The sequence below is a fragment of the Triticum dicoccoides genome, chromosome 3B (assembly GCF_002162155.2).
Source record: "Triticum dicoccoides isolate Atlit2015 ecotype Zavitan chromosome 3B, WEW_v2.0, whole genome shotgun sequence".
Lineage (NCBI taxonomy): Eukaryota > Viridiplantae > Streptophyta > Magnoliopsida > Poales > Poaceae > Triticum > Triticum dicoccoides.
This window is the reverse complement of record NC_041385.1, coordinates 413,132,385-413,204,473: the sequence shown is the minus strand read 5'-3', so window position 1 is coordinate 413,204,473 and position 72,089 is coordinate 413,132,385.

The window sequence follows — 72,089 nt, the reverse complement described above, 5'->3', positions numbered from 1 at the left end:
GAATGGTGGTTGTGGAGAAGGCAAAAAGGAGAAGATAGTTTCACATCAACTAGGCGTATCAACGGGCTATGGAGATTCCCATCAATAGATATCAATGTGAGTGAGTAGGGATTGCCAAGCAACGGATGCACTAGAGCTATAAGTGTATGAAAGCTCAAAAAGAAACTAAGTGGGTGTGCATCCAACTCGCTTGCTCATGAAGACCTAGGGTATTTTGAGGAAGCCCATCATTGGAATATACAAGCCAAGTTCTATAATGAAAGATTCCCACTAGTATATGAAAGTGACAACATAGGAGACTCTCTATCATGAAGATCATGGTGCTACTTTGAAGCACAAGTGTGGTAGAAGGATAGTAGCATTCCTCCTTCTCTCCTTTTCTCTCCTTTTTTTGTTTTTTTGGGCCTTCTCTTTTTTATGGCCTCTTTTTTCTCTTTTTTTATTTTTCGTCCGGACTCTCATCCCGACTTGTGGGGGAATCATAGTCTCCATCATCCTTTCCTCACATTGGACAATGTTCTAATAATGATGGCCATCACACTTTTATTTACATACAACTCAAGAATTACAACCCGATACTTAGAACAAAATATGACTCTATATGAATGCCTCCGGCGATGTACTGGGATGTGCAATGAATCAAGAGTGACATGTATGAAAGAATTATGAAGGTGGCTTTGCCACAAATATGATGTCAACTACATGATCATGCAAAGCAATATGACAATGATGAAGCGTGTCATAATAAACGGAACGGTGGAAAGTTTCATGGCAATATATCTCGGAATGGCTATGGAAATGCCATAATAGGTAGGTCTGGTGTCTGTTTTGAGGAAGGTATATGGTGGGTGTATGGTACTAGCGAAAGTTGCACGACACAAGAGAGGCTAGCAATGGTGGAAGGGTGAGAGTGCGTATAATCCATGGTCTCAACATTAGTCATAAAGAACTGGCATACTTATTGCAAAAATATATTAGTTATCAAAACAAAGTACTACACACATGCTCCTAGGGGGATAGAATGGTAGGAAAAGACCATCACTCGTCCGGACCGCCACTCATAAGGAAGACAATGAAAAAATAAATCATGCTCTAACTTCATCACATAACGGTTCACCATACGTGCATGCTATGGGAATCACAAACTTTAACACAGGTATCTCTCAAATTCACAACTACTCAACTAGCATGACTCTAATATCACCATCTTCATATTTCAAAACAATCATAAGGAATCAAACTTCTCATAGTATTCAATGCATTTTATATGAAAGTTTTTATTATATCCCTCTTGGATACCCATCATATTAGGACTAGTTTTATAACCTAAGAAAATTACCATGCTATTTAAGACTCTCAAAATAATATAATTGAAGCATGAGAGTTCATCTATTTCTTCAAAATAAAACCACCATCATGCTCTAAAAAGATATAAGTGAGCACTAGAGCAAATGACAAACTACTCCAAAAGATATAAGTGAAGATCAATGAGTAGTCGAATGATTATGTAACTATGTGAAGACTCTCTAACATTTAAGAATTTCAAATCTTGGGATTTTATTCAAACAGAAAGCAAAACAAAATAAAATGAAATGATGCTCCAAGCAAAACACATATCATGTGGTGAATAAAAATATAGCTCCAAGTAAGGTTACCGACGAACGAAGACGAAAGAGGGGATGCCATCCGGGGCATCCCCAAGCTTAGGCTGTTGGTTTTCCTTGAATATTACCTTGGGGTGTCTTGGGCATCCCCAAGCTTAGGCTCTTGCCACTCCTTATTCCATATTCCATCGAATCTTTACCCAAAACTTGAAAACTTCACAACACAAAACTCAACAGAAAACTCGTAAGCTCCGTTAGTATAAGAAAATAAATCACCACTTTTGGTACTATTGTGAACTCCTAAATTCATATTGGTTTAATATCTACTGTATTACAACTTATCTATGCTTCATACCCTCCGATACTACTCATAGATTCATCAAAATAAGCAAACAACTCATAGAAAACAGAATCTGTCAAAAACAGAACAGTCTGTAGTAATCTGTAACTCATGAATACTTCTGTAACTAAAAAAATCCATAGAAATTAGGAAAACCTGAGAAATTTGTGTAACAATTCATAGAGAAAAGAATTAGCTAAAAATCACGTTTCTTTGAATTATCAAAACTAATTTACTGAGCCCAAAAGTTTCTGATTTTCAGCAGGATCAACACAACTATCACCGTAAGCTATCCTAAAGGTCTTACTTCAGACATTATTGAAACAAAAGCTATAAAACATGATTACTACAGTAGCTTAATCATGTGAACACACAAAAACAGTAAGGGTAAGTATTGGGTTGTCTCCCAACAAGCGCTTTTCTTTAATGCCTTTTTAGCTAGGCATGATGATTTCGATGATGTTCACATAAAAGATAAGAATTGAAACAGAAAGAGAGCATCATGAAGAATATGGCTAGCAAATTTAAGTCTAACCCACTTCCTATGCATAGGGATTTTGTGAGCAAACAACTTATGGGAACAAGAAACAACTAGCATAGGAAGGTAAAATAAGCAAATCTTCAAGATTTTCAACACATAGAGAGGAAACTTGATATTATTGCAATTCCTACAAGCATATATTCCTCCCTCATAATAAATTTCAGTAGCATCATGAATGAAATCAACAATATAACTATCACATAAAGCATTGTTTTCATGATCTACAAGCATACAAATTTTATTACTCTCCACATAAGCAAACTTCTTCTCATGAATAGTAGTGGAAGCAAACTCAACAGAATATCTATCATGTGAGGCATAATCCAATTAAAAATTAAAATCATAATGACAAGTTTCATGGTTATCATTTTTCTTTATAGCATACATGTCATCACAATAATCATCATAGATAGCAACTTATTCTCACAATCAATTGGAACCTCTTTCGAAATAGTGGATTCATCACTAAATAAACTCATGACCTCTCCAAATCCACTTTCATCAATATAATCATCATAAATAGGAGGCATGCTTTCATCATAATAAATTTGCTCATAAAAACTTGGGGGACAAAAAATATCATCTTCATCAAACATAGCTTCCCCAAGCTTGTGGCTTTGCATATCATTAGCATCATGGGTATTCAAGGAATTCATACTAACAACATTGCAATCATGCTCATCATTCAAATATTTAGTGCCAAATATTCTATAGACTTCTTCTTCTAGCACTTGAGCACAATTATCGGAATCCTTATTCTCAAGAAAGACATTAAAAAGATGAAGCATATGAGGCACCGTCAATTCCATTTTTTTGTAGTTTTCTTTTATAGACTAGACTAGTGATAAAACAAGAAACTAAAAGATTCAATTAAAAGATATAAAGATATACCTTCAAGCACTCACCTCCCCGGCAACGGCGCCAGAAAAAAGCTTGATGCCTACTACACAACCTTCTTTTTGTAGACGTTGTTGGGCCTCCAAGTGTAGATGTTTGTAGGATAGTAGAAAATTTCCCTCAAGTGGATGACCTAAGGTTTATCAATCCGTGGGAGGCGTAGGATGAAGATGGTCCATCTCAAACAACCCTGCAACCAAATAACAAAGAGTCTCTTGTGTCCCCAACACACCCAATACAATGGTAAATTGTATACGTGCACTAGTTCGGCAAAGAGATGGCGATACAAGTGCAACATGGATGGTATATATATATATATATATATTTGTAATCTGAAAATATAAAAACAGCAAGGTAGCAAGTGGTAAAAGTGAGCGAAAACGGTATTGCAATGCTTCGAAACAAGGCCTAGGGTTCATACTTTCACTAGTGCAAGTTCTATCAACAATAATAGCATAATTAGATCATATAACAATCCCTCAACATGCAACAAAGAGTCACTCCAAAGTCACTAATAGCGGAGAACAAATGAAGAGATTATTGTAGGGTACAAAAGCACCACAAAGTTATTCTTTCCGATCAATCCATTGAGCTATGCCTATAAGTGTCACAAACAGCCCTTGTAGTAAAATAACACCTTAAGACACATATACACCAAAACCATAATGTCACCTAGATAATCAAATGTCACTTAAAGTATCTATGGGTATGATTATATGATATGCATCACACAATCTCAGATTCATCTATTCAACCAACACAAAGAACTTCAAAGAGTGCCCCAAAGTTTCTACCAGAGAGTCAAGACTAAAACGTGTGCCAACCTCTATGCTTAGATTCCCAAGGTCACGGAACCCGCAAGTTGATCACCAAAACATACATCAAGTGGATCAATAAAATACCCCGTTGTCACCACGGGTGTACCATGCAAGACATACATCAAGTGTTCTCAAATCCTTAAAGACTCAATCCAATAAGATAGCTTCAAAGGGAAAACTCAATCCATTACAAGAAGATAGAGGGGGAGAAACATCATAAGATCCAACTATAATAGCAAAGCTCACGATACATCAAGATTGTGCCAAATCAATAACACGAGAGAGAGAGAGAGAGAGATCAAACACATAGCTACTGGTACATACCCTCAGCCCCAAGGGTGAACTACTCCCTCTTCATCATGGAGAGCACTGGGATGATGAAGATGGCCACCGGTGATGATTCCCCCTCCAGCAGGGTGCCGGAACAGGGTCCCGATTGGGTTTTGGTGGCTACAGAGGCTTGCGGCAGCGGAACTCCTGTTCTAGGTTTCTTTCTGGAGGTTTATGTATTTATAGGAAGTTTTGGCGTCGGTCTCACGTCAGGGGGGGTCTCTGAGTCATCCACGAGATAGGGGGCACACCCTCCACCCTCGTGGATGGCTTGGGACTCTTCTGGCCCAACTCTTACTCCGGGGGCTTCTTTTGATTCATAAAAAATCATCAAATATTGGCACGTCAATTGGACTCTGTTTGGTATTCTATTTCTGTAAAACTCAAAAACAAGGAAAAAACAGAAACTGGCACTGGGCTCTGGGTTAATAGGTTAGTCCCAAAAATCATAGAAAAGAACATATAAATGCATATAAAACATCCAAGACGGTTAATATAATAGCATGGAACAATAAAAAATTATAGATACATTGGAGACGTATCAAGAGCCACATATGCCTCCATGTATCTCTGCCAATAGCTCCAGCCCGTCCTCCTGGGGAATGCACTTCAATTTCACGTCGTTCGGTCTTTTCCTGTATAGGACATCGTCCACAAACTGGTACATGCTAGACCGACGGGCTACTTTCTCCGTTTCTTCCTGTTCCTTAGGGAGTTCCCCTGTTTGGAGGAACTAAACGGTGTGTTGCGCCTATGCTGGAGCCTAAGGCTCGCCGGCAAGGACTAGAGGCATGTCTTCTACCATGGGAGAAGTTGTCTCTACGGCAAGGGCTTGAGGCCCTGCTGGAGCCTGTCGCTCCCCGGCAAGCTTGGCGTCCCTGGCAACATCCTTGCCAGCGGCTCCTGGGAGCTCGGTAGGAAAGTACTTGCCGGGGCCTGATTTCCTTCGCTTATTCTATCCTGTCAATGGTTCAACGGATGGCTGAGTCAATTGGAGCACAAAAGTCCCTGGTTCCACAGGTAACTTGAGGGCAGCACATTTTGACAGGTCGTCAACAATGCTATTCTCTGCTAGAGGAATATTCTCTGCTTGTAGACCGTCAAAACACTCTTCCAACTTCCTCATTTCATCTACATAAGCTTCCATCAACGGGCTCTAATAATCCTTGTTCACTTGCTTCACTACGAGTTGCGAATCCCCAGGGACGATCAACTTTCTGATTCCAAGGTCTGCCGCGATCCTGAGACCGGCAAGGACCCCCTCATACTCTACAGTGTTGTTCGTCGATCTCTCCCAGGGAAAGTGCATTTGGACTATGTACTTGAGGTGCTCTTCGATGGGCGCGACAAGCAACACACCAGCACTGGCACCTTGCAGCGAGAAAGCCCAATCAAAGTACATAATCCAGTCGCAGCTTGTTTTCTTGCCGGGGAGAGTGGTCTCTTGAATTTCTTCGTCAGGCGTTGAGGTCCATTCTGCAATGAACTCCGTCAAGACTCTGCTCTGGATTGCCGAAGTGCTTTCAAACCTGAGACCAAAGCTTGACAGTTCCAACGCCCATTCCACAATCCTTCTAGTTGCATATGGGTTGTGCAAGATCCATTGCAACGGGAAGCAAGTGATGACGGTGATCTCATGTGCTTGAAAATAATGACGCAGCTTCCTCGAGGCCATAAGGAGGCCGAAGAGCAACTTCTGCACACCAGAATATCTTGATCTAGCCCCCTGCAAGAGGGAGCTGGCAAAGTAAATTGGGTGCTTCATCATCTTCTTCCTCTGTATCACTTCGTTTTCTTGTGCAGGTCCTGCCTTGCCGGCACTAGACTCTGTCGGGGTTCCTGCCTTGCCGGTGCCTGACTCTGCCGGGGGTCCTGCCTTGCCGGCACTAGACCTGGCCGGGTGGAGCTCTGGCTCATCATCCGACAGTCTTGACACTGCTACCGCCTCTTCATCAACTTCCCTCTGTGCCACTTGTGCATCACTGACCACTTGATTCATTACCGCTAGATATAGCAGCAACGGCTCTTGCAGTTTAGGCACAACTAGTATTGGCGTAGAGGAGAGGTACCTCTTCAAATCCTGCAGCGGTGACTCGGCTTCCGGGTTCCATTTCATTGGCACAGTCTTTTCCAAAATCTTGAAAAAGGGGAGGGCATGCTCAGCAGATTTGGAGATGAACCTACTCAAAGCAGCAACGCAGCCACCAAGTCGACGCACATCTTTGACTCGCCTTGGTGCCTCAATCTGCTCAATTTCCTTGATCTTGTCAGGGTTCGCCTCAATCCCATGTTGAGACACAAAGAACCCGAGAAGTTTGCCGGATGGGACACCGAACATGCACTTCTCAGGGTTGAGCTTGAGCTTGATCTTGCGCCAATTTGCAAATATTTCCTCCAAATCTTGCACGAGTGTTGCCCTTTCCTTGGTTTTGACCACTATGTCATCCATGTAAGCTTCCATATTTCTATGGAGCTGGGGCTCAAAACTAATCTGAACCGCTCTTGCAAATGTCAAACCAACGCTTTTCAACCCGAATGGCGTTGGTATAAAACAATACGTACCACATCGGGTGATAAAGGCGATCTTCTCTTTGTCTTCCTTCGTCATAAAGATTTGGTGGTACCCTGAATAGGCGTCAAGGAACGACGGCAGGTCGCACCCGGCAGTGGAGTCCACGATCTGGTCAATGCGCGGCAAAGGGAAAGGATCCATCGGGTAGGCTTTATTTATATCTGTATAATTGATGCACAACCTCCATTTCCCATTTGCTTTGCACCCACCACCTGGTTGGCCAACCATGTTGGGTGGAGCACTCCTCTGACCAAGCCTGCCACCTCCAACTTCCTAATCTCCTTGATGATGAACTCTTGCCTCTCCAAAGCTTGCTTCCTGACCTTCTGCTTGATGGGCCGTGCATGAGGACAGACAGCAAGGTGGTTCCCAATCACCTTCCTGGGAACGCCGGGGATGTCAGATGCTTGCCATGCAAGCACATCGACATTTGCCCACAGGAAGGCAATGAGCGCGCTTTCCTATTTGCTGTCGAGGGTGGAGCTTATAGTGAAAGCTCCGCCCGTGTCGTCCTCCTTGACGGGCACATTCATGGTCTCTGGTGGTGCTGCCTTGGATTTCTTGCTCTTGTCGGTGGAGCTCTCTGGCACGTCCTCAACGGGAATGCAACGCTTCGGCGAGGCTTGTTTGCTAGAGTGGGTGCAAGATGCCTCGCAGGGGCTAGAAACCTTGCCGGCGACTTAGGTCTTGCCGGTCTTCTTCCTCTCGGGGGCTCCAGTGGCAGGAGCAAGTGCCTTGGAGACAGGTGCTACCACCGCTTCCCGGTAGAGCTGGTCGGCACAGATCAGTGCATCCTTCTTCTCAGAGCCGACAGTGATGATGCTCATCGGGCCGGGAATCTTCAGCGTGTTGTAGGCCATAAACTTGGCCAGTGCTGGACGGCCAAGGATCCCGTTATACGGCAATGGGACCTTGGCTACATCAAAAACAATCTTCTCTTTCCTGTAGTTCAGCTCACCACCAAATGTGACTGGTATTGTGATCTTACCCTTGGGCTGGCTTCTCCCCTGATTGATTCCTTGAAACGTGCCAATCTCCTCGGGATCTCCCTTGGGGATTTGCAACCTCTTAATCACCTAGGGCGAGATCAAGTTCAGACCGGCCCCACCATCCACTAGCATTTTCGTCACCTTGAGGTTGCGAATTTTTGGCGAAACCAACAACGGCAAGAACCCGACCGCGGTTGTGCGATCAGGGTGATCCTCGGTGTCGAAAATGATAGGCGTGTTGGACCATTTCATTGGCTTCTGGACGTCGATCGACGACTCTGTCGCTTTGATCTCGCGCGCCCACTATTTAAGCTGGCAGTGAGAAGAATGTAGCAAGACGCCACCATCGATGCACATGGTTTCTGTGGCCTTTTGAAATTCTTGGTCACTGGACTCATCGTCCTCTTCACGGTCATCATATCCCTCTTTCTTTTCGCGGCCTCGATCAGGCCTCCCTTGTTGCTTTTCCTTGCCGCGGCGCCCTCCTCGGCCATCGCACTTCTTGCCGGACCCCTCAGCACCATCCTGGCCCTTCTCCTTATCCCGTCTTTCATACTCAGCTTTCTGCCTCTCAACAAGCTGCTCAACTTGCCGACAGTTTTGGAGGTCATGGCCCTTGGTGTGATGGATCTTGCAATATTGCTTGTCGGAGCCCTCTGGCTTGTCGGCAACCACCAAGTCCTGGCAGCCGGCACACCCGACAACTTCCTTGCCGGGATTGTCAACCTTGGCCTTCTTGGCGATGCCGGGGTTACCGGATTCCTCAACAGCAAGCACGGTCTTGCCCCTGCACTTCCTATTGCGCCGTCGGCCCTTCTTTGCCGGGGAAACAGTGTCTTCGTCTCCAGAATCACTTCCCGTGCCGGCATCTTCGCCGAGGTACTTCCTTCCTTTTTCAGCCCGAGCACATCTATCGGCCAAAATGTAAAGTTCGGCAACATCCCTAACCTTGTTCATTGCCAGCTCTTCAAGCATCTTGCGGTTGCGCACGTTCTAATGAAATGCGCTGATGACAGCGGCATGATGAACATCTGGGATGTTATACTGCACACGGCTGAATCTCTGTATGTACTTGCGCACGGATTCGTCATCCTTCTGGGGATGAGATGCAAATCACTTGCCTGGCCAGAAGCTTGGTGGCCTCCGGTAAAGGCGCCAACAAACTCGTGGCACAGTCCGACCAAGAGGAGATGGAATCTATAGGCAAGTGCATCAACCATGACCTGGCGTTGGGCTTGAGTACCTATGGGAAGTAGTTGGCGAGCACCTTGCCGTCCCGAGCCCCGGCAGCTTGCATCGCAATGGTGTAGACGCGCAGGAATTCGGACGGATGAATCTTGCCGTCGTACTTCTCCGGGAGCTCTGGTTTGAACGTGCGGGTAGTGGGCCACTGGAACTGCCGTAGCTCATGGGTAAAAGCTGGACAACCTACCTCGTAAGGCAAGTCACCAGAATCCCACGGTGCAGGCCAGTATGCAGTGGGCCCTGCACGCCTATCAGATTTATTGCGTGCGTCCCATCACCGCTCGATGGTAGCTCAAGCATCCTCTTTAACACATTCCCGAAGAACTTGACGTTGGTCCTGACTAGCTCGTGGATCGGACGAAGCCGTGGATCCATCATCACGGGCATCAACCCGCCGAGTTGGCGACCATTGCTGTCATGGTGGAGGGGAGTGAACCGTGGTTGTGGCGCCTCCGGCCCTTCTGCCGTTGGCATGCGCCGGCTCGGTTGACCGATGTCGTGAAGGGCCTTCCTCCTGGTATCGATCTTTATTGGCGTGTCCAATAAGGCTTTCGATAGCAACCCTCCATTCTTCTTACTTCTCCGCAACATGAGGGAAGTCGAGGAGTAGCTGCACTCGCGCTAATGCTTCTGCTGGCGTAGGTGGGAGCGACAAGCATGAGGAACGAGAGGTGCTCGGACTTCTAACCATGTTAGAAGGAGAACCATCACGGTTCCATGGCCGTGCGCCATCTTGACCAGCATCTTGGCGTGCATGTCTGCCCTGCGCATCTCGAGAATGATGCACATGGCTCTTCCCGCGGTGGCGCCCGGGGTCGCCAACATCGTGGCACTACTCATCGCGCACGGCTTGGGAGGACCGTGGCGTGGGCACCGGCGGGGGTGTCTTGGAGGTCGCCGCGCCGCCTGTAGGCAGCATGGTTCCGCCCTTGGACCCCGTGGCGCACGGCTCGTCGTCTTGGGCACGAACGATGCCGCTCGCCTGGCTTCGGTTGCCAGAGTGTCAAGGATGCTCGTGATCCGCACCTCCGCCACCACCCGCGACTACTCCGTCGCCCGTCCACGCTGGCACGGGCGGTTCGGCTCCAGAGGAACCGATCGCCGTGATCGCCTTATTCTTAGGAGCCATGGTGATCAAGGAAACGACATGCTAACTGCTAGACCAGGTTTGCAGAACCTGTGCTCTTCCCCTACCTGGTGCACCAATGATGTCGGGGAAAACGACACCTATGGGATCACGTCGATCCCTTCTACATGGATCCCTTCCAGGTTTGGGCCGCTGAGCAGCGTAAACCCTAGTCCTGCTTGAGTGTCTATTAGGTGTTCTTGAGCTTCGGCTAGCTGCTCTGCATGCAAGCTGGGCCGAGAGGTTCAAAAGTCCGAATCCTTATCCAGTATGCCTTGGGCCTCCTTTTATATGTTCAAGGGGTTGCCACAGCGGCATACAGGAGGTGGAAAGTAGCTACAGTGCATATGCTTCTCACTGACATCCTAGGACAAATGCATTAAATGCGCTGGTTACGTGCCCTCCAACTTTATCAGGGACGGAAATAGAGCCCGTCCCGTCCATCGCCGCCTCTCCCCTTCTTGACACGCATCCAGGCTGACGAGGCATGCAATGCCAGGCTGGCTTGCTAGTTGCTGTACTGGAACTGTGGCAGGATCTTCATGAAGAACCGCATGCCACCACGCAGGTGCTTGCCAGAGGTTCGCAGGCCAGTTGCTGCGTTGGAGTGGTGGCGGGGTGGCGGAGCCTTGTACTCCTCCCGGCAAGGACCTTGCCGTGGGCTTAGCAATTCATCCTGGCAAGGATCTTGCCGGGGGCTTCGCGAGCCATCCTAACAAGGATCTCGCCGGGGCCTCAGCTTTTGGTCTTCTTTTCTCTAATCACTGGCTTGACTGGTGTCGGATATCGGGTTCCGGCAAAACATTTGAGGTTCGAACTCTGGGGTGTGCACGAAGATCTTCCCCCTACCGATCCACGTCCCAACGCCTCGCTAAGAATCTAAGCTAAACGATGAGCAACACAAGGGACACAAGGTTTATACTGGTTCAGGCCACCGTTGTGGTGTAATACCCTACTCCAGTGTGTGGTGTGGTGGATTGCCTCAGGGGCTGATGATGAACAATACAAGGGAAGAACAGCCTCGCGAGAGGTGTTCTTGTGGTGGTGGTTTGCTTGAGAAGGATCCCATCCCCCCCTACGGTGGTGGCTATCTCTATATATAGAGGCCCTGGTCCTCTTCCCAAATATTGAGCGGGAAGGGTGCCAACAACGGCCATTTTGAAGGGGAACATCTAGTACAAGTTATCCTGACTAATGTTGCTCTTCGGCTACAAAAGGCACCGGCGATGACGCCGTCTTGGGCTCCATGGTGACCTTCGTCCTGCCGCTCTGCTGGTCTTGGTCTCGTTGCACCAAAATGGTAACCTTTACTTGATGCCTCGGTACACCACGCCTATGCTTGCCCCCTTTGCACCAAAGAGGAAACAAGGACACCGCGCAGGCCAGCGCCCGCCTGGTCTCGATCGTCATGGCTTGCGTCACGAGCACCTCGCGAGGTCCCCCTACTTTGATCTCTCTGCCTCCTCGCGAGCCTGCCTGGTGAGGCCGTTCCTGAGGAAGCCTTTCGTCGTCCGCCCCGCGAGGGTCTTGAGCTTGAGTTGATGAAGATGGGTCGTACTGGCCACCACTCAAGCCACGCCGTAGGCTGCAAGCAGGCAAATCTGGGGACCCCCGTTCCCAAAACACCGACAGTAACCCCCGGGCCCAAGGCGCGCTCAGACTTGACTTAGCAGAGAAGCGAAGGGGCAAGTGCTGAGCGTCGCAGGCCCCAACAGCCTGCGGCCTTGGTCGCCGCATGGCGGTTGACTGGACGTGGGCGTCTCCACTTCCCCATGCTGCCTTGGCAACTGCTCGATTTGACGAGTCCCTGCTGCATGCAAAAGGATTCATGATTACCTGCGATTGTGGAGGCCGGCGGTTGGCCTCCCTCGGGTTAGAAATGCGGGAGGGTGCAGGCCTCTGCTGCACATCTCCCTTCTTCTGCTTGCTTCTTTTTTCTGCCTGCTCCAGCCACCCGCCGTGTCCTATGGTGCCGCCAAAGAGGTTCTCAGCCGCGGAGAAGGGAAAGGCTCATCGGGAAGGGCCTGACTCCCCTCCGCCCAAGCATGGTCGAGGTCACCCCCGCAAGCACCCCGTGACCCCTGCTGTGGCTCTTCGTGGTCGCGACAGTGATCCCTCGCGCTGTGATGCCGCCCGGTGGGTGAGTGAAGGTGCGTTGTGGCCGCGCGGCCTCCCAGGCTGCGCTTCCACTCGGCCGAAGTGCTGCCAGAGTTTGTCGTGTGGTCAGCGGACCCGACCGGTAGCTAGCTCCAGCTTCCCCGCTTCATCGTTGGCGAACTCCCGGCTGGCGCTCCTGGCAGCCTCTGGCTCCAAGCGGAAGGCTGCTGCAGCAGGGCTTGATGGGTCTCGTTGGAGATCTCCATCACCGGGAACATGGCCTTGGCCCGCGATTGGCAGACGTTTGCCTGCGCGCGCGGGCTGGGCCGGCCGTGCACCCTGCACTTCAAGTTTGATGGTGATGCGACCCTCTACGTGAGGGTGTTGGCCGCCGTGCCAGGTGCTGCCCTGAAGATGACGACGGCAACCAAGTGCTGGGACTCGGCGATGGCTGCCATGAAAACAAAGGCGAGCCCGCTGCCGGCGGCGCTCGCAGCTCGCCAAGCTTCAGCGGCTCCCCCTCCGGTGGCAGCTCCTCCAGCGGTGGCCGTGATCAACCACCACGCCGACACGCGCGCTTCGAGGGTGGTAGCGGGTCATCCCGCCATCGTGCCTCGGTGAAGCGCGAGGAGGAGTCTGATTGAGCTCAGGAAGGCGGTGTGAATCCTTCCTCATGAGTCATCGCCGGGCATGCCGCGTTTGTTTTGTTTATCTCCTTTTCCTGCTTAGAAAGAGAGAAGTATGGGGCCCCGAGGGGGCATGCCGGACTATTGCCCTTATTGATTATGCTATTTCTATTATTCCCATGATGTGTTATGGTGTCGAGGCTGCGTGCTTGCGCGTAGGAACAACTTAGCTTGAGGGGCTCGATGCCAATTTCGCCTAGCGAGGTACCTGCCCGAGGCCTCACCGGGCACCTTGAGTCTGCAAAATTCAGCCAGGAGGATGGCTTTCGAACCTTGGTCGCGAGGGTGTTCGGCTCAAGTCTTATGTTCGCGTCGTGATGCCCGTGGGGCATGGACCGGGAGGGGTGCTCCCACTGTGAACTTGAGGGAGGATGCCTCACGAAATTAGGTAAGAAGGCACTCGCGAGGGCGCTTGCGCAGCCCCCTCGCAGGGCTTGCGAAAGAGAGGACAAGTCAGGCGAAAAACAAAGACAAATAATCACGGGCTGGGGACAGCAAACAAAACTAAAAGCAACTCCAACAAAGTTTCGAACAACAGGGGAACAAGCCAACTGCAGAAAGCAAATGAAAAGCTGCGTCCGGCACCTAGTCTATTCTTCGACGTCTTCTCACCAGCGTGGAGCTAAGTGCTGCCACTGGGCGAGGGCGGGAGCCCCCGAGGCTCAAGGGTGGCACTCTGGACACTTCGGGGCGTGTACAACCCCAACTCATTATTACGTGAGAGTGTCACGGACGGCGAGCTTCACATGCATTGGCCTTCTTCACAGGCACCGGGCCTTTCTTGGGGCGACGAGCTTCGCAGGCACTAGGCCTTCTTCGCAGGCACTGGGCCCTTCTTCACAGGCAGTGGGCCTTCTTTGCAAGCACTGGCCCCTTCTGCATAGGCACTAGGCCTTACTTCAAGGGTAGAATCTCCGGAGGTGCTGAATGTTCCACGTGTTCGGAATGGGCACCCCTTCCTGGGTTTCCAAGCGCGCAATGCCTCGTCTGGAAACATGAACAACCTTGAACGGTCCCTCCCACATGGGTGAGAGCTTGTGCAACCCTTGCCTGGAGAGCACCCGCCTGAGCATGAGGTCACCTACCTTTAGAGTCCTAGGGCGGATGTTGCGGCAGTGGTACCGCCGCAACGCCTGCTGGTATCTTGCCGCTCGAAGCGCGGCCTCCCGGCGGTGTTCCTCCCCCAGCACGAGGTCCATCCCCCGCATGGCGTCCTGCTGCGCTTCGTCAAATGCCAGGACCCGCGCGGAGCGACGCCTGACCTCGTGAGGGAGGACCGCCTCAGCTCCGTAGACGAGGAAGAATGGGGTTTTGCTGGTTGACTTGGTGGCGGTAGTGCGGATGGACTATAGCACGGACTGGAGCTCGTCGTACAAGCCCCAGCCGCAAGCCTCCAGCTTCTTCTTAAAAGTCCTGGTTTTGAGGCCTTTCAGGACCTCGGTGTTGGCACGTTCAGCCTGGCCGTTGCTCCGAGGGTGTGCCACCGAAGCATAGCATATCTACGTTCCAAGGTTAGCACAACATGTTTTGAAGAGATTGCTGGTGAACTGCGAACCATTGTCGGTGATGATGCGATTAGGCACCCCAAATTTGCTCACGAGGCCCATGATGAACTTGACTGCGGAACCAGCTGGGATGGTGCGGACAGCTTCTACCTCTTCCCACTTGGTGAACTTGTCAATGGCGACGTAGAGATAGCGATATCCCCTTGGCGCCCGCGGAAACGGGCCCAAAATGTCCAGTCCCCAGACCGCGAACGGCCACGAGAGCCGAATGGTCTGCAGGCCCTGAGCTGGCTGATGAATTTGCTTGGCGTGGAATTGACAGGCTTCACAAGTCTTCACTAGTTCGATTGCGTCGTTGAGTGCCGTAGGCCAATAAAACCCGCTGCAAAACGCCTTGCCAACAAGGGTTCGTGATAACGAGTTGTGCCCACAGTCTCCACCGTGAATGTCTGCCAGCAACTCCTCCCCCTATTCTCTGGAGATGCAACGCAGAGACACACCATTGGGTCGCTTCCGGTAGAGCTCTCCGTCTTGGATGCAGTAGGCCGTGGCCTGTTGGGCCACGCATTCCGTGTCCTCTTCTTTATCTGGTAGAGTCCTTTGCATCAGGTAATCTTTGAGCTCTGCAGTCCAGCATCCTTTCGGAGGCTGCAGTGCCAGGAGCAAGCGTGCTGCCGAGGTCGGGCCACAGGCCGGGGGCCCTAAGGTAGGCAGTTGAGGGAGCTCCTCACGAGGTTGCACTATGCTTGATAGCGACGGCACAACTGAGGGCTTGAAGAGTCGTTCCTCGAAAGCGCCAGGCTCCTGAGGCAGCCGCCTCGATGCCCTCTTGGCGATGTCATCAGCCTCCTGATTGGTACCGCGAGGCACATTCTGCAGCTCCAGCCCCTAAAACTGCTTCTCCATATTGCGCACTTCCGCAAGATACACCTCCATGTGCTCATCCTTGGGCTCATACACTTTGTTGGAGAAGTTGACAAGGAGCTGGGAGTCACCCTTGATGATGAGGCGTTTCACCCCTAGTGTAGCCACGGCCTTCAAGACTGCTATGAGGCCCTCGTATTCTGCTATGTTGTTGGAAACCTTTTCGCCCTGCTGGAAATAGAGCTGCACAACGTAGTAGAGCTTGTCCTAAGTGGGGGATATAAGCACTGCGCTTGCCCCTGCGCCATGTCTCGAGAATGCTCCATCGAAGTGCATAACCCAGTCGTCTGGCGCCTCGCTTCCTAGAGAAAGCGGTCGATCTTCTCCTGCTTCGAGCCCTGGCGCCTCTGTCCATTTTGCCACAAAATCTGCAAGTGCAGCCCCCTTGACGACTCTGGTCATGCTGAATTTCAACTGGAACGCTTGCAGCTCAATGTTCCATTCAGCGACCCTTCCTGCGGAGTTAGGACTCCTAAGCACCCTCTCCAATGGGTAGGCTGAGACAACCTTGATGGGGTGACCTTGGAAGTAGTATCGCAGCTTCCGAGAGGCCGCCAATAGCACGAGCAAGAGCTTTTGGGGCATGGGGTACCGTGCCCTTGCATCCCGCAGCACCATGCTGACGAAATACAGGGGATGCTCGACGAGAGTGGGCGCGCCGACTGAGCCCGCACCCTCTGGGGAGTCGAGCGCCTCCTGAGGCGTTTGAGCCCCCGGCTCCTGATTGCTTGGTGAGGTCCCCTCAGCCCCGGAGGCGCCTTCCTGTTGAGGCTGATTCCCATCCGCCAATGTTGTGGCCCTCGGGAGGCCTTCTTGGCCCCGAGCTGCTGCGGTTGGGGTTGCGGCAGGTGCGGCCTTCACCTGACGCTCCTCCTGAACCGCCACCAGAGCTGCGTTAGCGGAGTAGGGTATGGCGGCGAGGTAAAGCACCAAGGGATCCTGAGGGCGTGGAGCCACCATCACTGGAGGGCTGGTTAGGTACCTCTTGAGATCTTGGAATACTTTGTCAGCCTCTTGGGTCCATTCGAACGGACCCTTCTTCTTCATCAGCTTGAAGAAAGGCAGGGATCGTTCCCCCAGCTTGGAGATGAAGCATCCTAGCGCGGTTACTTGCCCGATGAGTTTCTGCATTTCCTTGAGGGTTTGCGGCGGACTCGTGTTGTCGATTGCCTTGACCTTCTCTGGGTTAGCCTCGATACCTCTGTAGGACACGAGGAAGCCCAGAAGCTTGCCAGAAGGAACACCAAATACACACTTCTCCGGGTTGAGCCGCAGGTCCACTTCATGAAGGCTCGCGAAGGTTTCTTCCAGGTCCTGTATCAGGATCTTTGCCTCCCAAGACTTCACCACAATGTCGTCGACGTAGGCTTCGGCGTTTCTCCCGAGCTGCCGGCCCAAGGTGATATGCATTAGCCGCTAAAAGGTTGCGCCTGCGTTGCACAATCCAAACGACATGCAGGTGTAGCAGTACACCCCGCACGGGGTCAGGAAAGCCGTTTTCTCCACATCTTCTACCGCCATTTTGATCTGGTGATAGCCCAAGAAGGCATCCAGGAAGCACAACAAGTCGCACTCAGCGGTGGAGTCGACAATTTGATCGATGCGGGGGAGCAGGAACGGATCTTGGGGGCAGGCCTTGTTGAGGTTGGTGAAGTCAACGCACAGGTGCTCCTTTCCTCCCTTCTTCGGCACAACAACAGGGTTGGCCAGCTATTCCAGATAGCGAGCCTCGCGAATGACGCCCGCAGCTTCTAGCTTGCGGGTTTCTTGGACGATGAAGTCCTGCTTCTCGGTGGACTGCCGCCTTGCTTTCTGCTTCACGGGGCGCACATTGGGGCACACGTTCAGGTGGTGCTCAATCACCTGCCTTGGGACCCCTACTAGCTGCTTGGGCTCCCATGCGAACACCTCCTTGTTCGCGCGCAAGAATTTTATTAGAGCCTCCTCTTGCTCGGGGTCGATATTGGCGCCTATGGTGAAGGTGGCGCCAGAGGATCCATCCTCATCGACTGGTACCTGCTTAGTCTCCACCTTGTCTTGGGTGAACAACTGCTTCTTCTTGGTTGGCGCAGCCCCCTTGGCTTTGAGGGTGTCGGCGCCGGCGGGCTGTGCCACTGCGGCCGCCTTGAAGGCGAGCTTGAGCGCCTGCAGAGCATCCTTTGTATCTCCAGCCATGGTGAGTACGCCGCTGCTCCCGGGCATCTTCATGAGGTTGTAGGCCGGGTGAGTCGCCGCCATGAACCGGGCCAAGGCAGGGTAGCCAAGGATGGTGTTGTACGGGAGGCCGATGGGGGCAATGTCGAAGTCGACTAGCTCCGTGCGGAAGTTGTCGTGGCTTCCAAAGGTCACCGGGAGGTGGATTTGCCCCAGGGAGCCGGTGGAACTGCCTCCGATGCCCGAGAAGGACTTGCTGGGTCAGAGTCGCTCCAGGGGCACGTGGAGGAGGCTGAAGGCCTCCACCGAGAGCATGCTGAACCGGCACCGCCGTCGATGAGGGTCCTGGTGACGGCCACCTGGCATCGGGAGAGCACCCGAGCAGGCAGTGCTGGCGGGGTGATCGTCCAAGCTGAAGGTCGGTCGGCCTTGGGTGCCACCCAATTCGGAGGAGCTTCGCGGCGCGTGAGGGCGGCGCCGATCTGGCGGACGAACGGCTTGACGTGGCGGCTGGAGGGTGGGGCTTGTGAGCCGCCCAGGAGAGCTGCGACGACCGGGGGCGCCGGCGCAGCATAATGGGCGAGGAAGAGGCCGCACAACTCCTCCAAGGAGGCCACTGAAGCCGCTGGCAGGTGGAGCAGCCACATGCACGGGACGCCGGTGAGAGCCATGGGAAGCCAGTTAGCCATGACCCTATCGTTGCCCCCGGCCTTGAGGACGGCCTCCCCATACGCCAGCAGGAAAGCTGCCGGATCTGCCGCGCCGTCATAGCACGGTGGCATGTCTGGCTTGAACTTGTTCGGTCACTGCACCTATCGCAAGGCGGGGGCCAAGGCTTGGAGCCCCCTGGCCCCAGTGCCGATGTCGGTAGCCGGAGCGGGCAGCGCGTTTCCCTCAATGAGGGCGAAGCGCGGTGTTGACGAAGAGCGGGTTGACGGAATAGAGAGCTCCGGCACACCCCTACCTGGCGCACCAAATGTCGGATATCGGGTTCCGGCAAAACCCTTGAGGCTCGAACCCTGGGGTGCACGCGAAGATCTTCCCCCTATCGATCCACGTTCCAACGCCTCGCTAAGAATCTAAGCTAAACGATGAGCAACACAAGGGACACAAGGTTTATACTGGTTCAGGCCACCGTTTTGGTGTAATACCCTACTCCAGTGTGTGGTCTGGTGGATTGCCTCAGGGGCTGATGATGAACAATACAAGGGAAGAACAACCTCGTGAGAGGTGTTCTTGTGGTGGTCGTTTGCTTGAGAAGGATCCCATCCCCCTACGGTGGTGGCTATCTCTATATATAGAGGCCCTGGTCCTCTTCCCAAATATTGAGCGGGAAGGGCGCCAATAACGGCCATTTTGAAGGGGAACATCTAGTACAAGTTATCCTGACTAACTTTGGTCTTCGGCTGCCAAAGGCACGGGAGATGACGCCGTCTTGGGCTCCACGATGCCCTCCGTCCTATCGCTCTGCTGGTCTTGGTCTCATTGCACCGAAATGGTAACCTTTGCTTGATGCCTTGGTACTCCACGCCTGTGCTTGCCCCATTTGCACCAAAGTGGAAACAAGGACACTGAGCAGGCCGGCGCCCACCTGGCGCCCGCCTAGTCTCGATCGTCATGGCTTGCGTCACGACCGCCTCGCAAGGTCCCCCTGCCTTGATCTCTCTGCCTCCTTGTGAGCCTTACTGGTGAGGCCGTTCCTGAGGAAGCCCTTCGTTGTCTGCCCCGTGAGGCTTGGCCCCTCGCGAGGGCCTTGAGCTTGAGTTGATGAAGATGGTCCGTACTGGGCCGCCACTCGAGCCACGTCGCAGGCTATAGGCAGGTAAGTCTGGGGACCCCCGTTCCCAGAACACCGACAACTGCTTCTCTAGCGATCTTGTTTTTATCCTTGATCACCGTCTTCAGGCCTTGCCGTAGGTGTGGCTACGACTGCCCGTGCACAAGTATGGGGTGCTAAAGGCCCAGACTTTAGTACACCAACACTCGTCCACCACACCGGGTGGTCCACCGACAATGTCGACCGCCGTAACCGACGTGCCTCACAGACACCGACTTCCACCACATCAGGTGCGCTTCACCAACGCTGTCTCCCTACTCACCAGGGCTACTTCACCAAGCACATCGTCGCACCTCCGCCCCCCGAGGCCGTTGGGGCTTCACCAATGGTCTTGTCCATGGCATCGTAGTTCTTCGCTGCCACTCAAGATCTGCATCCTTGCGCGGCCAGCCAAAGCCAGCGCATCACCCTCAACGGCTCTGAAGGTGACCCGCACTCTAGCTAGGCGAGCATGCCCAAACGCTAGCCCAAACTAGGTATCCACATATCACTCCCTTGTGCACTGTTTCGACGATGTTTGGATATCCTTTCATTGCTCTCTTAGCTTACACGCCTATGCAACTCCGACTTTAACTCTTATTTCTTCTGGAGATATCATCTGAAACAAGCAAAACCATTTTTTAGCGAAGCATGACGGCGCTATGGGGTCTGGTACACATCCTACACACCCGTTTAACCTTGTAAGTATCTGTCCTCCGGTACAATAGCAAGGTCGATTCCTCTTATTTGATCAACCATTTGCCATGTCAAAAAATGCAGAGGGGGATGCAAGGAGCACAAGGCCTACACATCCAAGCAAGTGGTAACATGGACTTGTAAATGGAACATCCCAAGTGCAAGCAGAGCAGCAGTGAGCTTGTACAACAAGCTAGCGTAAGTCCCTGAAATTTAGCTTAAAAATATGAAGGCACTTGCACTCCAGAAATTAACTTGAGAAATGTGAAGCTACATGCACTTTGAAAACCAGCTAATGATCCAAAGTAGTTCAGATTATAAAACACTAAATGATGTAAGCACCAAAAACACAAAGTGCAACATGGTGTACAAGGACTACTAACATGGTCTGTACCTGCTTGAATTATTCGTTCTCTGGGTGAAAATATCGAAGTGTAATTGCACCTATAACCAGTGTGCAAACTACACATCAATATATCTATCCTGCACAAGTATGCTAATAGTTTCAAACAACAGATTAGAAAATTATTTATGCTATGTTGTCATGATACGGGGACTTTCTGGTAGATGGCCTCGATGTTTCCTCCAGCCATGAAAATGTACTATAATTTGCTTGTCATCAATGCGTGCAAATATCTATGTCTCTCTCAACTTAGCAGATTATCATTAGACACTAAATCCTTCAATGGGATCTTGCAAAATGCTTGCATTAGATCCCTCATTAGACACTATATGTTCATCACCAGGAGCATGTAAAATGTTTGCATCAAATCCATCATTAGCAGTCTGTTCATTAGACACTTTAGGCTCAATAACAACATGAGATTGTATGTTTTCACCGGAAACTTGATTAAATACATCAGGTTCAGTCAGTTTAGTATTGATTGGGGAGTTATAAAATAAGAAGAAACAGGTTTCATTTCCTCATAGATTCCCTACATACAAGCAGTTTTACAACACCGTCAGGTTTAACTATTGGCCAGAAATGGAACAGACGAATTAGATATAATTAGGGATGTGATGTACCTGCTCGTTGCCCATGCTGCACTTGCAAGCTGTGACTGTCTGTTTGCACAAGCTTGATGCCATGCTCGTGCCGCTGCCGCTGCGTCCCACACAGGCTACACCCAGGGTTGGATCTTCATCTTCTTGTCCTTCAATTCTCTTGAAGCCCGGCGACCACCCTCCAACGAGGGCGCGAGGAAGTGTTGTGTCGGTCTATCCATCCGCGGCTAGGTTAGGAGCGAACCAAACTGGAGGCTGGAGTGAACGAATTGGGATTTTTCCTGCTGTCGATCGATATGGGAGGCGCTCGTTTGGGCCGCGAGCCTGCTATAGGGCCTGCCTTGCACTTACGTTATTGGCCCATCCAAATTGAAACGTATTTCTTCATTTTTCTACATTTCCTGCTCGTGCGTTGGGACGAAAAAAACTAGCCTGGGCCAACCTGGACGACTCAAACTAGGTGCATGCTACCTCTTGAGCATGCGTTGGTTTTCCCTTGAAGAGGAAAGGGTGATGTAGCAAAGTAGCGTAAGTATTTCCCTCAGTTTTTGAGAACCAATGTATCAATCCAGTAGGAGGCTACACACAAATCCCTCGTACCTGCACAAACAAATAAGAACCTTACAACCAACACGATAAAGGGGTTGTCAATCCCTTCACGACCACTTGCAAAAGTGAGATCTGATAGAGATAATAAGATAAATATTTTTGGTATTTTTATTATATAGATTGGAAAGTAAAGATTGCAAAATAAAATAGATCGGAAACTTATATGATGGAAAATAGACCCGGGGGCCATAGGTTTCCCTAGTGCCTTCTCTCAAGATAGCATAAGTATTACGGTGGTGAACAAATTACTGTCAAGCAATTGATACAAAATTTCATAGTTATGAGAATATCTAGGCATGATCATGTATATAGGCATCACGTCCGCGACAAGTAGATCGAAAGGATTCGGCATCTACTACTATTACTCCACACATCAACCGCTATCCAGCATGCATCTAGAGTATTAAGTTCATAAGAACAGAGTAACACATTAGGCAAGATGACATGATGTGGAGGGATAAACTCAAGCAATATGATATAAACCCCATCTTTTTATCCTCGATTGCAACAATACAATGCGTGCCTTGCTGCCCCTGCTATCACTCGGAAAGGACACCGCAAGATTGAACCCAAAGCTAAGAACTTCTCCCATTGCAAGAAAGATCAATCTAGTAGGCCAAACCAAACTGATAATTTGAAGAGACTTGCAAAGATAACCAATCATACATAAAATAATTCAGAGGAGATTCAAATATTGTTCATAGATAATCTTGATCACAAACCCACAATTCATCTGATCTCGACAAACACACCACAAAAAGAATTACATCGAATAGATCTCCGAGAAGATCGAGGCAAACTTTGTATTGAGATCCAAAGAGAGAGAAGAAGCCATCTAGCTAATAACTATGGACCCGAAGGTCTATGGTAAACTACTCACACTTCATCGGAGAGGCTATGGTGTTGATGTAGAAGCCCTCCATGATCGATTCCCCCTCCGTCGGAGCATCGGAAAAGGCCCCGATGTGGGATCTCATGGGTACATAAGGTCGCGGCGATGGAAATAGGGTTTTGTCATGCTCCTGGATGTTTTGAGGCTATATATATAGGCGAAAGAAGTCGGTCAGGGGAGCCACGAGGGGCCCATGAAGGTGGGGAGCGCACCTACCCCCCTGGGCGCGCCCCCTGCCTCGTGGCTTCCTTGTTTCTTTCTTGACGTCCACTCCAAGTTTCCTGGATTGCGTTCGTTCCAAAAATAACTCTCCCAAAGGTTTCATTCCGTTTGGACTCCGTTTGATATTCCTTTTCTGCAAAACACTGAAATAGAAAAAAAAACAGCAATTTGGACTGGGCCTCCGGTTAATAGGTTAGTCCAAAAATAATATAAAATTGCATAGTAAAGCCCATTAAACATCCAAAACAGATAATATAATAGCGTGGAACAATAGAAAATTATAGATACGTTGGAGACATATCAAGCACCCCCAAGCTTAATTCCTACTCGTCCTCGAGTAGGTAAATGGTAAAAACAGAATTTTTGATGTGGAATGCTACCTAGCATAATTCTCAATGTAATTTTCTTTATTGTGGCATGAATGTTCAGATCCAAAAGATTCAAGATAAAAGTTTAATATTGACATAAAAATAGTAATACTTCAAGCTTACTAACAAAGTAATCATGTCTTATCAAAATAACATAGCCAAAGAAAGCTTATCCCTACAAAATCATATAGTTTGGCCATGCTTCATTTTCATCACACAAAATGCTCCCATCATGCACAACCCCAGTTTCAGCCAAGCAATTGATTCATACTTTTTAATGTGCTTCAACCTTTTCAACCCTCACGCAATACATGAGCTAAGCCATGGATATAGCACTATGGGTGGAGTAGAGTATGATGATAGGGATTATGTGAGAAAACAAAAAGGGAGGAAGTCTCACATTGACACGGCTAATCAACGGGCTATAGAGATGCCCATCAATTGATGTCAATATGAGGAGTAGGGACTGCCATGCAACGGATGCACTAGAGCTATAAATGTATGAAACCTCATCAAAAGAAACTAAGTGGGTGTGCATCCAACTTGCTTGCTCACGAAGACCTAGGGCATATTGAGGAAGCCCATCATTGGAATATACAAGCCAAGTTCTATAATGAAAAATTCCCACTAGTATATGAAAGTGACAAAATAAGAGACTCTCTATCATGACAATCATGGTGCCACTTTGAAGCACAAGTGTGGAAAAAGTATAGTAACATTGTCCCTTCTCTCTTTTTCTCTCTTTTTTTTCTCTTTTTTTTCTCTTTTTTTTCTTTTTTTTGGTGGGCTTCTTTGGCCTCTTTTTTGGGCTTCTATGGCCTCTTTTATTTTTCTTAAAGTCCAGAGACTCATCCCGACTTGTGGGGGAATCATTGCTTCCATCATCATTTCCACACATGGGACAATGCTCTAATAATGGAAATCATCACACTTTTATTTATTTACAACTCAAGAATTACAACTCAATACTTAGGACAAAATATGACTCTATGTGAATGCCTCCAGCGATGTACCGGGATATGCAATGAATCAAGAGCGACATGTATGAAAGAATTATAAAGGTGGCTTTGCCACAAATACGATGTCAACTACATGATCATGCAAAGCAATATGACAATGATGGAGTGTGTCATAATAAACGGAATGGTGGAAAGTTGCATGGCAATATATGTCGGAATGGCTATGGAAATGCCATAATAGGTAGGTATGGTGGCTGTTTTGAGGAAGATATAAGGAGGTTTATGTGTGATAGGGCGTATCGTATCACGGGGATTGGATGCACCGGTGAAGTTTGCACCAACTCTCAAGGTGAGAAAGGGCAATGCACAGTACCGTAGAGGCTAGCAAATTGCAGAAGGGTAATAGTGTGTATAATCCATGGACTCACATTAGTCATAAAGAACTCATATACTTATTGCAAAAGTTTACACTACAAAAAAAATACACTTCCGTGATGATACATGTTTGTCACAGTAGGTCACGTTTTTTGTCATGCATGTACATCCATGACGATTTTGTGACAGAATCAAGATAGTCATACATGTGCTGTCGTAGAAGTGTTCCATGACATTACCAAAATTATCATCATGGAAGTGTCCACTTCCATGACGATAAATTGCGCGTCACAGAAGTGCTCTCTTCAAGGGTGACTGACATGTGGCATCCATCGTAACGGAACGCCGTTAAGCTATCGGATCCGGTTTTGGATCCGATAACCCATTAACAGCCTGGACCAATGGGGATTTTCCACGTGTAAAATCATCATTGGCTGGAGGAAACACGGGTCAGCTCCGCGTTGGCACAGGTGTCACTCATCCAATGGGCGAGATGCGCCTATGATATGTTGACACGTGGACCGACCCATAAAGTTTAAATGGGTCGGCCCAACTAAAGGCCCACAAGATTTGGCGGACCATAATGGGCTGGCCCAGCTAAAGGCCCACGAGATTTTGCGGACCATAATGGGCTGGCCCTGCTAAAGGCCCACAAGATTTTGCGGGCCATAATGGGCCGGCCCAGGTAAAGGCTCACAAGATTTTTGTGGGCCATAATGGGCTGGAACAGGTAAAGGCCCACAAGATTTTTGCGGATCATAATGGGCCGGCCCAGCTAAATGCCCATGAGATTTCGCCGACATTAATGGGTTGGCCTAGCTGTAGGCCCACAAGATTTTAAGGACCCTAGTAGCCCGGCCCGTTCACTGGCTGCCATGTTTTGGGCCTAATGCCGACCCATATTTGATCCGGTCCATTAATGGCCTGCCACGTTCCGGGCCTAATAATGGCCCATATGAGATCCGGCCTGTTAAAAGCCTACCATGTTCTGGGCCAAATTACGGCCCAGATTAGGTCCGACCCTTTAAGAGGCTTTGGGCTAAATTATGGCCCATATCAGATTCGGCCCGTCAACTGGACACATGCTTTTGGGCCCACGTGCTAAAGGCCCATTTAGTAATTCGGCCTGATATTAGTTTCGTCCTGTTAAGGGCCCATTTAACATTTCGGCCCTATATTAATTTCGGCATGTTAAAAGCTCGTCATATAGTTGGGCCTAACTTCGGCCCATTTTGCATCCGGCCTGCTCACAGCCGATAATCTGATTGGGCCAAACAAGGACCGAGACAATTTCGGCCTGTTAAAAGCCTGTGATTTGATTCGCACAATCATGGGCCGGTGTCCATTTCGGGCTGCTGCCAGCCCATAAGCTATTTGGCACGTTTCATGCCAACCTACTTCTCAGCCTCCTAAAAGCCCATTGAGTTTTCTTGTGAAAAGAGGGCCGGCAGTTTACTCAGCCTATTAAAGGCCCGAATCTACTAGTGGACCAGTTTACATTTAGGACTTTTAACAGACCAAGATGACAGGGCCCATGATGCGGATCATACATCATGATTGCATGACGGCCCGATTATGTACCGTAATTTTACGGTTTGGCCGGTTTACTGCGAAGACATGATAAATATACAGTAAAATAACTGCAGCATCGTGAATAAGAAAAAACCTAGACTATACAATAAAGAAATTACGACATATTACATCCACTAGGCATCAAAGTTTGCCACTATGATAATAAAGCACAAGCAGACAATAGATTACATACACTGGGCATCAAAGATCACCACGAGTGCAAATAAACACGCCGACAAAATAATATACAAAACCGACAGCACTTGAATAGAGTTCAAGAAAGGTTCGCCCTGCTGGGGAGCTGCAGCGCAAGCAGCTGAGCAAGTTGATGAGACAGTGCTTGTTTAACACTTATATCCTCCTCACTCTGAAAGATAAACAAGCAGACAGATGACAAGTTTTGCACATAAAAGTATCAGTGGTGACAATTCATCACATTTCTTACTGACTAAAAGAAGACACAGTTTAAAATTGCATTAACACAATATGGTATTGTTCAGGTCAAGACATGGCAGGAAATGACATTGTGAAGGAGTTGGCAGCTTCATGACACCACAGGATTACAGATCAAGAACTCATAAGTTTCAATGGTTAGTGTGCTGTCAATTTATCCCATTCCATATTAGCAAATAAAGAGATGGTTTAAATAATAGTAGAATGATATGATATTGTTCATAGTTAAGACATTGCAGAATATGACATTGTGCTGTAGTGGGTAGGTTCACCACACCACTGGATTACGGATCAAGAACAGAAGCATACATGAAGTGAAAAAGAAGATTACTTGCTCTGTATAGTTTAATTTACATGGTATAAAGAAGGAACTTGGTTGTACAACTGAAAACTTAAATTGAGAAGGACAAACTTTTGTTTATGAACTACATAAGAAACTTTAAACATGCAATTTGATGCAAACACCTAAAATAAACAGCTGTTGCAGTCATGCCTAACCAAATATACACAACAAAGTTTGAAGGCTTGAGAAGGAAAAACTTACATTATTGGTGAAGACAGGCTCTATAAAGCCCTTGTCCATGCTGATGGGGGGGGGGGCAATTCAAGAAGTTTACCACAGAATCTTCTTCATAAGCATTGCCTTTATTCTACATTTTGTTAAGAGTAAGTATAGATGTGATAATATACGAAAAAATGGAGAATATTTAAGATAAGATGAAGAGTGATGCTACATAACCAAGTAGCTATAAATGTAAGTGCAGCGATACAGGCCAAAGGTACAGCCAAGAGCAATGCACAACTAAACTTCTTCAGTACCATCGGTGTTATCCAACCTTATGGTAAGAGTAAATATAGATCTGATGTGTAGAAAATGGAGGTCAAAGGAAAATAAGCTGCAGAGTGATGGTACATGAACAATTACCTGTAAATATAAGTACACTGATAAAGGACAGCATGTACTTACAAGAACAATGCAGAGCTAAAAAAATTCATTGACATTGCATATATTCTACACTAATGTAACCTTTCATACAGATCAGGTAATTTGGAGCGAACAATTGATAAGCAAGCTATCATGCATACTGCTATCACATAATGAACCAGGTATGTATGCAAGTACAGTGATACAGGACAACAGGTACTAACAAGAGCAAAGCAGCGGGCAGCATATTTGCGATATCATGTCATTCTTTTCAAACCGGAATTCTTCTTCGAGCAGATTTCCTACAAAAAAGATTCGTAAGGCACATGCGAAAAAGTAGAAGTTCAAATTGTCATGTGATTTCATTGAAAGTACCTCATCCTGGGAACAAGACCAGTGCATAACAAGGTTTTTTCATTCAATGTCTTCTAAATTTAGCATAGGAGACTTCACCGGAAATTCGTTTATAGACTTGCCATCAAAGTGTGATTTCCTCAGGTAACATTGATACTGCTACAATGCTTCCTTGAAAAGCACAAGCAAGCTTTGCTCGTCATGACTATCTCGCCTACTTAAAACAATGTAATGTAAATCATTGATGTGTTCAATCAGCAGAAAACAGGAAAATAATAACCATGAATAATAGCACTTACACGTAAGTTGGATAGGAAGATATGAAAATGGTGTTTATCTTCACTATAATCCTCCAATGATGGGAATATATGCACGTAGTCCCTAACAACATTGAAAGCATTGTATTTTAAATTGGGAATAACTAGAATGGGGTTCCAATCTGCAGGAATTGGCCGTCTTTGCAGTTGGATAGGTCTTCGGCTGGTGGACTTGCTGTACTTTTTGCTGGAGTGGGATTTTTCTGTGGTACGGCTGGTGCTATGGCAACTGAAATCGGTATACCTTTTGCTGGACTGCAGGTCCTGTGTGATGGGGCTAGTGGTGTGGCCAGTGAAGTATGGGTACAGTCTGCTGGAGTTGGTCCTACGTTTTGTGTCACTGGTTGTACAGCCAATATAAGTGGGGTGATGTCTGATTTCTCCGGCACCACTACGTTTTTCAAGGACTTTGCTGGTGCTCCTTCAGGTTCGGCAATCACCCTCTTCCTTTTTGATGTCTGATGCACAAGAACAACATTTGATTGGAAAAACATGGTATGATGACAGATGGAATATGTATTGATAATGGATGGGCATGGCATCTCGACATATATGATGAGTAAACTAAGCAGATGGCAGTGCAACAAAGTAGAAGAAATGCAAGACAATATATGCAAGATACGCGCAATAAATAAAACCTTGCCAAATTAGAACAGGCACCTTGAGGTTAGAATAGTCATTAGGATCATATTCTGAACAAGAATCAACAGGTGGGGAGCGTATGAGTTTCATTGCATCCAGAATGGCACTCAATGCCTTGGTGCCAATTTTGTAAGTCATTGGAGTGTTTAGCTTCAAGAGTGGACTGCTGCTAGTGCGACACAAAGCAGCTACACAGATCATAGTGTAGATATAATAGGAAAAACGTAAGCATCAGAGTAAAATCAGCAAAGTGGAACTTGCTAGAATATATGTCCTAGTATTGCCGATACGGCTAGAAAGGCTTCGGATACCAGTTCTCTTCAACTGAGGGTGCGGTACTGTTAATATCAGTGTAACTCTCAAAGGCGACACAACTCCCCACATTTCCTTGCTATTCTTATAGGATTCAAGTGGGCAGGTCACTACAAATCCTATTCCTATGTTACAAAATCCTACGAATCAAAGAGGCTCAAAATGTCCATCACAATTGACCATATAAACCTCTACACTGCAAATGTCCCTGCTCATCTTCACTACAAGGAACATACTGTACTACTATCATACTCCCTCCATTCCAAAATAAAAGTCTTGGTAGAGATTTCCACTATGGATCACGTATAGATGTATCCACATACATTTTAGAGTGTAGATTCACTCATTTTGCTCTATATGTAGTCCATGGTGGAATCTATACAAAGACTTGTATTTAGGAACAGAGAGAGTACTTATTAAAGAAGAACGAAAGAGGAACATGGTAAAGAAGAGCAAGCAAATTTTGGATAATAAAATGTTGGTTGCGCAGTGCCCACACATGATGAACCAGAGCACATTAAGAATGCAACTCCCTGTTGTCTCTCGACCATTTCGGGCGGTTGGATGAAGATCCTACGTCTCCTAACCCTTCTTCTTCCTCGTCTCTGATTCTTCCCATACCGAACACCGCACAGGCCGCCGGCCGGACCACCGGCCCCCACCGCATGTGTTCCTCCGCCACCCCACCCCCACCCCCGCCCCCACCCGCGTCGAGTTTTCTTCGTTCAGTGAGGGCCCACCACCGCCCCCCCACAACCACCTGAGCCCCTTTGTTCGCACCAGGAAACTCTGCGTGAGCTCTAAAAAATCGACTGACCCAATTTTGAAATTTAGTCTATTGTGATTTAACTAGTGTGGAATATAAAAGGGGAAAACCTATGTTGTCTCAACATAGCCAGTCCCAAGCCTGGGTAAAGGAGGAGGGTTGTGATAGACTTGGCGAGCCAACATAAAAACTCAGCCACCCTTATGGAGATGAAACCCAATAGATTTTCGTTGGGGCGTAACCCTCTCAGCGACGCGCCACATCGGAACCCGGGTGTGGTGGAAAATGGGCAAGGGCCGAGCCGTCACCCACAAGTGGCGCATCGTATCTTGATCCGGATATGGTGGCAATAGAGCGAGGATCGGGTTGTCGCATCCTTAGTGCCGCGCTACATCGGCGCCCGGATGTAGTGGAAAATCAGCAAGGGTCTTCGCATTTGACTCGACGAGTGCAAAGGGTAAGGAAGCTAGCCGAGCCTAGGAGGATTCGCTTAGGTAGCTGGAACGTAGGGTCTCTGAGAATGAAGCTTCGGGAGCTAGTTGATGCAGCGGTGAGGAGAGGTGTTGATATCCTTTGCGTCCAAGAAACCAAATGGAGATTACAGAAGGCAAAGGAGGTGGAGGATACCGGCTTCAAGCTGTGGTACACGGGGACGGCTGCAAACAGAAATGGCATAGGCATCTTGATCAACAAGAGCCTCAAGTATGGAGTGGTAGACGTCAGGAGACGTGGGGACCGGATTATCCTGGTCAAGCTGGTAGTTGAGGACTTGGTTCTCAATGTTATCAGCACGTATGCCCCGCAAGTAGGCCACAATGAGAACACCAAGAGGGAGTTCTGGGAAGGCTTGGAAGACATGGTTAGGAGTGTACCGATTGGTGAGAAGCTCTTCATAGGAGGAGACCTCAATGGCCACGTGGGTACATCTAACACAGGTTTTGAAGGGGCGCATGGGGGCTTTGGCTATGGCATCTGGAATCAAGAAGGAGAAGATGTCTTAAGCTTTGCCCTAGCCTACAACATGATTGTAGCTAACACCCTCTATAGAAAGAGAGAATCACATCTGGTGACTTTTAGTAGTGGCCAACACACTAGCCAGATTGATTTCATCCTCTCGAGAAGAGAAGATATGTGTGCGTGCCTAGACTGTAAGGTGATACCTGGAGAGAGTGTTGTACCCCAGCATAAGCTGGTGGTTGCTGACTTCCGCTTTCGGATTCATGTCCAGCGGGATAAGCGTGCCAAAGTCGCGAGAATGAAGTGGTGGAAGCTCAAGGGGAGGTAGCTCAGGTGTTCAAGGAGAGGGTCATTAAGGAGGGCCCTTGGGAGGAAGGAGGGGATGCGGACAATGTGTGGATGAAGATGGAGACTTGCATTCGTAAGGTGGCCTCGGAGGAGTTTGGAGTGTCCAGGGGAAGGAGAAGCGAAGATTAGGATACCTGGTGGTGGAATGATGATGTCCAGAAGGCGATTAAAGAGAAGAAAGATTGCTTTAGACGCCTATACCTGGATAGGAGTGCAAACAACATAGAGAAGTACAAGATGGCGAAGAAGGCCGCAAAGCAAGCTATTGGTGAAGCAAGGGGTCGGGCATATGAGGACCTCTACCAACGGTTAGGCATGAAGGAAGGTGAAAGGGACATCTATAAGATGGCTAAGATCCGAGAGAGGAAGACGAGGGATATTGGCCAAGTCAAATGCATCAAGGACGGAGTAGGCCAACTCTTGGTGAAGGACGAGGAGATTAAGCATAGATGGCGGGAGTACTTCGACAAGTTGTTCAATGGGGGGAGAATGAGAGTTCTACCATTGAACTGGATGACTCCTTTGATGAGACCAGCATGCGTTTTGTGCACCGAATCCAGGAGTCTGAGGTGAAGGAGGCTTTAAAATGGATGAAAGGAGGCAAGGCGATGGGCCCTGATTGTATCCCCATTGAGGTCTGGAAAGGTCTCGGGAGCATAGCGATAGTATGGCTAACCAAGCTTTTCAACCTCATTTTTCGGGCAAACAAGATGCCATAAGAATGGAGACGGAGTATATTAGTACCAATCTTCAAGAACAAGGGGGATGTTCAGAGTTGTACTAATTACCGTGGAATTAAGCTGATGAGCCATACAATTAAGCTATGGGAGAGAGTCATTGAGCACCGCTTAAGAAGAATGACAAGCGTGACCAAAAATCAGTTTGGGTTCATGCCTGGGAGGTCGACCATGGAAGCCATTTTCTTGGAATGACAACTTATGGAGAGATATAGGGAGCAAAAGAAGGACTTGCATATGGTGTTCATGACTTGGAGAAGGCCTATGATAAGATGCCGCCGAATGTCATGTGGTGGGCCTTGGAGAAACACAAAGTCCCAGCAAAGTACATTACCCTCATCAAGCACATGTACGATAATGTTGTGACAAGTGTTCGAACAAGTGATGTCGACACCGATGACTTCCCGATTAAGATAGGACTGCATCAGGGGTCAGCTTTGAGCCCTTATCTTTTTGCATTGGTTGTGGATGAGGTCACAAGGGATATACAAGGAGATATCCCATGGTGTATGCTCTTTGCGGATGATGTGGCGCTAGTTGACGATAGTCGGATGGGGGTAAATAGGACCTTAGAGTTATGGAGACAAACCTTGGAATCAAAAGGGGTTAGGCTTAGTAGAACTAAAACCGAGTACATGATGTGCGGTTTCAGTACTACTAGGTGTGAGGAGGAGGAGGTTAGCCTTGATGGCCAGGTGGTACCTCAGAAGGACACCTTTTGGTATTTGGGGTCAATGTTGCAGGAGGATGGGGGTATTGATGAAGATGTGAACCATCGAATCAAAGCTGGATGGATGAAGTGGCACCAAGCTTCTGGCATTCTTTGTGACAAGAGAGAGCCACAAAAGCTAAAAGGCAAGTTCTACAGGACGGCGGTTCGACCTGCAATGTTGTATGGCATGGAGTGTTGGCCGACTAAAAGGCGACATGTTCAACAGTTAGGTGTGGTGGAGATGCGTATGTGGAGATGGATGTGTGGCCACACGAGGAAGGATCGAGTCCGGAATGATGATATACGAGATAGAGTTGGGGTAGCACCAATTGAGGAGAAGCTTGTCCAACATCGTCTGAGATGGTTCGGGCATATCCAGCGCAGGCCTCCAGAATCTCCAGTGCATAGCGGATGGCTAAAGCGTGTGAAGAATGTCAAGAGAGGGTGGGGTCGACCAAATTTGACATGGGAGGAGTCCGTTAAGAGAGACCTGAAGGATTGGAGTATCACTAAAGAGCTAGCTATGGACAGGGGTGCGTGGAAGCTTGCTATCCATGTGCCAGAGCCATGAGTTGGTTGCGAGATCTTATGGGTTTCACCTCTAGCCTACCCCAACTTGTTTGGGACTAAAGGCTTTGTTGTTGTTGTTGTTGTTGTTGTTGTGATTTAACTAGTGTGGAATATAAAAGGGGAAAACCATAAGCATTGGGAGTATAGTGTTGAGCGTGCCATGGCGGATCTGAAGGTGCAAACCGGACAAAGGCAATTTCGCAACCAAGACAAGAAATCAGAGTAAAGCAGTGGCGATCTATTTTCTTGCTGCGATAAATAAGTTGAGCAGATATGAAAGAGTACCGCCTCTGGTGCGGCGCCGTGTATGCATCTGCTGAGAATTTGACGGTGCTGCGGTAACGATGGCTGTCTGCGGTGTGGAAGCAGATCTAGGAGGGTAGACGGTGGCGGTGGGGCGTGGTGGATGAGACGGTCGTAGGAGCGGCGCCGGCAAGGTGGACGACGGTGGGGATGAAGCGACAGGACGGGATGTAAGGATCCCGGTCCGAAGCCGTGGGTGAGAGAGGTCGATCTCTTGTAATGGATGGCGGCGGCGGGGTATCAGCTCCGGCATGGTGGAGGAGGACAGCGGTGGATGGGGTGGTGGACGGAGGAGGCTGGGGTGGAGAGGGTGTTTTGGCGCCCACGGAGTACGAGGGGAAAAGGGAGGTAGAGAGGAAGGGGGGACCATGTATTCAGGGCGCTCTTGTCTCAAATGCAAGGAAATATACAAACTTAGCCCCCGTTTCAAATTTCTTACATCACAACAACATTAGTCGGTCGGGGATAGGACAGTAATCTTGCATACACCGAATATTTGCCAACAAGAGTTTGTTTTTGGCGCCCACCGTGTATGAATCGGGGAGGGAGTCGATTTCGGCCGAGGACACACTGTGTTTTGGCGCCCATCGTGTATGAATCCGGGTGAGAGGCGGTTATGTCACGTTTGGGTGCAATTACAAACCTACCCCTATCGAAACCTATAGAAATCGAGCAGATAGGCTTTGCGTGGCAGAAACCTATAGGCCGTAGTAATTTCCATCTCGCAGATTTTTTTTCGAGCGGTTACTGCCACTTTCCCCGCTTCGTTCAAATTTTGCAGAGTGCACGTTTACCATGCCAACTGAATACGAATCCCGTTTGTATACTTTTTTTTTCGGGCGCGATCTATTTTCGATTGGAATTAAATTCTATATACATCATTGTAGGACCTTGAAGTATGTCTAGAGGGGGGTGATTAGACTACTTGACCAATAAAAACTTAACCTTTTCCCAATTTTAGAGTTAGGCAGATTTTAGCTACTTTAGGACAAGTCAAGCAATCATCACACAATTCAAGCAAGCATGCAAAGAGTATATAGGCATGGAAATTAAAGCATGCAACTTGCAAGAAAGTAAAGGGAAGGGTTTGGAGGATTCAAACGCAATTGGAGACACAGATGTTTTTGGCGTGGTTCCGATAGGTGGTGCTATCGTACATCCACGTTGATGGAGACTTCAACCCACGAAGGGTAACGGCTGCGCGAGTCCACAGAGGGCTCCACCCAAGAAGGGTCCACGAAGAAGCAACCTTGTCTATCCCACCATGGCCATCGCCCACGAAGGACTTGCCTCACTAGCGGTAGATCTTCACGAAGTAGGCTATCTCCTTGCCCTTACAAACTCCTTGGTTCAACTCCACAATCTTGTCGGAGGCTCCCAAGTGACACCTAGCCAATCTAGGAGACACCATTCTCCAAGAAGTAACAAATAGTGCGTTGATGATTAACTCCTTGCTCTTTGCTTCAAATGATAGTCTCCCCAACACTCAACTCTCTCTCAATGGGTTTGGATCTGGTGGAAAGAAGATTTGAGTGGAAAGCAACTTGGGAAGGCTAGAGATCCAGATTCATATGGTAGGAATGGAATATCTTGGCCTCAACACATGAGTAGGTGGTTCTCTCTCAGAAATGGTAAGTTAGAAGTGTAGGTTTGTTCTGATGGCTCTCTCCACGAATGAAGAGGAGGTGGAGGGGTATATATAGCCTCCACACAAAATCTAACCGTTACACACAATTTACCAAACTCGGTGGGACCGAATTGTTAAATTCGGTCGGACCGATTTAGTAAACCTAGTGACCGTTAGTGAATTTCGGTGGGACCGACATGCATCTCGGTGAGACCGATTCGGTTAGGGTTAGGGCATAACGTAATCTCGGTAAGACCGATTACACAAACTTGGTGATACCGATTTGGTAATAAGCTTTCCAGAGAGTTGGTCACGTAAACTGGTGGGACCGATTTGCTCTTTTTGGTGAGACCGAAATGTTACAAAAAGGAAACAGAGAGTTTACATTGCAATCTCGGTGGGACCGATCGCTCACTTCGGTTAGACAGAAACGTTACGAAGGGAAATAGAGAGATTGCAACCCCATCTCGATGAGACCGAGATCCCTATCGGTAAGACCGATTTGCTTAGGGTTTGTGGCAGCGGCTATGACTTTTGGAATCGGTGGCGCCGGATAGGAAGTTTCAGTGTGACCAATTTTGGCTTTGGGTTTAGGTCATTTGTGGATGTGGGAAAGTAGTTGAGGGTTTTGGAGCATATTACTAAGCACATTGAAGCAAGAGGCTCATTAAGCAACACCTCATCCCTCCTTGATAGTATTGGCTTTTCCTATAGACTCAATGTGATCTTGGATCACTAAAATATAAAATGAAGAGTCTTGAGATTTTGAGCTTGAGCCAATCCTTTGTCCTTGGTATTTTGAGGGATCCACTTTCATCATCCATGCCATGCCATTCATTGAGCTTTCCTGAAATAATAGTCTTGGAATAGCATTAGCTCAATGAGCTATATGTTGTTATTAATTACCAAAACCACCTAGGGATAGTTGCACTTTCAATCTCCCCCTTTTTGGTAATTGATGACAACATATAGATCAAAGCTTCGACAAATGATAATAAGATTGAATAACATCGTCGCTTTGAGAAGTATGTGATAAGCAAGAGCTCCCCCTAAATTTGTGCATGGGTTAAGATTTGCTTTGGACTGCAAATGCACAATGAATTAGGCTCATGGGTTACTCTTCGATGTCACATACATCTTTGTGGAGCTCTCAAAATAATAAACAATGAATACATGCACTCATCACCAAGCATAGTGAGTGATCACATAAGATAGATAGGATAATATCAAGCATGCATAAGTGTAGCTTATGATCAAACACATGATCATCAATGTCTCACAGGCATAGTATCTCAACCAAAAGCAAACAAAGTTTGAAAAACCACCAAATAAAGCAAGAGAGAACAAAAGCAACACTCTCTCTCGAAGCCTATGATCTATACATTTTTCTCCCCCTTTGGCAACAAGTTACCAAAAAGTTCATAGAAAATGCATAGTGCTAGATCGTCTCTCAGGCTTGATCTTCTGGTGGTGGTGTAGAGATGGCTCCTTGGACGAAGGCTTCAGTTGAAGTAGAGGGTGCTGGAGGAGTTGGTGCTGGAGCTGGGTGCACTGGAACTGTTGGGGCAGTAGCTGGTGCTGAAGTTGTTGCTCTAGTGTCTGTCACTGGCACTGCAACTGACCTCTGGGCTATGTGCACTCTAGCAAACACATTTGTGGTTGTCTTGCCCTTCCTCTCCTGTATGTCATCCTGCAGATGCTCTACAACTGACTGAATCTCAGTTACCTTGACATCTAGATCATAGAACTTTTGTTCCATGATTCTCTCCAGGCTCTCCTGGTTTTGAGTTAGGGTGGCCAACCCTTTCTCAATCCTCAGAGTTGATGCTATCAAGTAACCAAGCTGCTCTTGTTTGGTCTTCAAGAAATACTCAGATGCCTCCTCTTGAGTTGGCATCTTGGCAGCCTTCTCCTTCTTTGCCTTCTCCGTCTTCTCCTGAGCTTGGACTGATTGTGGATCATCTTCATTCATGACAACCTCATTGTCCTGAAAGTCTGGATAAATTGGAAAATGTTCCTTATCCAACTGATATTTCCCTATGCCCATCTTTGAGTTGATCAATTCTTGAATCTGAGGTGCATATCCACAGCTCCTCTTCTGATCTGCTGCAGTCCTTTTGATTGCTTCAACTATGAGGCTCATGAGTTTGAACTTCTGGGGCACATCAAACACATGCAACATGTTGATGGCATGTCCTCTATTCATGTTATGGTCACCTGACTTGGGCAACAAAGTATGCCTCAGAATCCAATTGATGGTTGCCAACCCTGACAGCAGAAAGCGAACTGATCCAAACTTGTGAGTCTCTACAGCTTTGTCAGGAATTTCCTTGTACATGTGAGCCATTGAATTGTGACCCAAATTCTTCTTTGCATATATGTCCAAGTCATCCTCTTCTTCCTTGGGGGCATTGATCAGACTTGCCCATTCTTCAACAGTGGACTGGTACCTTGTACCTTCAGACATCCAAACAATTCTACCATCTGGGTAAAAATGTGTTGTGGAGTAGAACAGCATGATAAGCTCATCATTCTAGTTGGTAAACTTCTGTCCAACAAAATCTACTACTCCACAAGCAATAAAGCTCTCCTCCACTCCAGGGTAGTGCTGCTCATTCTCCCTGATGAATTTCCAGTCAACCCACCTCATATCACAGACAATGGGCATCTTGTCCAACAGAATGGTCTCATAAAAGTCCTGTTGTTCCTTTGTGTGGAACCTGTAGTCAACAGCAGTTCTTCTTCTTGAAGCATATGGGTCTTCCATCCTCCACAGCCTCAGCCCTGAATCCTTCCTGATTCTCATGTCCTCAGCCACAGGATGGGCATCATTGTGGTCTGGTATCTTGGGCTTGAGCTTTCTAAGGACCTGTCCTTCTTCATCTTCATCTTCAGCAACATTGGGCACTGGGGCCTTGTTCTTTTCAGCAGCTGGAATACTCCTAGTATTCCTCTTTGGAGCTTGCTTGGCCTTGGAGGCAGCTTTGGGTGCATCTTTGGGCTTAGATGTTGCAGCCCCTGATCTGATTGCATCACCCATAAGCTTAGGTGCCTTAGGTGCTGGTGCAGCATCCTCTTCCTCTTCTTCAGAATCTCTTCTCATAGAGGGCTTTCTAAGGACCTTGGAAGTTGTGGTTCTAGCTCTCTTCTTTTTCTTGTCTTGAGCCCCATCATCCTTTGACTCAATTGTGAATTTCATAGTCTCTCCAGTAGGAACTTTCTGAGGTTTGGATGATGTATCTTTCCTTGCAGGTGCCTCTTTGGGTTGTGTCTGAGCTGGCACTTGAGTGGACTTCCTGGCCTTTGGCATTGGAGTTCTCTTGGCAGGAACTTTCTTCTTCAGGCCTGGCTTTGTGCTTTGTGCAGAGCCATACTCTTTCTTGAGCACCACTTTCTTGGAAGTGGCCTAATCCTCCTCAGCTTTGTAATCCTCATCCTCTGAGTCTGAGGTTCTCTTCCTCCTTTGCCTAGTTGCAGCCTTAGGCAAATTGCTAGGAGTGCTTCTGCTCCCATCATCTGAAGTTGAGGGACTAGTGCCCTCACTCAAGTCCATGTGCTCTTCAGACCTGTTCTGGCTGTCACTCTGATCAGACATACTACAAAAGCTGACTGCTAACCCTGTGAAGAGTTATAGATGAGATAGAATAGATGAGCATCACAAAATGCAGAGATTTTTGCAAAAGAATGATTCAAAAGTTCAGTTTTAGTTTTCCATAGAAAGCATTTTGGATCAACCGATTTTCAAACTCGGTGATGCCGAAGCAGTTTTGGAACCTAAACTGATGATCTCGGTTGGACCGAGTTTCAGTTCGGTGGTACCGAGACTGCTAGGGTTTCACAGAATCCTCAAATCAGTCGCACCGTTTAGTAATTCTCGGCCAGACCGAGAGTCACTAGTGCAATGACATAAGCCAAATCGCTGAGACCGAGTTTTTCAACTCGGTGGGTCCGAGATTGTTTTGGCGGAAACCTAACCCTAAAAATTTGAATCACATCTAATCTACGGACTATTTTGGTTGGATAGAAGAATCTCAATTGTGGCAAGAATCAATATGAAAACAATGTGCTAGGAATCAGACGTGGATAGCACAAAGATCAAGTCCATACCCTAACTTGGCGGTGGACTTGCTACGCCGGCAACGGCGGGGATGAATTCCGTTGACGGTGACGAAGACCAGTGACAGGAGGCTGCTGGCGGCGAGGAGACGATCCGGAGACCACAATGGCAGAGCGAGCTGTTGCGCGGGCGAAGGGTTTTGGAGAAATTTCCAAACTTTTGCCCGTGGCTATATATAGCCCGACCCTGTCGGTGTGACCGAGTGGAATGACTCGGTGGCACCGAGATGCATAACTGTGTTCAGTTATAGCAAATCGGTGAGACCGAAAAGTTCAAATCGGTTGCACCGAGATTGAAAACTCAGATCAACTTGGTGATCTCGGTAGGACCGAAATGGATGAATCGGTCAGACCGAAAATCACAAAGAGGTTTTGGAAGTTTAAGTCTATGACGAATCGGGGACTCCGAGTGCTCCTCACATAGAGTGGTTCAAATCTGACTTGATCAAATTTTGCGATGTAGCATGAATAGAGTTTGAGATGAGAAAAGCATAGATAGCTAAAGAAGGTTCTTAGGCATCCTTGTCCATTCACTTGGCACAAAGAAAAGAATCCAAACAATCAAAACAACAAGGGGATGTCCTTGGATGAGTAAAATATGCACCAACATGCTCACACAATAAGATAGCAAATGAAATATGTGGCAAAGCATGCACAACCAATTCTAGCATCTATAAAACAATTGGCGATGACTAGGTCATCTATATATGAGTATATTGACTTAGGATTCAAATGAGAACATTTGATCATAGGTCATACTCATCGTTTAAGCTCAAGTGGGGTTACCACTTTTACATAATGCATTAATGTGTTCACACCATTATAGTTGCTTTGACTCAATTCTTAGAGTTAAGCTCCCCCTAGATGTGAGATCCCCCCTTAGAGGGATGAACTAACCTTGGGTTTTGTCGATGATGACTTCATGTAGGTGTTGAAGATGTGGATGCTCAATGTTGATGTAGATCATTTGGAGCAATCCTTTGGGGTGAGTTGCACTTTCAACTTACCTACATGGGTTAGTCCCACAAGGAACAAACAAGAGTATCCATAGACATAGAGTGATGCACACACAAGATGATGTCCATGAAATCATTAGGTTACCTTGTCCCTTGTCTTACCAACGTGAGGGTTTGTGACTCCTTGAACTAGTGCAAGATGTGGAAGTTGATTGCACTTGTTCTTGCCAAAATGATATGAGTGAAGAATGTTGGCGGAGTCACCCTCAAGAACTCTCTAGTTCTTCTTCTTCGGGATCCACATCATCTTGATGGGAATCCTTGGAGTTGTAGTTGTACTTGATGAAGTAGAACTTGACATAGTCTTGGGGACCCACTTGAACGAGGCTTTGGGTGCTTCTTCAAATGCATCAATTTCTTCTTGAAGCTTGTCCTTGCCTTTGTTCTTGTGGTCTTGTGGTGGAAGATCATCTTGAGCTTGTGTTCCCTTGAAGGAAGTAGGATCATACTTCTCTTGTTGAGGAACAAACTTCGTCTTGGGGTATTGATCTTCTTCCCACTCAACTCCACTGGCATTGAACTTTCGTTCAAAACCAACACCTTGATTCTTCCGGTGCCTTCCTTGCTTGCGTACAATTTCCTCGAATTGCTTACTCCCGGCAAGGCTCTTGTAAACACCTTTCTCTATAATTCCCTTCAATAAGCTATTTTCTTGCTCAAGTGTAACTTGGCTAAGAGAATCATTAGTGGAATCAAGAGAACTACTAGAAGCAACAATATTGGATTTGACATTATTATTATTACTACTAGAGGAAGTATCTTTCTTGTACATGTTATTAGACTTGACTTGAGGCATGTAAGTAGATAAGAGTAAACGCTTGGCAATGTAAGAAGAACTTTTCTTGCGAAGACCATCATTGATTGCTTTTAAGAACTCATGCTCTTGCTCAATATTGAGCTTTTCAAAGAGTAGCTTCTCATGAGCCCTTAAAAGTTCTCGATGATCTTCGTAGATAGTTTCATGAGCTAACTTAAGAGAGTTTAATTCTTTAGTTAGAAGCTCAATCTTCTCCTTATCATTGTCATTCGTTTTAGCATGATTAGCATGATTAATTGACGTTTCATCATAGTATTCATCACTAGAGTTGTCAACAAATAAATCATCATCCACAAGCAAGTCATCTTCATCACTATTGAAATCAACATACTCGGGATGTGTTACCTTTGGACCTTTGGCCATGAAGCATCTTCCAACACCTTCATTTGGTGAATCAAATATGTCGTAGGAGTTGGTTGACACAAGTGATAGACCGGCAACACCTTCATCTTGAGTATATTTGGAGTCGGAGTGATTGTCGGAGTCGGAGCCGGATACCCGTTCACCAACATGAGCTTGATGTCTTCGTTTTGTGTAGCTCCTTGATGACTTGTCCTTCCTTCTCCGTGAGGGTCTTCGTTCATAATGATCATCTCTATTCCTCCTCTCTCTTGATGGTGATTCTTCTCTTTTGCTCCTTCTTCTTGGATAATCTTCTCTTCTTTTGTAGGGTGCCGTACACTCATTGGAGTAGTGTCCGGGTCTCCCACAATTGTAGCAATTTCGCTCTCGACTAGAAGATCTCTTGTCATTGTAAGACCTTGACTTGGATCTTCTTTCTTTGCTTCTACTCTTGTAGAATTTGTTGAAGTTCTTCACCATTAAGCTCAATTCTTCATTGAAGGTTGGTTTCTCACTTGATGATGTGGGGGCTTCACTTGAGGCTTTGTAAGCACCACTTGACTTGTTGTGAAGTTCCTCCTTATCCTTGAGTGACATCTCATTAGCAACAATCCTTCCAATGACTTCCGTTGGCTTGGGATCTTTGTAGTTTGGCATCATTTGAATCAATGTGCACACGGTATCATACTTTCCATCCAATGCTCTTAAGATCTTCTTGATGATGAATTTGTCGGTCATCTCTTCACTCCCTAAGCCGGCAATCTCATTTGTGATAAGAGCAAGCCTAGAGTACATTTCAGCGACACCTTCACCGTCCTTCATTTTGAACTTGTCAAGCTGACTTTGGAGCACATCCAACTTGGATTCCTTGACGGACTCACTACCTTCATGCATATCAATCAAAGTATCCCAAATTTCCTTTGCATTCTCAAGACGGCTGATTTTGTTGAATTCTTCGGGGCACAATCCGTTGAAGATGATATCACAAGCTTGAGCATTGTATTGCAGCATCTTCAATTCTTCCGCATTAGCTTCACGGTTCGGTTCTCTCCCATCAAAAAATTCACCTTGCAAGCCAATACAAATAATTGCCCAAACGGCGGGGTTATGTCCAAGAATATGCATTTTCATCTTATGCTTCCAACTAGCAAAATTAGTACCATCAAAGTAAGGACCTCTACGGTGATAATTTCCCTCGCTAGACGCCATACTCTCCTAGGTTGTGAAACCAAGGCTATGACCACCAAAAGCTATGGAAATCAAAGCAAATGGAGACCAAGGCTCTGATACCACTTGTAGGACCTTGACGTATGTCTAGAGGGGGGTGATTAGACTACTTGACCAATAAAAACTTAACCTTTTCCCAATTTTAGAGTTAGGCAGATTTTAGCTACTTTAGGACAAGTCAAGCAATCATCACACAATTCAAGCAAGCATGCAAAGAGTATATAGGCAGCGGAAATTAAAGCACACAACTTGCAAGAAAGTAAAGGGAAGGGTTTGGAGGACTCAAACTCAATTGGAGACACGGATGTTTTTGGCGTGGTTCCGATAGGTGGTGCTATCATACATCCACGTTGATGGAGACTTCAACCCACGAAGGGTAACAGTTGCGCGAGTCCACGGAGGGCTCCACCCAAGAAGGGTCCATGAAGAAGCAACCTTGTCTATCCCATCATGGCCTTCGCCCACGAAGGAGTTGCCTCACTAGCGGTAGATCTTCACGAAGTAGGCGATCTCCTTGCCCTTACAAACTCCTTGGTTCAACTCCACAATCTTGTCGGAGGATCCCAAGTTACACCTAGCCAATCTAGGAGACACCACTCTCCAAGAAGTAACAAATGGTGCGTTGATGATGAACTCCTTGCTCTTGTGCTTCAAATGATAGTCTCCCCAACACTCAACTCTCTCTCAATGGGTTTGGATCTGGTGGAAAGAAGATTTGAGTGGAAAGCAACTTGGGAAGGCTAGAGATCAAGATTCATATGGTAGGAATGGAATATCTTGGCCTCAACACATGAGTAGGTGGTTCTCTCTCAGAAATGGTAAGTTGGAAGTGTAGGTTCGTTCTGATGGCTCTCTCCACGAATGAAGAGGAGGTGGAGGGGTATATATAGCCTCCACACAAAATCTAACCATTACACACAATTTACCAAACTCGGTGGGACCGAATTGTTAAACTCGGTCGGACCGATTTAGTAAACCTAGTGACCGTTAGTGAATTTCGGTGGGACCGACATGCATCTCGGTGAGACCGATTCGGTTAGGGTTAGGGCATAACGTAATCTCGGTAAGACCGATTACACAAACTCGGTGAGACCGATTTGGTAATAAGCTTTCCAGAGAGTTGGTTAGGTAAACTCGGTGGGACTGATTTGCTCTTTTCGGTGAGACCGAAATGTTACAAAAAGGAAATAGAGAGTTTACATTGCAATCTCGGTGGGACCGATCACTCACTTTGGTTAGACCGAAACGTTACGAAGGAAAACAGAGAGATTGCTACCCCATCTCGGTGAGACCGAGATCCCTATCGGTAAGACCGATTTGCTTAGGGTTTGTGGCAGCGGCTATGACTTTTGGAATCGGTGGCGCCGGATAGGAAGTTTTGGTGTGACCGATTTTGGCTTTGGGTTTAGGTCATTTGTGGATGTGGGAAAGTAGTTGAGGGTTTTGGAGCATATTACTAAGCACATTGAAGCAAGAGGCTCATTAAGCAACACCTCATCCCTCCTTGATAGTATTGGCTTTTCCTATAGACTCAATGTGATCTTGGATCACTAAAATATAAAATGAAGAGTCTTGAGCTTTTGAGCTTGAGCCAATCCTTTGTCCTTAGTATTTTGAGGGATCCACTTTCATCATCTATGCCATGCCATACATTGAGCTTTCCTGAAATAATAGTCTTGGAATAGCATTAGCTCAATGAGCTATATGTTGTTATTAATTACCAAAACCACCTAGGGATAGTTGCACTTTCAATCATTTTTATATATACTTTCAAAAGCACAACAAAGAATTATGCTCTTTTATATGTATAATATGATTTACAAATACAATGATTTCAAAATCATAAGGTTGAATTCAAAAAATTTAAACCAAATTATGTTCTACTAAAATGTATGGATCAGTAATATATACATATTAAATAACATAGATGCGCATGAATTCATATGAGTATGCATGTTTGATAGATCAATTTTGGTTCGATTATGGATTACATGTATCATCATCTCAAATTCAAATATTTGAATCCCTTTTATGTTCACTCCTTTCACGCCCATCTCTCTCGCATGCATGCTCCTTCATGTAGCTATCACTCTCTTTTCTCTAGCTCACCGCACGCTCACTTCATGTTTCTCCTATCCTTGCAAACATGGTCTCTCGATGTCTCCCTTGAGAAGTGTCACACTCTCCCTATCATTATACATTACACGATTTTCATTATCTCTCACGTCTCTACTGTTCTCTGGTATCACTAGGTACCTACGGTTTCTTTTTCACCGCCACACACACAGTCTCCACTCGTCTTTCACTTTGTCTTTCTCTCTATGGGATTCTCTCACACACCCTATATGTTTCTAGATATTATTCATACCACTAAAATTACTCTCTATCTCCTGTAGACACAACATTTGTTGGGGTCTCCTTTTCGTCTCCATCCCAGACTGACATTATTCATTTGTTTACCGATCAGACAAACTCCCCCCCCCCTCTCTCTCTCTCACGCACACACACAAAACTCCTGCTTCCACTCCCCTTCCCAACTACCGTCTCTCTCTCACACACAAAACTCTCGCTTTCTCATTCCCGACTCATATTTCTCTCACAAACATTTATCGACTAGCCTCTATATAGATTTATACACCCGCACACTCGTGCTTCCACTATCGCATACATGTCTCTCTCCCGCTCCTTGTATCTATGTAGGTTTTTCTTCCCTTCTTGAGACACGCCCTCTCGATCGTGCACACACACACTATCACCTCATTTTAAGCTGATACCTCTCGCACACACACTCTTTGTGTCTTTGTCACACATGCACTATGTCCTCCTCCTCTCTCCCTCTCTCTCTCACACACATGGGCTTTTTGCAACAACTAGCAAGATGCCCATGCGTTGCACGGAACATCAAGATGCATTTGTATGAGTAGTTTATCTTGTGGGGAAAAGGATGAATGAGGGAAGGCCTTATTTGCAAATGTGTAGAGGGGTGTGGGTATCTTTTTGCAAAATTGCCATAGTTTCCTCCCTATCCGTCAGATATAGATTGGATGACCTATATTGCAGGATGACAGGCACACGATCATCACCGACTATGCTTTTTATAAGAGTAGGGATAAAAAACAGAGTTGGTGATGATGGTGGGCCTGCCATCCTGCAATGTAGGTCGTCCGATTTATATCTGACGGATAGGAAGGGAAATATGGCAATTTACCGCACTCCTCACCACATTTGCAGATAAGGCCTTCCCTCGTTCATCCTTTTCTCCCACAAGATCTTGACGTTCCGTGCAACGCACGGGCATCTTGCTAGTATGAGTAGAAATTAGACATATACCACTTCTTGAAACTTGAAACCAACAACATTCCTCCCTTATCTCATCAAAACCGCCAAAGGAATATATTTTGAGTGAAACATAACATATTTTTAGTGATATACGTATTTCAAAACTAGACTTTTTTTCTATCAAATAGAGTGAATATGTATTAATCTACTTTGATCGTGTGGCAACGCATTGGCACATTGCTAGTAGTTATTATAATTTTTTGGACACTAGAAAAACAGTGGAGTACATATACGAAGGGAAGAGGCGCACGCACGCAGTCGGTCTCTCGCTATCTCGCACACATGAGTGTTATGTAAAGGCAATGTTAATAAATAAACCCTAAAACCCTAGGTGCATGATTGCTGCATTCACGGGTACCGGGTACGTGGTGGAGCAGCTTTGTAGGAATAGTCAGCTCGTGTGATAATTTTATCCGTAGGAGTTGATGGTCGGGACCACAGGTGAACGACTTGAGGCGGTGGCTCGCTAGTTGCCACAGATCATGTAGCCACGTTTAAAGTATCATTTTTAGCGGGGTTAAGAGTTCTGATTTTCAATGGTGCGTTATAAGTACTAAGTAATTTTTAGAACGATTGGTATGGAGCGAAAATGGAATTCATAGTACTAAGTACCTCCTTGGCGTATAGTTGTATGGGTTTATGTTGCGAGATGTTGAACCTGGTAGTTCTAGGGCAAATACCATGGTTTACATTTAGATGCTGGTTTTCAGTAATGAAAATCAGAAGAGGGAAACCCTTCTTTGATTAAAAAAAACAACTACCTCCATTCTGGTTTACTAGTCCCCATCGTATTCTGGGTCAAAGTTTGTGCACGAATTTTACTTGTAAAATGTGAATGGAAAACAAGATTTTATTATACCCAAACAAAAAAGGACTGGAGGGAGTGATTGCTCTGACATGGACGCGACCTCTCATAGCGTAGGCATTGAACCGGCGCGCCGACCAAGAGGGCCCCACTCGCTGCAGGCCGGCTGAGCACGCCTCCTCGCTATGTGCAACTGGCTTTAGACTGCCCCGCCTGCCTTCATTGAATCCGTGTGTGTTCCGACAACACGTCCTTCCGCGAGCTGGCCGGCATTTTAGAAGACAAAAATGACCAAAATATAATTAATTTATGCATGGTCTTGACTTGTTGTGCTCGCACTGGTAGCAGGAACTAGTAGTGGTTTTTCTTTATTTATAACTCTCCTCACATTTTTTGGCATTGAAGTGAATCATGGTTGTGGACATTATGTATTAATGTGCAGATATATGTGAACATGAGTTTGATGTGGAAGTTGAACTTGGAATGTCGGGCTTGCGCGTGAACTATACCATGTCCAATGCTTCGTCTATTATTGTTTGGAAAGTAATTGTTGTTATTACATGACCCGAAAAAAATATTTTGTGCCACATCAGTAGATGCACGGACATCACAACAGGCATGCTGACTAGATAAACATTTGAACCTAGCTATTATGAAGGAAATTTTGTATTGACAATAGATTAATATAGCAGGAGACACCTAGCCTGCTCTGCCTCTCTAGCTTATTTCTGGCATCTTCCATCTCTTGTTTGGCTTGGGTGAAGAGAGCATCTGATTGCTCTTTTCGCTTCTTCAGGAACTCAACTACATTCTCAAGGGCTGCTACATGCTTTCTTTCAGCCTTTACTAGAGCCACGAGGACACGAACAGCTGACGACTCCACCTGGCTTGTGTGTAATCCAGCATCATCTAGGAATTTCCACCTTGTGTCTAATCCGGCATCATTAGGGAACTGGCACCTTGTGTGTAGTCCAGCCTCATTTTGGAAACATGATCTCGAGGTTAACCATACTTCCCTCCTCGCAGGAACTGCATCCTGACTTGAAGTTACTTCTTTTTTAGATCAATACTCAGAGCAACCCAGATCCATTTAGTAGAAGCCAGATAAACAGAACTCGGAGAAGTGAATTCAAAAGGAAAAAATATATAAAAACAGACTACAAGGTGAGAACACCCACTTCCTACATCAAGCTAAAAACGAAAGCATTAGGACAATTAGGACTCTTCTTATTACACATCAAAGTACACGAGGCTTAAGAGAAACAGAAACAAAAACATATACACATCAAAGAACACGAGGCTAAACGAAAGTAATTAAAAGGGTGTTAGTTACCAAAGCTTGTTTTACAGGTTCGGTGCAACTGCTCTTTAACTTGCCACGCTCCTTGAAGATGTCCCCAATATACCGTGTTTGATCTTCATTGCTCCTCTGCATGTTCGCACTCGTGGTTTTAAAATCTCAACATGGCAAGAAAAATATACTACTAGTAATACTCGCGCATCTTGTGGGCAACATTAAAGCACTCGTCTGCCATCTTAGAGCATCTCCAACAGAATCACAACGCGCGGCGCTTTAAAAAAGTGTTTACAGTGCTGAGATTGAGAAGTAGAGAGACTAGAGAGTAGAGGATAGTTCTCAGCATTGATAGATAAAAAAATAGATAATTCAACTACTCCTCGTCGTCCGACTCCTCCTCGGTGATGTCCTCCTCCGACGTCTGACTGTAGGCGTGAAGATACAGATCATCGTTGGATTCCCAGGGCGATGCTGCTCCTAGCCTCATGTTGAATTGAGCGTCCGCCTTTTGCCTACGCTTGTCCTCGCGATAGGTGGCTTGCTCCGCCCTCCTTTGCGCGTAGAACTCGCGCTCGTTGATGATATCCTGCGGGAAGTGTTGGTGCCACAGCACCATGGCTTCCTCGTCCATCTCGGCGATGCCGAGACGGTGCTCCCGCCTCCGGTTGTCGCGACGATCCTCGTCGGTGCTAAGCCGCGGCAGAGGCGCAAGCTCCTGCGCCCGCTCCTGCCTCGGCACGTTGGGGAAGTTCAATGTTCTATGAGGCCACCGGAGGCGCCACGCCACCGTGTTGTACGCGCGGGCAGCCTCACTTGCGGTGTCGAAATTGCCGAGGCCGAGGCGCATCCCGCGGAACCGGATATCAGCGGAGAGGCCATCGGAGGGGCGCCGTGGTATCCCCAAGTTTCCCAGTGACGCGGCGGCGGCAAGGCGAGAAAGAGCAGGGAGAGAGCAGTGGCGAGGCACAGAGCGGGGAGAGAGCGGTGTCAAGGCACAGAGTGGTGGGAGGGCATTGGATTTTATAAAGCGCGCCGCACGCCGCACGCCAAAACTAGCGCACGCCCGACCGCTTTTTCCAGCGCGCGCGCGATACTTTCCCGACGTCTCTGCTATCTCTACTCTCTTTTCTACTGTTATATTTATTTTATATTTTATATTTATCTCTACTTCTCTACTATCTACTTTTTTTTCTCTATACTTTCTTATAAAAAAACAGAGTTGGTGATGATGGTGTGCCTGCCATCCTGCAATATAGGCCGTCCAATTTATATCTGGCAGATAGGAAGGAAACAATGGGAATTTTGCAAAAAGATACACGTACCCCTCTCCAGATTTGCAAATAAGGCCTTCCCTCGTTCATCCTTTTCTCCCACAAGATAAACTACTCGTACAAATGAATCTTGATGCATGCAACGCATGGGCATCTTGCTAGTTCTAAAAAACTTTCCATCATTTCCCACACTATTGGTTGCAGATGAAAAACCTACCCAAGCACAGCGTGATACAGGAGCGATGCACAATTACAAGATGATATTATGTTGGACAATGGAGGCTATTACCAATTAGTTTTACAGGAACAATAGCACCCAGGAAATTTGAAGGGTAGGTATGAACAAAATTGGAACTGCACATGTACTGCTAAGTGATTCAATACACACATTACCAATCGAGGAGGAGAACGATGGTTGCGGCAGCCTCTGTGAGTCATGGTCGGCAACGGGAGTCAGTTCAGTGTCCACGACGGTGGTGCTTCTGCGCTTGGTATCAGCTTTCGGGAAGCAGATCCGACACCGTGGAAGACGGTGTCGGGGAAGAGGCTCCGTGTATGACGATGACGGTGGACCGACTCTAGTGCGGCGTACGAGGTCGTCGATGAGGCAGACGCGCTGCGGTGGACGAGTGCACCGATGTAGAAGGGGAGGAGCACGAAGGCTGCAGTGCCGTGGAGAAGTCTATTTTGCGGTGGGGATAGAAAATGGGGAGTATTCAGGTGTACTACTCTGGGTGCCGGGGTGGGGTTGGCTGGGTAGGGTGAACCTAAAGTTACGAAAATAGCCCCCTACCAAGTGTCATCTATAGGCCTGTTCCAAAGGCTATGATGGTAACTTCCCATTGCTCGAATCAGGGTCACGGGAGATTTTCCCGCCGATCTCAAAATTTTGTGACACTGAACTCGCCAAGTGGCGTGTTGAGTGATTCGGCTAAGCAACTAGCGAGTAGTACTAGTAAACTCTGCATATTAGGTTTGACCGAAGTCAAACTTCCTGAAGTTTGACCAAGTTTATAGAAAAATATAAACATTTACCATAACAAATATGTATGATGTGGAAGTACATTCAATAATGAATCTAATGGTATATATTTGTTATTGTATATGTTAATATTTTTTGTTATAAGCTTTCTGAGAGTTTACAAAACTTGACTTTGACCAATGCTAATACACGGACTTAGATAAAAACGGAGGGAGTACACATTTGTTTTCTTACTTTGTAGTGAACTAATCATTTGATGAAATTGTGAAATAAATATACTAGGCTACTGACTTCGAATGTAATGGTATATACAATTCAATAGTTACAATCATTGTCGAATTCCAAGATGTATACAAGGTCTATAGTACTTCACAACATGCTCAAACTCACATACTCCCAGTCAAATGAGAATATAAATGCATTGCATAGTTATTACTTTGTAGGATGCAACAAAACCAACCATAACTCTACATCAGCCATTATAAAAGCAACATTTTGAACATATCCCAATGTGTGAATGAAACATGCAGAGAGGGCTTGCGAAGATGGAGAAGATAGGGCAGGAAAGATTGTATGTATGTGGACAAGAGAGTAGGAGACAAACCTAACGAGACAGAGAGAGAGAGAGATAGAGAGAGAAAGAGAGAGGAATAAGTTAGGTCTTTGAGAAAGATGGAGACATGTAATATACGTGAGATGCGTGTGCATCCGGATTCTGTATACGTGGAAGGATAAGAGACAACAGGTTTGATGAGAGAGCTGGAAAAACATGGACGAGAGGGGAAGGATCTCGTGGGTTGAGGGATTGATAATTTTGTGCGGGGGAGAGAGGGATTGGTAATTTTGTGCGAGAGAGAGAGGGTGGGGGAAGGAGTCAGTCAGCTGTCGTCACATCATCCTGCTTCCAAATGGCCCCGCATTCTCTAGCACAGTGTGGTCGCCGTCTTCGATCTCCTCGATGCCCTCTTTGAAGATTGAGGTGTTGTGCATGCTAGGGTGCAAAGAAGCACAAGCGAGAGGGTGTCAAAATGTGCGCGTTGATGCATGTGTTACATGCGATCGTGCGAGGGACGGACGAATCGATAGAGATAGTTGTTGTGTTACGGATGCTCCTCTCTCTCTCTCTCACACACACACACACACACAAGTAAACTAGAAGACCGTTCTCTCATGTATACACAAAGTATCGGCATCTGTCTATGTCTCTCTCATGCATGATCACTTGCACATTCATACCTCTCTATGTCTCTATCACACGCACACCGTCTCCACATTGCCCTTCCGCCACAACACACACATGGACACATACACATGTTCTCTCTTAGTCACACACACACAAAATCAGTATTAAAAAAACTAGGGGCACCTAAAACGTCCAAATCCAAATAAACATGAACTGGAGCTAAATTCAAGTATATGGAAATATTGTAGCGTCAAGAACTTTTCCAGGAAAAAAAGTTGAGTAATATTCGGGGATTGTTTTCACACACACAAAAAGGTTCGGTGGATGTCCTTCGAGCGCAACATGATGATGCACCGTTCGATCAACCGCGCGTCCGCGGTTCATGCGCTTGCACGGGATTTCGTATCGTGGCTGTGGTAACTAATAAAAGCACTGCCTAAGTCTAATGTTTATGTGTATTAGTACGGTTTTCTTTTAAGTTTGACTAACCCTATATAAAACTAAAGTAAGCTCCCATACGCGCACTCATCAATATGCCGCCGCCGCCGTTGCACATGCTGGTGCCCTCCTGCTTCGGCCAACAATTTCTCACCCATCACTGCCGTGTCGCCGCCATCCCTATGCCATGAAGCTGAAGGCTCGCCCGCTCATGTCATCTGTAGTCCCTCCTCACGATGCCGCCACGCTTCCAAGCACGCGAGCAGCTGGTGGAGCCGCGTCTATGCATGCAGCATACAAAGAGGAGGACGAGTGCATGCTCCAGCACACCGGCGAGGAGGAACTAGCGTGTCATTGTCGTCTTCGCCCGCACGGAGGAGGCGCGCATGGTGGCTGTTACGGCGGAAGCCGATCGCGCGCGCGTCGAGCCCGCAAACCGGGTGCGGACACGGAATCTACCTTCGAGACCTTGAATGCCACGTGGATCCTGCAATCTGAAGGAGCAATTTGGGTTAGTTGACTCTTGTGAGCCGTTTGATGCAACATGGATGGCTAGAAGGGCTTCTTTAACCTCCGAAATTGATGCACGGTTCATCTTCTTAGCCCGCCACATGCCTAACCGCCTGCCACCGCCGCCTCGCCCACCCCTGAACCGCCTGCCACCGCCATGCTCCCCCCACCCCCGCCATCCGTTTAACCCCGGGCATGATCCATTTTTTCCGGCGAACTGCATTCCACACCCAACACTCATAAGATAGATCATGGGCACCCTGCCACCCTAATATAGATACTGGGGTAGCTTCTCTGTCGTCTTCTTCCTTCGCTCCATCGAACTTCTTTCACAAATCGACTGACCCAAATTATACTACTAGTATGAACGTATTAAGTACAGTAGGAACACGAAGATACGAGCAGTAGTACCAACTGCAAGAAGAACAGTAGTAAGACATAGTACTAGTACTACTGTATGTACTAAAGAGTTCAAATAACAAGAAAGAACATAAACATAGTTCTGCTGGGGCCTCAGGACAACACACCCTTGAAAATATACTAAGCAACTAGTCTGCTTGACACTGCAGTAGAACCAGCATGAGCGACGGCACTGCCACCTACTCGGAGTCCGAGTCCACGTCCTCGACTTCGTCCTCGTCCCTCTTCCTCTTCCTCTTCGCCAATGCTTCTTTGCTTGAACCAGACACTGGGCTCTGCTTCTTCATCCAACCCTTGTAGATATTTAAACAAAGGTAGGCATCCATTGCTGAGTGCAGGATGTGATCTTCATCTAATGTCTTCGACTCCCATGCATGATGAAACTCGTGATGAGGTTTCTTCAGTTTAGCGTACGAAGGATCAATCATGGCTGCTGCCAGGGTCAGCATTGAAGACTGAGAGGAGGACACCAGGCTTGCCTTCTGGAGATCAAAAGGCTGGTCTACAATGAGGCCTATCCTACGCAGGACATCCATGTCATTCCTAAAGTCTACAGTAACGAATTTCACTCTTTCGTCCTTGAGGAAGTTCTTAAAATCCTGGCACTCAACGTCGGCATGGCATATGTGGTAGACCAAGCACACGTTATGTACGCAAACCTGGATCACGGTGGGCTTGTTCCTCTCTGCCTCCTTCAGAATCTTCTCTCTTTCCAGGACTGTGGTGTACTCAACATCTAGCCCAGCGACCCACTCATCCGTTGAACTGTTGAACATGCGTAGGAAGCGAGCAAGGCATGCTTTCACCGTCGTGGATCCACGTGTGTAGATGACGATGAACTCATCACCGGTGATGGCTCTAACCTGGTACTCAGCAGCGACCATGGAGATTTGGGAGGCCATGGATTTTGGAGGAGGGTTAGGAGAAGTTGAACTGTCGTACCCCGCAAAAAAGAAGTTGAACTGGTGTAGTGTAAAAGGACGGGACGACTAGGAGCGAACTGTTGTAAGGTAGAAGACGGGGACGAGTAGGGCGTGCGAACGGCTTGGGGTTGCTGGCTTGCCCGATGGATAAATGACTGCAAGCCACCAAAGAGTTCTTGAGAACTATGCGGGACCCACTAGATGTCATGTCTACTAGACCCATATCATCGGCCTGACGGTATAGGTTTTGCGTGTTCCCATGCCATGCCGGCACGTGGATGTAACTTCACTTAATTCCATCAACCGTCACGCCTCCCATGACCTTCGCCTCCCTCGCGTGGTCGCGCCCTTTGAGACTTCGACCGGCTATAAATGAGCAATTTTTTTTGCCTACTCCGCATGCATGATACTCCCTCTGGTCCTTTTTACTTCCGTCAACCGTTTGCAAAGTGTTTGACCAAATTTATACTAAAAATACCAATATCTACAATACTGATTATAATGATTATAAGAACTACATTTTATAATGAGTATAAAAATAATGATTTGACATTGTGAATGTTGATACATTTTTCTACAAGTTTGGTCAAAGTAGAAGTACATTGACTTCAGACAAAACTTAAATGCACGATGCAGACTAGTTCCTCCGTCCAGGTGCGTGCCATGTCCTATCTTGTCATCACAACAAGGTTAGGTATTAGAGTACTACTACCTCCCTTCTAGTTTAAAGGGCTCGGTTCAAAAATTTCACCTACTCTTAGCAAGATAGAGGCAGTGGAATAGTTTTTGTAGTCTGCAAAAGTACTCAACTAATGATGTCGTTCTTCACAAAAAATGTGTTTACCAATGCATGCATGAACACTAGTTACTCTAACCCCCCTCTCTTCTTTAATTCTTTGCCACATTAGCATGTTTGCTATTCCCGTGTGCATGATACCAGCTAAGATACCACCATTATGGCCAGCCTTAATTATCACATGCAATAATTTAGTGCACCTTGAAATATGAACATGTGTGGGGAGTGTATGTTTTTAATGACTTGAGACTATACCTAGCCCGGCATGCAAGATGACTTATTATGCACCGTTCCCCATACCTGCAGGAAGCCTGTTCGTCTCCAAACCTTTTCCTCTCCATGTGTGGAAACAATATGCCTGCTAGACTCTCCTTCTCCCTCTGGCGGTCCCACCACTCCACCCGTGTGGAAAAAATCTGCATGCATGACACTCCTCCCCCACGCTCGTCCAATCCGTTGTGACCAGCAATATTTCCACCCCTTCCCTCCCCTGTAATTTACTCTAACAAATATGCCCATGTAGCTGTTACGTTAATCATGCAACATATCTTCCGGGACGCTACTTCAGTTACTTAACTGCAGGTGCATTGGGTCACTGACATATGGGCCCAACAGGGGTCTGGCCCACATGTCAGTGATGCAACTGGACCTACAGTTAAGTCAGTGCAGCTCAGTCCATATCTTACGCAGGTGTGCCATTGCTCGCTATAAATACTGCGGCTCCCACGAAATTCAGAAGAACGCTCACGTTCATCGCTATCTCCTCCCTCTCCCTCTCACGTCGACCACCATGGCATCGCCCCTCCCAAGCCCTAGGCGCCCCTCGCTGCACTGCCCGGACGGTCATGCATCGCTGTTCCGTTCCTTGCCGCCACTAGTCGAGGAGGACGCGTCGATGTTCCACTCCTCGTCGCGATGCATCGAGGTGGACGTGTCGGCATTCCCAATCTCGCCAGCATGCACGTCGGAGGACGTGTCGGCTCCCCACTACAAGGAGAACGCTGCACTGCCTGCCGAGCCCCCTAGCCCTGAGCACCTTCCGAAAGAAATGGATGTCGCCATGTGGGAGGCTTTGCCGCCGGCAGAGCACGCCAAAATAGAGGCGGAGAAGAAGGTCGAGGAAGAGAAGCGCGCCGCGGGGCAAGCTACCTGGCAGGTCTATGTCGCGTCCGAGAGAGTCAGGCAATTGGCTCTTTGGCAGAAGGCCCGTGCAAGGGCCGTGTGGGTGGCGGAGGACGCCCGTGCCAAAGCCCTGAGTGTAGTCGGGCCCAAGTGTCTCATCTACGCTTGGCGGTACGTGGACCGGGTGCACGCTTCCAGCGAAGAGGAGTACCTGCTGGCGCCGGATCACCACACCGGTGAAATCACGCTCACCCTTCGGCAAGCCGCCAATCAGCACCTTGCAAGTTGCAAGGCTGAGGAAGAGACGTTGTGTCAGAGCGCTGGGAAACGGCCGTGCACCAGGGCACTCGTGGCACGCCGCAAGCTCTCTTGCGAGCGCCGTGGCTTTTAGTAGGAGTGTAATTTAGTTTCGTAAGGTGATCTCATTAGTTTTGGGACGCTAATGATAAATCCCGAACGTTCAGGAATTATTAGTGTCCTTAACTAAGTATGTAAGACGGTAAGTTTGGAAACCTTGTGTATCCGTACGCATTTTGTAAGTAGGTGCATATAGCACAAACTTTACTACTATATACTGTCGCACTACACGTCTCTCTCTACATATGCTTGCAGACTATGCAACTCCCTCCATCCAGGTGAATAAGTCATCTTTGGTTGTGCACTATGACCAAGAAGGAGGGAAGACTTTATACACCTAGATGGAGGGAATACTACTATTACTTATGTACGTGCAAATGCACGTTTTAACATTACGATGCGGTTTTTGTAAAAGTAGAAAAACATCACTAGTCAAGCTTGTGAAACAATTCAATGCAAAACAAATGCAAAAATGCTCGTATAATTGTTTACTTTTAGCTTCCTTCTCTATGGTTATTTCTCTGTCGTACTTTGTACGGAGTATCTCACTAGTCGGAAAGGCATGCAAATTCCCAAACCGCTTCCTACACCATGTATCGAATTTTTTGCCTAACAAGCTGTGTCGTGGAATTGGAATTCCAACTTGAGTACTAGTACTACTAGTAGGAGTGTCAGGGGCCAGTTCGTTCAGGCTTCTAGATTAGTAGTAAACCCATTACTACTAGCTCTGTCCTAGTTTATTGTTCCCCATTTTAATCTGTGTCAAATTTTGATCATAAATTTAACTAATGAAATGTTTGTGCATGTCACATGCACTAAAATTTTATCAGTTGAATCTTTGGTCAAAATTTACCACAAATTACAATGGTGACGAATAACCCAGGACGGAGTTACTCCATCCATTTTTGTATACAAGGCCACTATAAAAAATACATTTTGCATCTATACAAGGCCACCAACAGTAATCGAGACAAATATTAGTGATGTTTCCTCGTACTAGTAACCCATGGCTTAATTACTAGCATGCATGTAGTGGATGATAATGAAAAACTCATCTACTTCCTCTCTCACGGCCACTCAATTTCTTCTAATGTGCATGCACCCTATTAATTAACTCGGTAAACGAGAAAATAAATTGACTTGTAAAGCAAACATTGATTTTTATCTTGGTACCTATAATTTGAGTTTGTGGCCTTGTATATAATAATGAAGGGAGTACTAGTAGTAGTTTAGAAACCCAAATAAATGAGTGAGGAGCCTTAATGTTACTCTCCACTGTGACTAGTCTTATGGAAAAAGCTGGGGAAGATACGACTTATTTTTTAAGCCGCCAAAAGAACTGTCCCTAGGAGTAGTAGCTAGGGATACTAGGAGTAGTAGCTAGGGATCGAGTGTGCGATATGAATCGGAGAAAGTAAATGCAGAGAGATGAAATGCAAAAAAGACAGAGGGATGTGATGGTTGCTTGTCCGTTTATTTTACCATGCCACTTATTACTGGCAGTGGTTGGGTTCTATGATATGACGACTTTACTGTCGCGCCACGAGCGGGGTGAGACTCCCGTGCAGCGCTGCCCTCTACACTTGTACTACATCAGTCGTGGTTTATTAGTCCCCCATTGAATTTGACTAAATATTTAACTGACAAAATGTTAGTGCATGTCAACAAAAACTATATCGTTGGATTCGTATTAGGACATAGTTTTCAATGATATAATTTTAGGTGACATGCATCAGCATTTATCATACTATATATAATGTTAGTTCAATTTTTGGTCGTACTAATCTATAGTAGTAAGGTGCCCGTGCGTTGCATGGAGGAGTGAAATGCATTGATCGGGGAGTTGTTTATTTTGACAAAGGATGTGGGGGTCATCTCATGTGTAACGAGTATCGATAGGTTTCTTCGGATATTATTTCATCTCTAGAGCTCACAAACATCCGGGTGAAATATATAAAAAGGTATCTTTTGCAAACAAAAGCGTTCAACTGTTCAACCTACATCCAAAACTTGTGAAGAAATAACACTTATTATGCTTTGCAAGAAATGATCTTTAAGAATTAGTTTTGAGTATCGATTGTTATACATGTTGGCTACAGATGACATGGCACTTTCTTGTAGTCAACCATTGGCCATACTACTAAGTATTATCCATGCCCTTATACACCTAGACAGAGGGATTAAATCAGGATGACTTGGAAGGGGCACAGGAGATGTAAGAAATGGTTCATAGTAAGTCTTTCACCAGTACTGTAGTAAAAGTTCATACATGGAAGATTCTAGAATAAACCATAAACGGATACACTTTTATTCATGTGCGATACTCCAATAGAGCAAGATCATGCATGGAAGTCTCCACATGCTTAAACAGTGGATTACATTGAGCGAAGACTAATGATCAACATTTAACTTGATAATGCGTATGTCCAGGTGGACCTCCTTGGAGTCCCCGTGCACCGTGTTGGGGGATAAATAATACCATGGGTTTTCCATGTCCACATCAGCGGGAAGGTCCCAACTCGGCAGAGTCCAAGTTAGTTTGATGAAGCCAGTATCGCCGCCCACGTAACTCAGAGGGGTAGTAACAGTGAGCACGCACCCGTACATCGGCCTCATGTCAGTGTTAGCGTCAGCGCCATCGCCCCTGACGTAGAGCCGGTGCCCACGATCAAGATGAGACATTGTCGTCCTTCTCCGAGACTAGCAGGCGGCGGTGATCCTCCAGCGACTCCGGCATGGTCAACGGGTAGCACGTCTCGTACTTGATGTTCTCCGCCAAGGGCCAGTAGTGACCGCTGCACGCATCGGTCAGGTGATGCACGATGTCCGCCGGTGAGCCCCAAAACGGCATCGGGCACTCATAGCAGTAGACGAAGGGCTCCTTGGAGGCATCGACCAGGTCGTCCATGAAACGGGAGTGGATGTAGGGGACGTTACGCCAGTTGAATATATGAGCAAGTTACTATGATATTTAATCCGAATAAGCACAAAATAAATCATGACAGCTATAACAGAGATTAAACTAATCATGTGGACTAGCATAGTAGTAGGATACAGAGTAGAAACATGAATTCTACCACGATTTTGAATAGGAAGGACAGAAACACATACGGTGCAACAGGAGCAGCACCATTGGTGTTGAGGTTGTCGCCCATGTCGTTGTGGAAGAGGTTGCCGAGGTCGAGGAAGAAGTCGTCGTCGGTGAAGTCGTGGCTGCCAGCAGTCGCGAGAGTGCGCTCCCCAAATTTGAACAGCGTCCGCTGAATGGAGCGCAGGAGGGAGTGGTTGTAGGGGATGTTGCATCTGCCGAATGGAGCGCAGGAGTAGCACACGAAGCAGTATATCGTGTCCTTACTAGTACCCCCTAGTCTCTACTCTTATAGAAAACTGAGTTGGTGATGACGGTGTACCTGCCATCTTGTAATATAGACCGTCCGATCTATATCTGACGGATAGAAAGCCAACTATGACAATTTTACAAACGATACCCGCACCTCTCTCCACATTTACAGATAAGGCCTTGCCTCGTTCATCGTTATCTCCCACAACCTCGTGCTCCTCCCCAAGTCTCTATCTCTACTCTTATCTCTATCTCTACTACTCTTCTTTATTTTTTATAACAAATCGAATAGTACTGCGCCGTCCGCTGCACGCCCGGCTGAACACGCCTCCTCGCCTCCATCATCACCAATTGAGTCTTTTATAGGAGTAGGAGTAGAGAAAAAACCGAGTTGGTGATGGTGGTGTGCCGTGCAATGCACGGGCATCTTGCTATTTTTTGCATATAATTCCAAACACCACGTAGACACGGTCTTTGACCATTTTACAACTATGTTAGTATCATTGTTAGTGGTCAGCCAGTGCAAGTTATAGCCCCAGATGTTTTAACCTTTTTTTAGTAATGATATCTGGCGATTGTTCGGCACGAGGTCAATCCTGGCGAATCCCACGTAACCATCAGATTTCCATCCGACGGTGGCCTGTTTTTAAGCCATAGTATTTTACAAAACCGCCACCCCTACACACGTACTGTAACTGCGTCACAGGCATTTGCAACTACCATGTCTCCCAGCGAATGTTTGCTGGGGATTGGAGTTAGCACGGTTCATAGTCATTCCATGCTCAGGCATTGAAGTTTGTAACTTTTTTAGATTAGAATATACTACTCCTCCTGTGCTAGTAGTAGAGCAGAGTCCTACTCTACTACTCTACTCAAGCAAGTTAGGGCATAGTAGTAGGTACTGTAGGGAGTACCAGTACTGTGATCACTCAAGAAAGTTGTCTGGCATCAATATGACCCTACGCTGCTGGTATGTGTCTTGCAAGTCAAGCGGCATGCTATAGTCATCATCACCTGTCCACTTCCCGCAGCACATATTCGCTTCTCTATCTTTGTCCGCACATAATCTTGTCCAATCTTCCATCCATGCTAAGGCGCCTCCCCCCCTCGTCCGAAACCCAACCACTAACAATGGCAGAACCTAGCAGCGTCCGCCGAAAGAGTGGCTGGAATTCACTCCCCATAAAGGTAATCAAGCTCATTGTTTCGCGTGTGGACAATCTCAGTACCATGCTGCTCGCCGCGTGCTCATCGGGGCTGTACCGTTTACTCAAAGCCCTCACTACAAAAAAATACACTTCCGTGATGATACGTGTTTGTCACAGTAGGTCGCGTTTTTTGTCATGCACGTACATCCATGACGATTTTATGATAGAATCAAGATAGTCGTACCTGTGATGTCGTAGAAGTGTTCCATGACATTACCAAAATTATCATCACGGAAGTGTCCACTTCCATGACGATAAATTGCGCGTCACAAAAGTGTTTTCGTCAAGGGTGACCAACACGTGGCATCCACCATAATGGAACGTCGTTAAGCTATCGGGTCCGGTTTTGGATCTGATAACCCGTTAACAGCCCGGACCAATGGGGATTTTCCACATGTAAAATCATCATTGGCTGGAAGAAACACGTGTCAGCTCCCCGTTGGCACAGGTGTCACTCATCCAATGGGCGATACACGCTTCTGAAATGTTGACACATGGACCAGCCCAAAAGTGGCCCATAAAGTTTAAATGGGCTGGCCCAACTAAAGGCCCACAAGATTTTGCGGTCCATAATGGGACGACCCAGCAAAAGGCCCACGATATTTTGCGGGCCATAATTGGGCGGCCCAGCTAAAGGCCCACAAGTTTTTGTGGGCCATAATGGGCCAGCCCAGCTAAAGGCCCGCGAGATTTTGTGAGCCATAATGGGCCGGCCCAGCTAAAGGCCCCCAAGACTTTGTGGACCATAATGGGCCAGCCCAAATAAAGGCCCACGAGATTTCGCCGACCATAATGGGCCAGCCCAGCTGAAGGCCCAAAAGATTTTGATGACACTAGTAGGTCGGCCCATTAACAGGCTGCCATGTTTTGGGCTAAATGTCAGCCCATATTTGATCTGGTCCATTAACATCCTGCCACGTTTCGGGCCTAATAAAGGCCCATATGACATCCGGCCCGTTAAAAGCCTCCCACGTTCTAAACCAAATTATGGCCCAGATCAGGTCCGGCCCTTTGAGAGGCTTTGGGCTAAATTATGGCCCATATCAGATTCGGCCCGTCAACTGGACGCTATGCTTTTGGGCCCACTTGATAAAGGGCCATTTAGTAATTCGGCCTGATATTACTTTCGGCCTGTTAAAGGCCCGTTTAACATTTCGGCCCTATATATATTTCGGCCTGTTAAAAGCCCGTCATATAGTTGGGCCTAACTACGGCCCTGTTTGCATCTGGCCTGCTCACAGTCGATAATCTGATTGGGTCAAACAAGGACCGAGACAATTTTGGCCTGCTATAAGCCCATGATTTGATTGGCACAATCATGGACCGGGATCTATTTCGGCCTGTTGTCGGCCCGTGAGCTGTTCAGCACGTTTCAGGCCCAATGTACTTTTCGGCCTCCTAAAAGCCCATTGAGTTTTCTTGGGAAAATAGGGCCGGTGGTTTACTCAGCCTATTAAAGGCCCGAATCTACTAGTGGGCCATTTTACATTTAGGCATGTTAACGGACCAAGATGACGGGGCCCATGATGCGGATCATACATAATGATTTGCATGATAGCCCGATTATGTACCGTAATTTTACGATTTGGCCGGTTTACTGCGAAGACAAGATATATATATACAGTAAAATAACTGCAGTATCGTGAATAAGAAAAAAACATAGACTATACAATAAAGAAATTACGGCATATTACATCCAGTGGGCATCAAAGTTCGTCACTATGATAATAAAGCACAAGCAGACAACAGATTACATACACTGGGCATCAAAGAACGCCACCAGTGCAATTAAACATGCTGACAAAATAATATACAAAACTGACAGCACTTCAATAGAGTTCAAGAAAGGTTAGCCCTGCTCAGGAGCTGCAGCGCAAGCAGCTGAGCAAGCTGATGAGACTGCACTTGTTTGACACTTATATCCTCCTCACTCTGAAAGATAAACAAGCAGACAAATGACAGGTTTTGCACATATAAGTATAAGTGCTGACAATTCATCACATTTCTTACTGACGAATAAAGTGACACAATTTAAAATAGCATTAACACAATATGGTATTGTTCAGGTCAAGACATAGCAGGAAATGACATTGTGAAGGAGTTGGCAGCTTCACGACACCATTGGATTACAGATCAAGAACTCATAAGTATCAATGGTTAGTGTGCTGTCAATTTACCAATTTCAGATTGGCAAAATAAGATCACTTGCTCTCTATAGTTCGATTTACATGGTATGAAGAAGGAACTTGGTTGTACAACTTAAAACTTAAATTGAGAAGGACAAACTTTTGTTTATGAACTACATAATAAACTTTAAACATGCAATTTGATGCAAACACCAAAAATAAACAGCTGTTGCAGTCATGCCTAACCAAATAGACACAACAAAGTTTGAAGGCTTGAGAAGGACAAACTTACATTATTGGTGAAGGCAGTCTCTATAAAGCCCTTGTCCATTCTGATGTGGGGGGGGGCAATTCAAGAAGTTTACCACAGAATCTTCTTCATAAGCATTGCCTTTATTCTATATTTTGTTAAGAGTAAATATAGATGTGACAATATAAGAAAAGATGGAGAATATTTAAGATAAGATGAAGAGTGATGCTACATAACCAAGTAGCTATAAATGTAAGTACAGCAATACAGGAAAAAGGTACAACCAAGAGCAATGCAGAGCTAAACTTCTTCAGTACCATCAGTGTTACCCAACCTTATGGTAAGAGTAAATATAGATCTTATGTGTAGAAAATGGAGGGCAAAGGAAAATAAGCTGCAGAGTGGTGGTACAAGAACAACTACCTGTCAATATAAGTACACTGATAAAGGACAACAGGTACTTACAAGAACAATGCAGAGCTAAAAGATTTCGTTGGCATTGGATATATTCTACACTAATGTAACCATTCATACAGATGAGATAATTTGGAGCAAACAATTCATAAGAAAGCTATCATGCATACTACTGTCACATAATGAACCAGGTATGTATGCAAGTACAGTGATACAGGACAACAGGTACTAACAAGAGCAAAGCAGCGGGCATCATATTTGCGATATCATGTCATTCTTTTCAAACCGTAATTCTTTTTCGAGCAGATTTCCTGCAAAATAGATCCGTAAGGCACACGCAGAAAAGTAGAAGTTCAAATTGGCATGCGATATCATAGACAGTACCTCATCCTCGGAACGAGACCAGTGCATAACTAGGTTTTTCCATTCAATGTCTTCTAAATTTAGCACAAGAGACTCCACCGGAAATTCGTTTATAGACTTGCCATCAAAGTGTGATTTCCTCAGGTAACACTGATATAGCTGCAATGCTTCCTTGAAAATCGCAAGCAATCTTTGCTCGTCATGACCATCCAGATTGACCCTCGCCTACTTAGAACAATGTAATGTAATTCATTGATGTGTTCAATCAGCAGAAAACAGGAAAATAATCACCATGAATAATAGCACTTACACATAAGTGGGACCGGAAGATGTGAAAATGGTGTTTGTCTTTGTTATAATCTTCCCATGATGGGAATATATGCATGTAGTCCCTAACAACATTGAAAGCATTGTCTTTTAAAATGGGAATAATTGGAATGGGGTTCCAATCTGCAGGAATTGGCCGTCTCTGCAGTTGGGATAGGTCTTCGACTGGTGGACTTGCTGTACTTTTTGATGGAGTGGAATTTTTCTGTGGTACAGCTGGTGCTATGGCAACTGAAATCGGCATACCTTTTGCTGGAGTGCAGGTCCTGTGTGTTGGGGCTAGTGGTGTGGCTAGTGAAGTATGGGTAAAGTCTGCTGGCGTCGGTCCTACGTTTTGTGTCACTGGTTGTACAACCAATATAAGTGGGGTGCTGTCTGATTTCTCCGGCACAACCATGTTTTTTCAAGGACTTTGCTGGTGCTCCTTCAGGTTCGGCAATCGCCCTCTTCCTTTTTGATGTCTGATGCACAAGAACAACATTTGAGTGAAAAAACATGGTATGATGACAGATGGAATATGTATTGATAATGGATGGGCATGGCATCTCGACATATATGATGAGTAAACTAAGCATATGGCGGTGCACCAAAGTAGAAGAAATGCAAGACAACATATGGAAGATACGTGCAATCAATAAAACCTTGCCAAATTATAACAGGCACCTTGATGGATGAACATGACAGGCCATCTGCCTTTGACTCCTCGAGGTTAGAATAGTCATTAGGATCATATTCTGAACAAGAATCTATAGGTGGGGAGCGTATGAGTTTCATTGCATCTACAATGGCACTCAATGCCTTGGTCCCAGTATTATAAGTCATTGCAGTGTTCCACAATATTCTTTTGATGCGCGAATTCTGATATTCACTGTAATTACGTATAATATCTGAGAACCATGAAAACATAAATAGTTGTGAGATTATCTTTGTAATCCAGATGATATTCCAATATAGGGGCGCCCCTGTAAACACTTGTGTGCTATCACTGGATTCTGATGAGAGAGCTCATGTGTGTTGTAATATGGTGCGTGCATTTATATAATCTGGCACAAGTACACAAAAAAATAGGCTCCAGAAGTAAGGATAGTTGGCAGATGATAGGTTCATAATATACTATATAGAGAGTTTATTGCCAAACCATGATAACAAGAGCACACATCAACTAGGTAGATCATAGTGTACATAACAGGGGTACACCGTAACCACGATATATAAATCGGGAAAGTGGAACTGGCTTGAAAATACGGTGTTGCATTGCCGCTAGTAATTGAAAGCCTATCGATCACGTACAGGCCAGCTCTATCAGCTGTTGACTGCAGATGTCCCTGCGCCCCTTCCTGACAAGGAACATACTATACGTACTAAATACAGAATAAACAAAGAGGAACATGTTAAAGAACAGAAGAGGAAGCATATTCTTGAGGTTCCCCTTCATTGCATACAATGTTGGTTCCCACTCATGATGAATCACAGCACCCAAAGAAATGCAATTCCATGCTGTCTCTCTATATGTGGCAATTTTGAACAAGAGTCATTAGGATCATATTCTGAACAAGAGTCAACAGGTGGGGAGCGTATGAGTTTCATTGCATCCAGAATGGCACTCAATGCCTTGGTGCCAATTTTGTAAGTCATTGCAGTGTTAAGCTTCAAGAGTGGACTGCTGCTAGTGCGACACAAAGCAGCTACACAGATCATAGTGTAGATATAATGGGAAAACCTTAAGCATTAGAGTAAAATCAGCAAAGTGGAACTTGCTGGAATATATGTGCTAGTATTGCCGGTACGGCTAGAAAGGCTTCAGATACCAACTCTCTTCAAGTGAAGGTGCGGTACTGTTAATATCAGTTTAACTCTCAAAGACGACACAGCTCCCCCCATTTCCTTGCTATTCTTATAGGATTCAAGTGGGCAGGCCACTACAAATCCTATTCCCATGTTTACAAAATCCTACGAATCAAAGAGGCCCGAAGAGTTCAAAGTGTCCATCACAACCAACCGTATAGACCTCTACACTGCAAATGTCCCTACTCATCTTCAGTACAAGGAACATACTGTACTACTATCATACTCCCTCCATTCCAAAATATAAGTCTTGGTAGAGATTTCCACTATGGATCACATACAGATGTATCCAGATACATTTTGGAGTGTAGATTCACTCATTTTGCTCCATATGTAGTCCATTGTGGAATCTATACAAAGACTTGTATTTAGGAACGGAGAGAGTACATATTAAAGAAGAGGAACATGGTAAAGAAGAGCAAGCAGATTTTGGATAATAAAATGTTGGTTGCGCAGTGCCCAACCATGATGAACAAGAGCACATTAAGAATGCAACTCCCTGCTGTCTCTCGACCATTTCAGGTGGTTGGATGAAGATCCTACGTCTCCTAACCCTTCTTCTTCCTCGTCTCTGATTCTTCCCATACAGAACACCGCACGACCCGCCGGCCGGACCACCGGCCCCCATCGCCTGTGTTCCTCCGCCACCCCCACTCCCCACCCCTACCCCCACCCATGTGGAGTTTTCTTCGTTCGGTGAGGCCCCACCACTTCCCCCCACAACCACCCGAGCCCCTTCGTTCGCACTGGCAAACTCCGGCGAGCTCTGAAAAATCGACTGACCCAATTTTGAAATTTAGTCTAATGTGATTTAACTAGTCTAGAATATAAAAGGGGAAAACCATAAGCATTGGGAGTATAGTGTTGATCGTGCCATGTCGGATCTAAAGGTGAAAACCGGACAAAGGCAACTTCACAACCAAGACAAGAAATCAGAGTAAAGCAGTGGCGATCTATTTTCTTGTTGCGATAAATAAGTTGAGCAGATACGAAAGAGTAGCACCTCTGGTGCGGCGCCGTGCATGCATCTGCTGAGAATTTGAAGGTGATGCGGTAGCGATGGCTGTCGGCGGTGTGGAAGCAGATCTAGGAGGGTAGACGGTGGCGGCAGGCCGCGGTGGACGAGACGATCGTAGGAGCAGCGCCGGCAAGGTGGACGACGGCGGGGATAAAGCGAGAGGATGGGATGCAAGGATCCCGGTTCGAAGCCATGGATGAGAGAGGTCGATCTCTTGTAATGGATGGCGGCGTCGGGGTATCAGCTCCGGCATGGTGGAGGAGGACGGCGGTGGATGGGGTGGTGGACGGAGGAGGCTGGGGTGGAGAGGGTGTTTTGGCGCCCACGGAGTACGAATGGGGAAAAGGGAGGTAGAGAGGAAGGGAGGAACCATGTATTCAGGGCGCACTTGTCTCAAATGCGAGGAAATTGACAAACTTAGCCCCCTTTCAAATTTCCTACATCACAGCAATATTAGTCGGTTGGGGATAGGACGGTAATCTCGCATACACCGAATATTTGCCGACGAGAGTTTGTTTTTATTGCCCACCGTGTATGAATCAGGGAGGGAGTCGATTTCAGCCGAGAACACATTGTGTTTTGGCGCCCACCGTGTATGAATCCGGGTGAGAGGCGGTTATGTCACGTTTGGGTGAAATTACAAACCTACCCCTATCGAAACCTATAGAAATCCAGCAGATAGGCTTTGCATGGCAAGGATAGGCAGTAGTAATTTCCATCTCGCAAATTTTGGTTTCGGGCGGTTACTGTGACTTTCCTCGCTTCGTTCAAATTTTACAGAGTGCACGTTTACCGTGCTAACTCAATTCGAATCCCGTTTGTATTCTGTTTTTTTGGGCGGGATCCATTTTCGATTGGAATTAAATTCTATATACATCATTTTTTATATAAACTTTCAAAAGCACAACACCATTTATACATAATTATGGTTTACAAATGGCATGATCTCAGATTCATAAGGTTGTATCCATCAATTTGGATTTTCTAATATTTGAAACCACTTTATGTTGAAATCCAATGTATGCATTCCTCGCTAACTGTCTCCAATTAATGTGTGTTTCATGCGGGTTTTTTTTACTTCTCAAACATGTATAATGTGTTTCACACATGCAACATATAGTGTAATCCCGTTTAGACATTAATTGCATATAAACCATGCATTGTTTGTAATTAAAGAATCTATGGATCACCAATATTGATAAACTATATAACATTACACGTGTGACGAAATTCAAATGAATATGCATGTTTGATACACCAATTTGCGTTATGATATTATCGATGTCGTAATCTCTAGTTTAAATATTTGAATCCCCTTCAATCCAGATATTCGTCTCATATAGCTATCACTCATGCTTATATAGGACTATCTCTCTAGACCTATACGCGTTCATCGTCTCTCAGGTATCTCTCGTGCTACCTGTATGTCGACAATGATCTTTTATCTTCATAACACACTAACGGTACTCTCTCCCTCGACCTTCATCACTCTATCTCTTTCTATGTATATCTCGCTCCCTGCTATGTGTCTCTAACTATGATTCTCCATGTGTAATCTCTTTCTCTCACACAAACACAAAACTTTGTCTCCCGGGGTCTCATTTCTCTCTATTATTCCCCTGTGTGCCACTCGCACACCCTCATACAGAGATGTCTTTCGCTCCTTAGCTATGAGAACCTACGACTCTTCCTCTTAAATATCTATTTCTCACACTCAAACACAAACTCTGCCTCCCTGGGTCTCATATTTCTCCACTGTTCTCTTGTATGTCGCTCACACACACTCTCTCTCCCTAGAGATATCTTGCGTTCCCTCATATGTCTCTCTAGCTATCACTCTCGTTGTGAAATATCTTTCTCTCTCGCGGACACAAAACTCCATCTCTCAGGATCTCATTTCTCTCTGATATTTGTTTGTATGTGACTCACATGCACCCTCTCTCTATCTCTCTCACACCAACACACATAAATCAGCCTTCTGATCCACTCGACTCCTATCTCTAACGCACACTAGCTAGCATCTTTATCTTTCTATTTATCTGTTTCTCCATCAACCTTATTTCTCGCCCTCACTCTTGCTTCCTATCACGCACACTACATATGTTTCTCTCTACATGCAGTCAAGTGCCCTCTTTTTATCTTTCTCTCTCTCTCACACACACACATATATAACTTCACCCTCTGAACCACCCGGCGGTCATCTCCAACACTCAAACTAGCGGATGTCCCTCTAGCTAGCATCTCCATCTCTGTATCTATTTGTAGTTTCTCCGTCAACATTTCTTCCTCGCACGGAGTCTTGCTTCCTATCACCCACACTATATATGTCTCTCCATACATATGGATTTATAGGTTGATCTATTTTGCACAATCGTTGTGCCTCACTCCCTCTGCTCGCCATAGATGCATGCTCCAGCTCACGCCACTATCTCTTAAAGACAAAAACACATGCTCAATTGTTGGGCCTTCTTCCCTGCATTCTCACATGCATGCATATTGTCATACCGATCCGTCTCTCCCATGTTGTTGATCTTATGACTTATGTCTTCTTTGTTTTATCTCGATCATGCGTGCGCGCACACACACACATCCCACATATACATGTATACCTCTCACACATGCACGTTCAAGGTCTCTATGTCTCCATACGTAGTTAATTACCCTCAACCCTAACGCCACATCGAATCGTTCTCTTCTTGTGTGCACATAACTTCCGCCCGGATGGGTAAATCACACAATCACACTTAACAATCTCCTTCTAGCTACCCCCTCTCGCTCTTCCCCTATATCCCCGAAACCAATCAGACCATCCCTTTGTTTAATTCCCGCCTACATGCACCATCGATATATAGTAGTCTTCCTCGGTGTCTCTCGAACAAACACGCTCTCTCGATGTCGACTCCTCTCACGCTCACACACCTTATCTTCCCTCTCTACAGGCATTTTCTCTCTTGCACCCCGTCGTTGGTGTCCTCTGCCATACACATCACCTCTCTATGATGAAGCCATGCACACTTAAATTACATCCGCCACTGAGGACCCCGTGACACACACACACAAACACACACACACACACACACATGCACACTCACCCACCCACACACACACACAAACACACACACACACACACACACTAAGACTCCATCTCTCTCTATCTCTCTCTCTCTCACACACACGCACACACACACGCACACACACTAAGACTCCATCTCACCCATGCATGCTCTAGGCGGAGCATTTGTAACTACCACCCTTCATCCAACCTTACCCGTATGATAAACAATCACCTTAATTTACTTGTATAACATGGACAAATTCCACTTTACTTTAGTAGTCAGCAAACTTATCATCTCTACCCTTATAAAAAAACAAGTTGGCGATGATGGTGTGCCTGCCATCTTGTAATATAGACCGTCTGATCTATATCTGACGGATAGAAAGCAAACTATGATAATTTTACAAAAGATACCCGCACCTCTCTCCACAGCCTTATCTCCCACAACCTCATTGCTCAGCAATTAAAAAAGGAAGTCTCCAGAACAATCTAGCATGGTGGCCGCTATCGCCTGCCGGCGCCGTCCATCTCCATGCCTCCGCCCATTCCGACCACCAGTCACCACCACGCTCCACTCCTCCTCACCTTATCTATCATCTTTCATTTTTTCGAGGACATTCTTGAGATACCAGTTTTCCAATAAAATTCTCGAGATATCATTAGTTTTTACACATGGGATTACTCCTGCATGGGTCAATCACAATAGGTGTTTGTTAAAAAACGCATATCGATGTTCCGTGCAATGCACGAGCATCTTGCTTGTAATTATATAATGCAAGTCACGAGCAGGAAGTGACATTTTTTTACACAACCACGTTAACATGGCCACGTAAATCACTAGCTAAAGTAAATACCATTATACTTATATCTCGATGCAAAAGGTCGAGTACATGTCCAAAGAGTAGAGTCGCACACACGCACTCTGTCTCTCAGAATCTCTCTCTCTCACACACACACACAAACCAGTTACGGGACGCCCACTTAAGCAGACACGTATGTTACAATTTGTGCACCCGTGGGTACATGTGATGCTGTGCATTTATTTAAGCCGGACAGTTCCCCTCCTGTCGCCTCTTCTCTGGTCACCGTCTCCCGATAGCCATGGCCCGGCCGAAGGTAACAACATACGCCATACTCCCGCCGGAGCGGCGCTTTAATATGGAAATTTTAGTGGTCATGCATGCATCTTTTTGTGCTAGCACTCCTACATAAGGGTTGACCGGTTGCTTCCCACGGACGTGCTCGGGCGGTGGAAGAGGAAGGAGAAGGGAAACGGGTTGTGGAGTAACGTTTTTTTGCCACAATTTCTTAGGAAACTGAGTGCAATAATTGAGTAGTTTTGCAAACTACCAGTACTACACCTGAAACGGTTCAAAACCTATACTCCCTTGCCAGCACGCGCTTCCTGCATGAAACGGTCAGCGTCGCCCTAGAGCGTCAGTGCCGCATTAATGCCCGGCCAGAGCGGAGGCGACCTCTCACTGGCTCCGGCTTTGAAGTGCCGCGACGGCTGAGAGAGCGCCGCTTCCAGGTGCATGCGACTGCTCCGCATCAAGGCTGGACATAGGCCATGTTTGAATCCATGGGTTAGAGTTAGTTTGAGCTAGTTGGGGCTCAAATAGCCCTAAAGTATCCAAGCATGAGGGTTTAAATTGGAGCAAGTTGCACCGAACCCACCAAAAAAACTATCCCACCCAAGAGGTGCTAACTGGAGATAGTTCTCATTGGGACCACTGAAAAATCACTTTTCTCTCTCCATCAAGTGCATTTATTGTCAATCTAACCCTGTCACCCCAACACCTCGTTGGCTATAGTTA